The 72,089-nt window shown below is 46.8% G+C and overlaps 1 protein-coding gene across 2 annotated transcripts; it reads right to left on the bottom strand.

The window, feature by feature from the left end:
* Nucleotides 1-39,408: 39,408 nt before the first annotated feature.
* Nucleotides 39,409-61,083, bottom strand: LOC144600198 (protocadherin-10-like). 2 transcript variants are annotated; one of them, XM_078411690.1, is made up of 4 exons: nucleotides 58,377-61,083; nucleotides 50,459-50,517; nucleotides 50,223-50,308; nucleotides 39,409-39,914 (listed from the first exon to the last, which is right to left on the bottom strand). In XM_078411690.1, exons 1-4 carry the CDS (start codon nucleotides 60,849-60,851, stop codon nucleotides 39,640-39,642), a joined length of 2,895 nt encoding a protein of 964 aa, XP_078267816.1. In that variant the 5' UTR covers nucleotides 60,852-61,083; the 3' UTR covers nucleotides 39,409-39,639. The 2 variants fall into 2 exon arrangements, with proteins under 2 accessions (XP_078267816.1, XP_078267817.1); XM_078411691.1 differs by lacking the exon at nucleotides 50,459-50,517 and having other exon boundaries at nucleotides 39,744-39,914.
* Nucleotides 61,084-72,089: the final 11,006 nt, after the last annotated feature.

Below are 72,089 nucleotides of genomic sequence, written 5' to 3'. Positions count from 1 at the left end.
ACCAGCCCAGATGGTTTGCATCCCAGATTTCTGACGTAAACTGAAGACCCAAAGGAAACAGATTTTGCTCAAATGTTTTTTTCGAAAAACTAAATCGTGCCAAAGAACTGGAGGATGGCCAATGTTCAGGAAAGGTTACTTCTAATGAATTATAGGTTTGTCATCCGTGGTTAGTTTTCTGTGCAATGGGCTGCCCTGTACTCACCTCTGGACAGTATTCCCTCGAATTGGCCATGGCTCAGCTTATCTTGGGCATGGAGTCATACAGTGTGGAAACAGGGAGGGGAGAGAACTGAAAGATGAAGTAACTTAAAATGAGCGAATTCAATGTCCATGCCACTGGGTGGTAAGCTACCCAAGAAAAATATGAGGTGCTGAACCTCCAATTTGCGTGTGGCCTCAATCTGGCAATGGAGGAGGCCCAGGCTAGGAAGGTCAGTGTGAGAATGAGAAAGAGAGTTGAAATGGTTGGCAACCAGGGGATCCATTAGTCCTAGGCAGACTGAACTTTAGTAAGTTCCTGTCTAATACCATCAAAGTTGGCATTGTTTCATATCAGATTTTTAACTGTCTTGATCCATAACTTGCATCGTGCCATATATCACGTGTTCCTGCGGCAGCTGGACATTTATCACCATCTGCTCCATTTTTTGCCCATTCTATCTGGTGCCAGCCTACAAATCACCAGCAACATCCCACCATGTCCTCATGGGATCTGAACACTAGTTCACAGTCCAATTTATAATGATGAGCCTCCCCATATAATAATGATTTAACCCATTTAATGCAACCAATGGCCAAGGGAACATAGCTATCTTTGTATGCACATTAACACTTTAATAGCTCTGCACTTTTGAAAGGAAATTTCATAAATTCATGTCAAAGGAGTAGAATTGGGTTATTCGGCCCATCTAGTCTTCTCCACCGTTCAATCATGGCTGATCTATCTTTCACTCTCAACCCCATTCTCCTACCTTCTCCACGTAAATTTGATGCCCTTATTAATCAAGAACCTGTCAATCTCCACTTTATGACGTGGCTTCCACCGCCGTCTGTGGCAATGACTGCCACAGATTCACCACCCTCTGACTAAAGAAATTCCTCCTACTCTCCGTTCTAAAGGTACGTCCTTTTATTCTGAAGCTGCGCACTCTTGTCCTAGACTCTCTCACTAGTGGAAACATTCTTTCTACATCCACTCTATCCAGGTCTTTCATTAGTCGGTAAGTTTCAAAGAGGTCACACCTCATCCTTCTAAACTCCAGGCCCATTCCCTTCAAACGCTCATTATACATTAACCCATTCATCCCCGGGATCATTCTTGTAAACCTCCTCTGGACCTTCTCTGATGCCATCACATCCCCCCTCAGATATGGGGCCCAAAATTGCTCATAATATTCCAAATGTGGTCTGACCAATGCCTTATAATGTCAGCATTAAATCCCTGTTTTGGGATATTGATCAGGTAGAATTCACTCGGAAGAGTAAAGACATTGAGTTAAGGTAGAAACAAGGAACTGCAGTTTGAAGACAGGTCCCTAACCCGAAACGCCTCCTATTCATGTTTTCCGCAAACACTGCCTGACCTGCTAAATTACTCCAGCACTTTGTGTCCTTTTGAGTATTAACCAGCATCTACAGTTCTTTGTTTCGAGACCCTTCTCAAGAAGTCTGAAGGGTCCCGACTAGAAATGTCACCTATTGATTCCATGTTCTCATGACCCGCTGAGTTACTCCAGCACTGTGTGTCTTCAATTATCTCATGTTGAGTAAATCACAGAAGGAAGACAAAGAACAGATAATGACACTGAATGGTAGGATTTTGATTACCAGGAAGATGGATTGATTGAAAGATACAGCATGGAAACAGGCCTTCACCCATCGTCCACGCCGACCATGAAACCTCGTTCACATTAGTTCTATGTTATCTCACTTTCTGGTCCACTCCCTACAAACTAGGGGCAATTTACAGAGGTCAATTAACCTACAAACCTGTACGTCCTAGGGATGTGGGTGGAAACCAGAGCACCCGGAGAAAACCCACGCAGTCACAGGGAGAACATGCAAACTCCGCAAACAGGCAGCTCCTGAGGTCAGGATCGAACCTGCATCTCTGGTGCTGTGCTGTTTGCTGTCGGACTTGATCAGTGATTAATCCATGGGATCTGATGTAGGAATCCCACACCTGAATGAAATCCAGGAACAGTTTGTGCAAGTTCCCAGATGAAAACTGATATAGATGTAAATATTTGAGAACATATTGGCAGAGAATATTTGCAGCCAAAGCAGTTTCGGCACAGCTGATAATTAGTTTTAGATTTAATTTTCAGTTTTAGAGATACAACGTGGAAACAGGCCCTTTTGCCCAGCGTGCCTGTGCCGACCAGCGATCCCCGTACACTAACACTATCCTACACACACTAGGAACAATGTAAAACTTAACCAAGCCAATGAGCCTACAAACCTGTACGTCTTTGGAGTGTAGGAGGAAATTTGAGATCCTGAAGAAAACCCATGCGGTCACGGAAAGAACATATAAATTCCTTACAGACGGCACCCATAGTCAGGATCAAATCCGGGTCTCTGGCGCTGTTCGGCAGCAACTCTACCGCTGAGCCAACGCGCAGTCCCACCATTACCTTTTTCTGGTTTTAAACCAGCATTCGCACACAAAGAGCCGCATTTCCTCGACACCCTTCATCTCCCTCCGAGAAGCAGGGAGGCGTGTCCTGTACGGACTCCTCCTCCACACCCTGCACGTCCTTGCCCTGCTCCACCGTACGGACACTAAGTGGTGGTCGGTGTTGCCTTCCGGTCGCGAGGGGGCCCCACGGTGGGGGTCCCTCTATGCAGGGATTCTGCCCCTCTCCATCGGGGACCTGGGGTGGAGGGTATTGCACCAAGGAGTCCCTTGCAACCTGTTCCTCGCGCGGTTCACAGACTTCCCCAGCCGCCTGCCACTGTCACGGGCTGGAAGAGTCTGTGTACCACGTGTACATGGAGTGTGTGAGTCTGTGAACCGCGTGTACATGGAGTGTGTGAGTCTGTGTACCACGTGTACATGGAGTGTGTGAGTCTGTGTACCACGTGTACATGGAGTGTGTGAGGTTGCATCCCCTGTTCCAATATCTAAAGGGACTGCTCCTTGCCTATTGGCTGCACTTCTCACCCACCATCCTCATCTTTGGACACCCTGTGCGTAGGGGAGAGGGTAGGGCCAAAGATGTCCTGGTTGGGTTGCTCCTGGGCCTGGCCAAAACCCACGTGGTCACAGGGAGAACGTACAAACTCCGCCGGATCAAAGCCGGGTCTGTACGGCTGCGCCACAATAACAGCAGATCGGTTCTCTTTGGATCTTCTGCCAAATTCCAATCTTCTTGCCATCGGGGAAACATACTTCATAACTCATTCAGTTGAATCCCTTCATAATTTTGTGCACATCTTTTGCAGAGCACAAAGTGCTGGAGGAACACAACGCGTCAGTCAGCACCTGTAGGGGGAATGCACTGACGGCGTTTCGGGTAGGGACCCATCTTCAGACTGCCTTTCGAAAATTAAATCTGCCATGTTAGCAATGTAGGCTTTAAAATGTCGGAACTCATCCCATTAGAACTAGGATGGGGGGAAAATGGAATCTGTTCACAAAGAAGGCAGACATTCATTTAAATTTAGAGTGGGTTCAGCTCAGTTCAGCGAAAGGTTTAAGTAGAACGCACAGAGGAGATTGCACAATGGGAAGTTTAAAAAAATGGGACAAGAGAAATAGTTGCTTATTCAGTACGAGATGAAAAAAATGGTACTGAGATGGAGAGAGAGCGGAGTGGTGAGGTGGCAGAAGTTGACAATGCAATCTGTGAAAATTCAAAGCTCGTTACAGAACAGCTACAAAGATTTTTGAATCAAGACGACATTGACTCAATTGAATAGGTTTTGCTGTGGGAAACAATAGCAGATAGCTCATCAATTTTGCAAAACTCAAAGTGCTGGAGTCGCCAGATCTGGCAACTCTGTATACTGCCTCAGTGTACTACTGCTATACACTTGTATTGTATCGGAGATGCTTATCTAAGATGCATCTATGTGCTCATATGTAGTGATACTTGTACTGAACTTTAGTTTAGAGATGCAGGTGCAGGGCCTTCAGCCCACCAGGTCCACGCCGACCAGCGATCACCCTGTACACTACCAGTACCCTACACACGAGAAACTCCAAATAGGGCCTGACCAATGTCTTATAGAGCTGCATGCTGACTTTATTATAAAAGCCTTTGATCAATAGGCAGAAGCAGAAGAAGCTCTGACCAAAGGAACAGAGCTATTGATATCAATAAAAAGCTTAATGGTATAGTCAGATTCATGAGAGATAGACAAGCAGAACTCAGAAATTATAGAAAAGTGTTGAAAATAGAAATAAAGAGAGTCAAAGAGAATGTATGGGAAACTTAAATGGAAGCCCATAATTACATATTCAGAATGACTACAGCACAAAAGGAAACCATGCTGATCATTGTGACTGTGCGACATCCTAAAGCTATTTAATTTATTATCCTTTTCCCACTGGTGGTAAATATATTCCCTTCAAGTATTCAAGGATATGGGTGGCACAGTGGTGCAGCAGTGGAGTTGTTATCTTACAGCGCCAGAGACCTGGGTTCGATCCTCACCTCGGGTGCTGTCTGTGTGGAGTCTGCATGTTCTCCCTGTGACTGCATGGATTTTCTCCGGATGCTCCGGTTTTCCTTCCACATTCCACACATATGCGGGTTTGTGGGTTAATTGACTTCAGTGTGTAGGATAATGCTAGTGTACAGGGTAATTGCTGGTCAGTGCAGACTCGTTGGGCGGAAGGATCTGTCTAAAGTCTAACAAAGGTTCCCGACCGAAAACGCCGTTTATCCATGTATTCCAGAGATGCTGCCTGACCCGCTGAGTTACTACAGCACTTTGTGGGTTTTTTTGTATACCAGCATCTGCAACTTCTTTTTCAATCAGGCATATTATTGGGCTTATTAGCACCAATGATATCACATGTTTAGTTTAACAGTCTTTCAAACCAGTTTGTCTTGCCGTACCAAGGGTTTGTTCACTAACACCCTCGAGTTATTTTGTCATTATTTCCCCTTATAAAAGCTGCTTCTCATCATTGTTTCCAACTAAATGCCCACAGGTCACACTTCTAATGAGTACGACAGAAAAGAACAAGCAGAATCAATTAGAAGGACATCTGCAAGTGTAGGCAATGAATAGATCTGAGAGCACATCATCATTTCACAATAAAATGTTGTCAAAGTCAAATTAAGACATGACTACTTGTCTAGCGAAGTAAAAATTCATCCTGGTTTTCAACCAATATTGATTCACATGAAAGATACAGCATGGAAACAGGCCTTTCATCCTACTGAGTCCACGCCGACCATCAATAAGCCACTCATGCTAGTTCTACGTTATCCCACATTCTCACCCACTCGCTGCATGCTCGCGGCAATTTACAGAGGGCCAATTAACCCATAAACCCACACGTCTTTGTGACATGAAAAGAAACCGGAGCACCTGGAGTAAACCCACGAGGTCACAGGGAGAACGTGCAAACTCCACACACACAGACGCATCAGCTCTACCAGCCGCACCACTGACCAGCATATCTACGTTCCTGTTTTCTTCCCATAGATCAAAACACAGTGGCACCGTGGCACAGCTAGTAGAACTGCTGCCACACAGCGTCAGAAACCCAAGGTTGATCCTGACCTCGGGTGCTGTCTACATGTGGAGTTTGCACATTCTCCCTGTGAGCGCGCAAATTTCTCCGGATGCTCCAGTTTCCTCCCACATCCCAAAGACGTGCGCTTTTGTAGGTTGATTGGACCTAGTGAGTTGGAAAGAACGAGTTTACAGGGTGAACGCTGGTCAGGATGAACCAGGTGGTGTAATGTCCCGTCATATCTGTTAGCCTTGTGTCATGTTCTGTGTTTAGATTCTCATTTCAGGTCCCTTGACTTCCTGCCATTGTAATTGTCAGCCCCGCCTTGATTGTTTCCACCTGTGTGCCCTTACCTCATGTATATATAGTCCACGCCTCCCTTTGTCCTGTGCCAGTTCGTATTGTGATTCATGTGCTCTGATTCATGTGCTCTCGGTCATGTGCTCTCGGTCGCAGTATAGCTAGTAAGTAATTTTTGTAACTAATGTTTTTGTAGCTGAGTAAGTTTAGAGTTTTTGGTTCGAATCGCAGTGTTCTTTAATGTGAAAATTAAAGAACGCCTTTATTTTCTCCAAATTGACTCTTGTGTGTGAGTCGTGCGTTTGAGTCCAGTTCCTGTGTGCCCCAGAGCATAACAGAACGAACTGGCCATAATATGGACTCAGCCGACTCTAAGGTTTGGAAATCAGCCCTTGCCAACCAGGGCACTAAGATCCAGCACCAGGAGGAGCAGCTGCGCTCAGTCAGTCACGGGGTGCGCGAGCTGAACGATCGACAAGGCGAGTTCCAGTCATCAGTGACGACCCAGATTAACCACCTCGCTGTACAACTCCATCAGGTTCTGGCTCGTCTCGACCCAACCTCGGCAGCTTCTCCACTGGCTCACGTTGAACCTTCAGCCGGCCATCCGCCTGCTGTTCCGGCCACGCCTGCGAACCCCACGCTGATTCTACGCCTGGCTTCACCAGATAAGTTCTCTGGAGACTTGGAGAATTGTAGATCATTCCTTGTACAATGTGATCTCCACTTCAAGCATAACCCTGCACACTTCCCCTCAGACCAGGCCAGGGTAGCATTTATTGTGTCCCATTTGACGGGACGAGCCGCAGCATGGGCCACTGCGGAGTGGTCTCGGGGCTCCACAGTCTGTCAGGATCTAGACCTCTTCCAAAGAACATTTAGCAGTATTTTTGATCACACTTCCTCTGCTAAGGAAGCTTCCCGAGTCTTACTGCAGCTAAAACAGAACACTCGCCCAGTGATAGACTATGCCATTGACTTCCGAACCCTTGCAACAGACAGTGGGTGGAATATGCCTGCACAAGTGGATGCATTCATGAATGGGTTGTCGGAGGCTATAAAGGACAGACTTTCACCTTTTGAGTTACCCAGTGATCTAGAGACATTAATTACCAGGGCTATTCGTGTCGATAACAGGATAAAGGAAAAGGAAAGACACCAGGCTGCTGATCGTCCTCCCAATCACCAGGGGCGCTCCTCCGGGTCCTTCACACCGAAGAAGTCATCGTTCCCTGTCCATCGCTGGCCGGAGAAAACAGCATCCTCTCAGCCGTCGGAGGAACCCATGCAGCTAGGACGAACCAGGCTGACTCCGGAGCAGCGACAGCGCCGCCTGAAGGACGGAGCCTGCTTTTACTGCGGTCAACAAGGACACCGTCTGGCCGACTGCTCGGTAAAAGGGATGGCTCACCAGTGAAAAGGAGGACACTGGTGAGCCAATTCCCCGTTTCGGACTTACCTCCTCGACCTCTGACACAGGCCACCCTCACTCTGAATCAGCAAATTGTGACTCGGGGGGTTTTGATCGACTCCGGAGCCGACGAGAGTCTCATGGACTGGACTCTAGCTCGATCGTGTAAGGTTAAATCTGTGCCCTTGTTGCAACCTATTGTGGCGAGCGCTTTAGATGGACGTCAGTTGTTTGAGATAACTCATTGTACAGAACCTGTCAAAGTCATGTTCAATGCTAACCATGTGGAGATAATGTCTTTTCACTTGTTTGACTCAGCTCAACATCCCTTGGTCTTTGGTTTCCCTTGGCTGCAGAAACACAATCCTCAGATTGATTGGCGATCTGGTAAGATCAGACGATGGGGGGTTGAGTGCACACAATCATGTCTTGTTGAACCAGTGAACAAAGGGGTGAGTTACGAGAAGATCGGGGCGGTTTTGGGAATAAATGTTCTTAAATCTGAAGAAATAAAGATTTCTAATGATGATGATGATGATTATCCCGATCTGTCGAAGGTTCCACCCTGTTACCATGAACTGAAGGAGGTGTTCAACAAGTCCAGGGCCACCACCCTACCTCCTCATCGACCTTTCGACTGCGCTATCAACCTGCTGCCGGGGACCCCTATTCCCAAGGGGCGACTGTACTCCATATCCGGCCCCGAGAGGAAGGCGATGGATGAGTACATTGAGTCCTCCCTGAGGACGGGCATTATTCGCCCGTCCTCCTCGGCAGCAGGCGCAGGGTTTTTCTTTGAGGGCAAGAAAGATGGGTCACTTCGTCCCTGCATAGATTACAGCTTCCTAAACGAGATTACGATCAAGAATCGTTACCCACTTCCTTTGATGTCTTCTGCTTTTGAACTGTTGCACAAAGCCAAAGTATTCACTAAACTAGACTTAAGGAATGCATACCATCTAGTGAGAATCAGAGAGGGGGATGAGTGGAAAACTGGGTTTAACACCCCTAACGGGCACTACGAGTATTTGGTGATGCCGTTCGGGTTAACCAATGCCCCCGCAGTCTTCCAAGCTTTTATGAACGAGGTCCTCAGGGAATTTCTCAATGAGTGTGTTTTTGTCTACCTTGATGACATTCTTATCTTCTCTCCATGAGCATCATGTCAAGTGTGTGTTGCAGAAGCTCTTAGCTAACCGTCTGTATGTGAAGGCCGAGAAGTGCGACTTCCACGCAGACACAATGTCCTTTCTGGGCTACATTATATCGGCCGACCACATCCAGATGGACCCTGGTAAGGTCAGTGCGGTGGCCAATTGGCCCACCCCCACTAACAGAAAGAAGGTGCAACAGTTTCTCGGATTTGCAAACTTTTACAGACGTTTTATTAGAGACTTCAGTGCTGTTGCTGCTCCTCTGCACTCTCTCACGTCTTCCAAGACCCAGTTCCAGTGGAATCCTCAGGCCGAAGCCGCCTTCCAGCGCCTCAAAACATTGTTCACCAACGCTCCTGTTCTGACCATCCCAGATCCCCAGAGACAGTTCATTGTGGAGGTGGATGCCTCCAACGAGGGGATTGGGGCAGTACTTTCCCAGAGAGCGGAGAAGGACAACCGGATTCATCCCTGCGCCTACCTGTCACGTAAGTTGACCCCCGCAGAAAAAAATTACGATGTCGGAAACAAAGAACTGCTGGCGGTCAGAGCCGCATTGGGGGAGTGGAGGCACTGGCTGGAGGGGGCCGAGCAGCCTTTTCTGGTATGGACAGATCACAAGAACCTGGAATACATCCGTAAAGCCAAGAGACTCAACTCACGTCAGGCCAGATGGACTCTGTTTTTTAGTAGGTTCAACTTTTCTCTGTCTTACAGGCCCGGTTCCCAGAACACAAAACCAGACGCCCTGTCCCGACTTTATGACCCTGAACCTGATACCAGAGAACCCGAACCCATCCTGCCACTTAACCGTGTGGTAGGAGCGGTGTCTTGGCAGATCGAAACAGATGTGAAGCAGGCTAATGATGAGACTCCAGCACCGAGTGGCTGTCCTACTAACTGTTTGTTTGTTCCTGTGACATTGCGCCCCCAGGTAATCCACTGGGCTCACACGTCCCTGCTCACATGCCATCCAGGTGCCAAGAGAACGTTTTTTGTGGTTAAACAGCGTTTTTGGTGGCCTTCACTTGAGAAGGATGTAGCTGAATATGTGGCCGCCTGCCCTGTCTGTGCAAGGAGCAAGCCCTCCAGACAAGCCCAAGCGGGCCTGCTGCACCCACTTTCAGTCCCTCAGAGGCCCTGGTCCCACATCTCCATTGACTTTGTTACTGGGTTGCCGGCCTCCAAAGGTAACACAACTGTCCTGACGGTGGTAGACCGATTTTCAAAGATGGTACATTTTATCGCTGTGGCCAAGCTCCCCTCTGCCAAAGAGACGGCAGAGGTAATGATGTCTCACGTTTTCCGTATCCATGGTTTCCCTACAGACATTGTCTCGGACCAAGGTCCTCAGTTTGTGTCCAAGTTTTGGAGTGAGTTTTGTTCCCTCATAGGTGCCACCGTCAGCCTGTCTTCTGGTTACCATCCGCAATCCAATGGCCAGACTGAGCGGATGAACCAGGAGCTCGAGACCTGCTTGCGCTGTCTGATCGCGCAGAACCAGACCACCTGGAGCGACCATCTCATCTGGGTCGAGTACGCACGCAACACGCTTCCTACGGCTGCCACGGGACTCACACCCTTCCAGTGTGCCTATGGCTACCAGCCCCCCTTGTTCTCGGCTTATGAGGGTGAGGTGACGGTGCCTTCTGCCCACGCCATGATCCGACGCTGTCGCCGAATCTGGGACGGAGCTCGGAGGGTTCTACTCCGGGGTCAGTCCCGGATGAAAGCGGCAGCCGACCGCCACCGCAGATCCGCTCCGCATTATCGCCCAGGCCAGAAGTTATGGCTGTCTACAAAGGACTTGCCACTTCACGTCCACGCCAGAAAGCTGGCTCCAAGGTTCGTGGGTCCATTTCCCATTTCGAAAGTCATTAACCCTGTTTCGGTCCGTCTACAACTCCCCAGGTCATTAAGGGTTCACCCTACATTCCACGTCAGCAAAATAAAACCGGTCAAGGAAAGTGCACTCGTGCCCGCCTCCAAGCCCCCTCCACCCCCCCCCCCCCCCCCCCCGGCTCGTCGACGGTGGTCCGGTCTACACAGTTAAGGCACTTCTTGCAGTCCGCAAGAGAGGTCGCGGTCGCCAGTTTCTGGTCGACTGGGAAGGCTACGGTCCTGAGGAGAGGTGCTGGATTCCTGCCAGCTTCATTTTGGACAAAACTTTGATCAAGGACTTTGACAAGATTCATCCTGACCAGCCTGGACCGTCAGGAGTCGGTCCTAAAGGGTGGGGGGGTACTGTTATGTCCCGTCAGATCTGTTAGTCTTGTGTCATGTTCTGTGTTGAGATTCTCATTTCAGGTCCCTTGACTTCCTGCCATTGTAATTGTCAGCCCCGCCTTGATTGTTTCCACCTGTGTGCCCTTACCTCATGTATATATAGGCCACGCCTCCCTTTGTCCTGTGCCAGTTCGTATTGTGATTCATGTGCTCTGATTCATGTGCTCTCGGTCGTAGTATAGCTAGTAAGTAATTTTTGTAACTAATGTTTTTGTAGCTGAGTAAGTTTAGAGTTTTTGGTTCGAATCGCAGTGTTCTTTAATGTGAAAATTAAAGAACGCCTTTATTTTCTCCAAATTGACTCTTGTGTGTGAGTCGTGCGTTTGAGTCCAGTTCCTGTGTGCCCCAGAGCATAACAGGTGGGCCTCAGGGCCTATTTCAAAGGTTTCAAAGGTTTCAAAGGTCTTTTATTGTCACGTGTACCAATTAAGGCACAGTGATATGCGAATTACCATACAGCCTACGCTGTATCTCTAAACTAAACTAAACCTGGTCACATCGTCACTGAGGTAAAGCACATCATCTTCTACAATTGAAGGATCAGCATCTCGTATTTCACTTGGGCAGCTTCCAACTCAGTGGTATGAATATTAATTTCACTAATTTCAAGTAACTGTTGTATTCCCACTCTCATTGCTCCCTCCCCCCTCCCCCCAACCTCCCCCCCCCCCCCCCCCCCAATCCCCACGCCAGTCACCCTACTAGTTTCGCTGTTCGTATCCCTTCATTAACACCTCATCCACAGCCACCAATGGACCACTGTGAGCTGCACCTTTCCTGGGTCATCAGTGCCAGCTCTGATTTTGAACGCTTGATTTTGATTTTTGAACATTTTGATTTTGAATACTTTTGAACATTTTCATACCTCTAGGTTCCCTACCCCCTGACTCTCAGTCTGAAGAAGGGTCTCAACCCGAAACATCACCCATTCCTCGTCTCCAGAGATGCTGCCTGAACCCCTGAGTTACTCCAGCACTTTGTGTCTATGGTCTGCTTACAGGTATACTAGGTTTCTTCTGGTGTCGTATCCTAATGTCCCACATATCTGAAGCCAACCTTTCTCCACCATTCCCCAGCTGCATATTAACCTGTCCTGTCTCATTTTCTGCAGGTGAAACAGTGTAATCAAAATGTCACTGCTTCTTGGCTGCTGTTCCTTGACCTCCTTCCCAGCTTCTGCCCTCAACCGCATCAATTTTGTTCAATGCATGTCACATAACCCCCCTTCCTCCAAACTGTTCTCTGCGTTTTTCAATAATACACACGGCACATTTTTTATAACTTTGCTTTCTCCTTCTTTCACTTTATATATTTTATTCATGTGCAGCGGCAATACAAAATAACAAAATAAGATTGGATGCAACCTTCCATTTATTACTTTTTTGGGATTCATAGAAATAGCCTGAGTTTCTTCAAAGCCTTGGTTACTGAAGCCAAGGTTATTTGGAAGGTGCCACAAATTACTTTTTGCTGCTCATTTCAAGATTCCCCCTCATATTGTTTCTTGCACTGAGCCCAACATGGTCGAGGGTAGTGCAGTCAGAGATTTAAAGCAAAGTGACTTGAAGGATAACATCTAGGATAGTGTTATCTGACCCTTTTCCATTGCCCTCTCTCAGTGAACAACAGTCATGTGTATTTAACCACAGAATATGGTTCTCAGCATTATAGCGCATTAGTTTGAGAGAAAAAGTCCAATGTCCGCAATGGGGTAGAGGTGAATCGGACACTACCTTAGCTTATGGAAGGACCATTCAGAAACCCTATAACAGAGGGGAAGAAGCTGTTCCTGAGTCTGTTCGTGCGCACTTTCAAGCTTCTGTACGGTGGCAGGGAGTAGAAGAAATAACTGGGGTGGGACAGGGACAAGTCTTTGATTATGTTGGCTGCTTTCCCAAAGCAGCGTTTAGACGGAGTCAATGGTGGTAAATTTAGTCTGTGTGATGGACTGGTCTACACCTACAACTCTCTGAAAGCTCTTACAGACAATGAGGCTGAAAAATGAGGATGAAAAACAGTATATACAATTATGAGAGTCATAGCTCGGGTAGGCAGTCAGAACCTATTTCCTATGGTGGAAATGTAAAGAAGGCATAGCTTTACAATGAGAGGCACAATGTTTAAAGGAGATGCGCGGGGCACGTTTTCTACACAGGGAGGGTGGTGGATTGCTGGAACTCGCTGCCAGGGGTGGTGGTGGCGGCAGATATGATAGTGGCGTTTCAGAGCCTTTTAGATTGGCACATGGATACACAGAAAATGGAGGGATATGGATTAGAAGCAGGCAGAGGAGATGAACTTAATTTGGCATCATGTTCGACACAGACAATATCCTTCTTTTGCTGTAATGTTTGACATTATTCTATGTAAATGATCGCAAAAAATATGATAAAAATTATGATGAAAAAAACATTCAAATCTAAGGTCTTAAGGAATAGGGGTAGAATTAGGCCATTCTGCCCATCAAGTCAATTCTGCCATTCAATCATGGCTGATCTATCTCTCCCTACTTACCCCATTCTCCTGCCTTCTCCCCATAACCTCTGACACCTTTATTAATCAAAAATCTATTATCTCTGCCTTAAAAATATCAACTGACTTGGCCTCCACAGCCTTCTGTGGCAAAGAATTCCACAGATTCATCACCCATTCACTAAAGAAATTTCTCCTCATCTCCTTTCTAAAAGAACTTCCTTTAATTCTGAGGCTATGGCCTCTAGTCCTAGACTCTCCCATTAGTGGAAACATCCTCTCCACATCCACCCTATCCAAGCCTTTCACTATTCTGTATGTTTCAATGAGGTCCGCCTTCACTCTTCTAAACAGCAGCGAGTACAGGCCCAGTGCCAACAAACGCTTATCATAGGCTAATCTACTCATTCCTGGGATCATTTTTGTAAACTTCCTCTTGCCCCTATCCAGAGCCAGCACATCCTTCCTCAGATATCGTGCCCAAAATTGCTCACAATATTCCAAATGCGGCCTTACCAGCGCCTTGTAGAGCCTCAACGTTACATCCCTGTTTTTGTATACAAGTCCTCTTGAAATAAATGCTAGCATTGAGTTTGCTTTCTTTACTACCAATTCAACTTGCAGATGAACGTTTTGGGAATCCTGCACCAGCACTCCCAAGTCCCTTTGCATCTCCGATTTCTGGATTTTCACCATTTAGAAAATAGTCTACGCCTTTATTCCGATTACCAAAACGCACGACTATGCCACACTATATTCCATCTGTCATTTCTCTGCCCACTCTCCCAACCTGTCCAAGTCCTTCTGCAGAGTCCCTGCTTTCTCTACACTACCAGCCCCTCCACCTATTTTCGTATCGTCCGCAAACTTTGCCACAAAGCCTTCAATCCCCTCGTCCAAATCATTAATATACAATATCCATATTTAGAGGGAATGTGAGCAAAGCTTAGGCAAATAGGACTAGTTCTGATAGACATCTTGGTCTGCATGGATGGATGGAGCAGAAGGGCCTGTTTCTGTGCAACCTTATTTATGTTAATATAGCAAATGCAGTCCCCGAACATTTATTCCTGTAAGTTTAGTCTAGTTTAGTTTAGTTCAGCTTAGTTTAGTTTAACTTAGAGACACGGTGTGGAAACAGGCACTTCGGCCCACCAAGGCTGCACCGACCAGTGATCATCCATACACTAGTTCTATCCTGCACACTAGGGATGATTTACAGAAGTGAATTCACTTACAAACCTACACCTCTTTGGAATGTGGGAGGAAACCAGAGCACCGGAGAAAACTCACGCGGTCACAGCGTACAAACTCCATACAAACAGCACTCGTAATCAGGATTGAAACCAGGTCTCTGGTGCTGTAAGGCAGCAAGTGTACCGCTGCGCCACTGTGCCACCCATGTTAGTGTATAGAACACAAAGTGCTGGAGTAACTCAACGGGTCAGGCAGCATCTCTGGAGATCTGTCGGCATAATTAGCATTGAGCAGTGCAGCTGGTAGTGTCATTGTCACAAAGTACTGGAGCCCCGGGATCATTGCCAGCCTCTGGTGTTGTCTGTGTAGGGTTTGTAACATCCTCCCTGAGCCTCTTAAATGCCACTATTGTACCTGCCTCCACCACTTGCCCTGACAGCAAGTTCCAGGTACCCACCTCCTTTTGTATAATTTTCCTCGTCCCTCTCACTCAAAATGTTACCCTTTGGTCTTTTGAACAGGGTGTCTAGGAGATTTATGAGGATGTCAACAGGACTCGAGGGCCTGAGCCATAGCGGGAGGTTGAGCATGCTGGAACTTTATTCCTTGGAGTGAATGAGACTGAGGGGTGAACTTATAGAGGTGGTGAGAGGAATAGATAGGGTAAATGCACAGTCTTTTACCCGGAGTAATGGAATCAAGAACCAGAGGTCATCGGTTTATGATGAAGGGGGGAAAGATTTAATAGCAACCCGTGGGGCAATGGAGACCCTCGGACTATCTTTAATCAGACTTTACTGAGCTTTATCGTGCACTGAATGTTACTTCCTTTACCCTGTATCTGTACACTGAGGACGGCTCAATTGTAATCATGTACAGCCTTTCCGCTTTTCACTGTACCTAAAAACTAAAAAAAATTAATTTCAGGCTATCAAAATTTTCCGCCTTCTCCTTCTGGAAATTATCAAAGGAAAGAATATATGTCATCAGCGCTCATGCCCCAGGGGTTTTCATGCTTGTATTTCATGCCCGCTCTAGTTCCTAATCTCTTCCAAAATGTGCTCAACAATTAGATTCGGATGAGCTCCACGCAAAGCAAAGAGATGTGATCAAATAAAAATAATTATGATTGCATTCGGTGATAATTGCCTAATACCAATTAACTTGCTGATGTGGAGTGCAAATTTTAAATATAACATAAACACAAATTAAATTCATCGTTAGCCAGAGAGAGAGTGAGAGAAAGAACACCAATGCCTCTACTTCCTTGGAACGCTTAGGAAGTTTGGCATGTCACCCGACAACCCTCACCATCCTCTACAGATGCGCCATAGAAAGCATCGTATCGGAATGCATCACAGCCTGGCTTGGGAACATCCCATCCAAGACCACAAGAAATTGCAGAGAAATGTGAACGCAGCCCCGACCATCACACACACCAACCTCCCTTCCATTGACTCCATCTACACTTCACGCTGCCTTGGCAAGGTCACCAACATAATCAAGGACCAGTCTCACCCTGGTCACTCCCTCTTCTCCCCTCTCCCATCAGGCAAAATGCACAACTCAGGGACAGTTTCTTTCCAGCTATTATCAGGCAACTGAACCATCCCACCAACAACTGGAGAGCAGTCCTGAGCTACTATTTACCTCATTGGAGACCATAGGACCATCTATGATTGGACTTAACTGGACTTTATCTTGCGCTAAACATTGTTCATGTTATTCCCTTTCTCATGTATCTGTACACTGTGGAAGACTCAATTGTAATCATGTATTGTGTTTCCGCTGACTGGATAGCACGCAAAAACTTTTCACTGTACCTCGGTAGAGATGACAATAAACTCAACTAAACTAAAAGAGATTAGAACATGGAACTCACCACTACAGGAATTAACTGCCATCGCCGACCTCCCAAGCCAACTGCTCCCCTGTGGCTCCCCTGTGGCTTGGGTGGACCGTTCCGGTATCGTTGAACTCCGTGACCTCTGTTGGTCGAACAAAATGGATAACCACAAAGGCTCTGGAACTAAGGGTGCCAGAAAGTCAGTGGTGGACCTACAGTTCTACGTTATCCCACTTTCTCATCCACTTCTCTGCACACAAGGGGCAATTAACCTACAAACCTGCATGTTTTGTTGGATGTGGGAGGAATCCAGAGCACCCGGAGGAAACCCACGCAAGGGAGGTCACAGGGAGAATGGGCAAACTCCACATGAACACACAGCCACACAGGCACACAGACACACAGGCACATAGGCACACACACAATCAAACAGCACAGCAGTTGAGGTCAGGAACGAACCCAGGTCTCCGATGCTGTGATGGAGCTGCTCCACCCGCTGCGCCTCTGTGCCGCATTATAAATTACAAATGCTAGTTAATGCTAAGTGAAGTGTTAATTTAAAATTTGATATTAGTAGATTACTGTTAATCAAAACCTGGAATAGGGAAGTAGGTTACAGATCAGGCAAGATCTCACAGAATGGAAAAACTTTGCCTCCAGCTCTTCTGAGCAGCTGTGAAACGAGAGTCATTTAGAGATAGATATTGCTCTGAACTAATCCATATCAGAAACATTCTCAAGAGTAAAATCTTATGCAGAGTTATTTCCCCACAGGCCCTCCTTTTAAACCTCATGAATTTTCTTCAATTTATGCCAGCAATGGCTGCTTCGCCAATAGTCTGTCTCTCCCTTCCTTCATTGTTGTTTTTTTAATATGTGTTAAATGTATGTTTTAGTGTCCTTTAGCTTGTTTTATGTGGGGGGTGGGGAGGGGGGACATTTTTTAATCTCTTGCCTCGATGGAGATGCGATTTTTTTTTTTCCATATCATATCTCCGTCCGCACTGCGGCCTAACATGGAGGAGCTGGCAGCCTCTGCTGGGGATCAACCTCGGAGCTCCAACCGCGGGAGCCTGCGAACTTTAACATCGTGGAGCTCACGGTCCCTGGTTAGAGACCGACTTCGGGAGATCCAAGCTTCGACCGCCCCGACGCAGGAGCTTCAATCACCCCGACTGTGGATGGTTCAATTGCCCCAACCACGGGGGAATAAAGAGGAAGACGATTAGACTTTATTGCCTTCCATCACAGTGAGGAATGTGGGGAATTCACCATAGTGGATGTTATGTTAACTTTTATGTAGTTGTGTGTCTTGTTGCTTTTTTTAGTATGGGTGTATGGTAATTCGAGTTTCACCGTACCTTAATTGGTAGACGTGACAATAAACTGACCTTTAAACCTTTGAACCTTTGAGACTTTAATTCTTTCCCCGACTATTTTGATTTAAAATTTAAAATACTTTTTTTACCGCTCTCCTTGATTTTTACAAGCCTTTGGAAAATATGAAAATAGAGCTATTATCAATGGAAGTATGAATGACAAATGCAGATGTATCGGCTATTTCTTTACATTGATGAGATTTCAGCTGTATCTTGTGTTCAATCCTGAGCAACGTAGTTTTTAGGCCTGGAGCGCAGAGAACATCTCCATGGCTGGGGGATAGGCACAGTGGCGCAACGGTGGAGTTGCTGGCTTACAGCGTCGGAGACCCGGGTTCGATCGTGACTATAGGTGTTGTCTGTACGGAGTTTTTACGTTCTCCCTGTGATCGTGTGGGTATTCTCCAGCTGCTTCCTTTTCCTCCTACACACCAATGGCGTGCAGGTTTGTAGGTTGATTGGCTTGACTAAGTTGTATAATTTTCCCTAGTGTGTGTATGTCACTGTATGGGGTGATCGCTGGTCGGTGTGGACTCGGTGGGCCGAAGGGGCTGTTTACTGCACTGCAAAGCCAAAAGTCCCAAGGTAGCAAACAATTCAGATATTTGGTTATGTGGAGAGCTCTAAGACACTGGGAGAATATTAGAGTCACAGAGTCACATAAAACAGAAACAGGCCCTTCTGCCCAACTTGCCCATTTCGACCAAGATGCCTCATCTAAGCTAGTCCCATTGACCCATGTTTGTCCCACATCCCTCTGAACGTTTCCTAGCCTGTGGCAGCTGCATGGAGCAGCGGTGGACGGAGCTAACGGCATCGCGCTGGGCCAGGCCAATCACCACTTCATCCATCCATTGCTGCCAGAACACTGGGCCTTGAAGTGAGAATTGTAGATCTCCTTGCGCCAAGATCAGACTTTTCAGAGACTTGCAGGTTGCAAGATGGCGCCAGAACATAGATTTATTAAACTCATGTATTGTATGATTTGACAGGGTTGCATGCAGAACAAGACACCCACCTTAAACCTATGCCCTACATTCCTTGATTCCCCTGCACTAGGTAAAAGACTGTGCATGCACCCTATCTGTTCCCCTCATGATTACGGGAAGATTTAATCATAACTGTGTCCAGTGAATTGAATTGTAAGAGACATGGAAACAGACTTTCAGCCCACGGAATCCATGCCAACTATCGATAACCCATACACTCTAGTACTAAGTCACCGCACTTTCTCATCCACTCCTTTCATCCCTTACAATTATCCTACAAACCCGCACCAAATTTCTTCCAGGTGCAGTGTTTCCTCCCACATCTGAAAGACATGAGGGTTTATTGATTAATTGTCCCTCTCTAAGGCCCTAGTGTGGAGGGACTGGAAGTGGGATAACATAGAACAATGTTATTCATGGTTGGCATGGACTCAGGGCCGAAAGGCCCGTTTCCATGCTCTATTGCTAAACTCTAAACTAATTGTGATTCAGAATATACTTTCTCAAAAGCATCTGCTTTTGACGACATAGAAATACTTTTGAGATAAAGCACAGAAACAGGCCCTTCAGCCCACCAAGACCATGCCGACCAGCGATCACCCCCGTACACCAGTAGTATCCTACACACTAGGGACAATTTACAATTTTACCGAAGCCAATTAACTTACAAACTTGTACGTCTTTGGAGTGTGGATGAATCTGGAGCACCCCCGGAGAAAACTCACACGGTCACGAGGAGAATGTCAGGATCGAACCCGGATCTCTGGTGCTGCAAGGTAGCAGCTCTACCACCAGCTCTACCACTGTGCCGTCCACATAACTATGATGCTAAAAAAAACACAAAGTGCTGCAGTAACTCAGCAGATCAGGTAGGATGGGTGACCTTTCAGGTTGGGACCCTTTTTCATTCTCATGAAGTCTGAAGAAGGGCCCAACCCAAAATGCCACCTATCCTAGTTCTCCAGAGATGCTGCCTGACCTGCTGAGTTCCTCCAGCACTGTGTCTTTTTTTGCAAACCAGCATCTACAGTTCCTTGGTTTTACACCTAACTATTATGCTACAGTGTTATCTGGTGAGCTTCCATTGAATTTATCACTTTGGGATTTAAACCCACAGTATTTGTATTATCATAACTGTTGGACAACTGTACCTAGTTTAGACATGCCCGAAATGTATTTAGTTGCGTTGGTTCACAGATGCTGACAGCTCTGTTGCTGTTCTTCCGCCTAATCAGCCTCATCCCCTTGTGATGTTTTTTGCCTTCTGCTTAGTTACTTCCATTAATTGATTGTTCATATTCTTTCCCCACTCCGTATCAGTGCATTTGTGCTCAGCAGAGGTGAATTATATCAGCCATGAATATAGCAAAAATACAAAGTGCTGGACTAACTCTGTAAATGCTCAAACCATACCTGCAGTTGGTACTTGCCTCAGTTTCTAGCCTGGAATTACAGGGGACTGCAGATGCTACAATCTTGAGCAAAACACAGAGTGTCATAGAGTCATAGAGTGATACAGCGTGGAAACAGACCCTTCGGCCCTACTTGCCCACACCGACCAACTAGTCTCACTAGTCTGCACTAGTCTCGCGTGCCCTTGTTTGGCCTATATTCCTTTAAGTCTGTGTACCTGTCTAAATTTTTGTTAAACATATGAAACATTTATTTGCTTTTGAACAGTTTTTTTCACTATCTTGTACAATTCATGCACATAACTTACATTGTGTGTGTTGTCTGAGTGTATGTGCATGTGATTCTGCTGCAAGCATGATTTTCATTGTACCTGTACCTCACTGTACTTGTGCATCTGAAAAGAAACTTTTGACTAGTTTCGTTTAGAGAGATAGCGCTGAAACAGGCCCTTCGGCCCACCGAGTCACCACCGACCATCAATCGTCAACCATCAACCGACCATCAACTGGTACACTAGCACAATCACACACACTGGGAATAATTGACAATTTTTTATCAAAGCCAATTAACTTACAAATCTGTACATCTTTGGAGTGTGGGAGGAATCCAGCGCATCCGGGGAAAACATCTGATCACAGGGAAAACTTACAAACTCCGAATGGACAGCACCCATCGTCAGGATCGAACCTTTAGAAAGGAGATGAGGAGGAATTTTTTTAGTCAGAGGGTGGTGAAACTGTGGAATTCATTGCCACAGATGGCTGTGAAGGCCAAGTCATGAAATATTTTTAAGGCAGAAATTGACAGATTCTTGAATAGTATGGGTATCAGAGGTTACGGGGAGAAGGCAGGAGTTGAGAGGGAAATATAGCTCAGCCATGATTGAATGGCAGAATAGACTTGATGGGCCAAATGGCCTAACTCTGCTCCTAAAACATATGAACATGATATCCTTGAGGCCTATTCTCATTTACTTCCTGTAAATGTGGCATACACCCAGCTACAAAGGAAACAGCCAACACTCCCCCCAACCAGTCAGATTCATCTGGAATGAACTGGCAGAGTGAAAGTGCCTTGGCCAAAGCTAGATCTCCATCCTCCCTGTGGAAAGCCAGATGGTGTATCACCACCCACACAAGAGCAACAAATGGAGCAGAGCAAAGAGGTCCATCAGACAGCGATGGCATTTGACAAAGTCCAATGGAAGTGTACAGAAGAGAAATCTAACAAAGAAAATGAGAACATTTACAGCTGCCTCACAGTGCCAGAGACCAGTATTCAATCCTGACTAAGGGGGCTTTCTGTATAGGTTTTGTACGTTCACCCTGTGACCAGATGGGTTTTCTCTGCTTGCACAGTTTTCCTCCCACACTCCAACGACGTACAGATTTGTAGGTTCATTAGATTCGGTAAAATTGTAAATGGTCCCCGTGTGTGTAGGATAGTGTTAGTGTGCGGGGATCGCTGGTCGGCGCAGTCTCAGTGGGCCCGGAGGGCCTGTCTCCGTGTTGTATCTCTAAACCAAACTAAACTAAACCAAACTAAGAAAAAATAGGAACCAGAATCAATGAAGATAAGAAAGGACAGTTTGTTAATGAGTATAGACTTTAGAGATGCAGTGTAGAAACAGGTCCTTTGACCCACCGAATCTGTACCGACCAGCGATCATCCCATACCACCCGTACACTAGCACTATCCTACACACCAGGGACAATTTACAATTTTACCGAAGCCAATTAACCTGCAAACCTGTATGTTTTTGTAGTGTGGGAGGAAACCGGAACACCCAGAGGAAACCCACATCGTCACAGGAAGAACGTACAAACTCCCTCCAAACAGCACCCATCATCAAGGTCTCTGGCGATGAGAGGCAGCAACTCTACCGCTGCACCACTGTACCGCCCCTAAGTTTAGTTAATTATTTGAATTGAATTTTCCCTACTGCCGTGAGATTTGAATTCATTCCTTTGTGGAGGAACCTAATCTCTGGGTACTAATCCAGTACTTTAACCTGTACACTATCATATCCCTGCATGGGCTATTGAAGAAATCTCACTTGTTAAATCGAAAATAGCAGCCCGATGCAGCTGGGGTCCATAGTTCAATCTGTGGATAATTATCTCCAAGGAAAACAGGTCTCATCAAAGATCTCATTGCAAAAGAATGAGATGATATTCCACCTGCCTTCTTCAACAGCAAGAGACAGGCTGGCATGAACCATCTCTGCCAAGTTCCTGCCTTCACATACGCACACGTGCACACGCACACACACAAATGCACATACACACACTGACACGCACATACACACACAGAAACACAAAGACGAAAACACGCACACATAGGCACCACAAAAACACACAGATGCATACATACCACACACGCGCACACACACACACACACAGAGAAACACACACATGCACATACACACGAAAACACAAACTCACACCTATACACACACACACACACACACAAACACACACACGTACACACACACACACACACACGCATACACACTGATACACACACACACACACACACACACACACACACACACAGTCTGAAGCAGGGTCTCGACCCGAAACGTCACCCATTTATTCTCCCTAGAGATGCTGCCTGTCCCACTGAGTTACTCCAGCATTTTGTGTCTATCACACACATTCATACACAGGCACAAACACAACACACACACACACACTCACATACACACACTCATACACACATACACGCACACACATATACACACACAAACACACATGCACACGCACACATGCACAACAACTGACACACACTTACACACATAGACACCACAAAAACACACACAAAACTTACATACCATACACAGACACACATATAAACACGCATACACACAAACAAACACACACATACACACATATATACACACACAAATGCGCACAACACATATACACACTAGCACTCCACACACACATAAACACATATACACACACACACAAACACACACATATACATACACTGACACAAGCATAAAACACGTACGCACACACACAAGGTTGAGGGGTGATCTTACAGATGTGCATAAAATCATGTGGGGAGTAGATAGGGTGAATGCAGAGTCTTTTACTCGTGGAATCAAGAACCATAGGACAGAAGTCCAAGAGAGTGGTGGGTATAAGGAACGAGCTGCCAGAGGAGGTAGTTGAGGCAGGTACTATAACAAAATTTGCAATGACATTGGGACAGGGACATGAATAGGACAGGTTTAGAGTGAAATTAGTCAAATGCGGGCAAATGGGTCTAGTTTAGCTGAGGTATCTCAGTCAGCATGGACGTTGGGCCTGTTTTCATGCTGTGTGCTCTATGTTTCAATGACACACAAACACAATGTGTATTGTATGCCCCAGTAGATTGCATTGACGTTCCTTGGATTTAATAGTTCAGATTCTACACCTGAGATTCATGCAAGTCCTGGAGGAAAGCATCTGATGGCCATACTGGCGGGCGGGGGCGGGGGGGGGGGGGGGGGGGGGGGGGTAAGGGGGGGAGGGTAAGGGGGTGGGTACCTGTGATGATTGTCACTTGGTGGCAGCACTGAGTGCATGTACCTGCAATGGGTGCCACTTGGTGGCAGCACTGAAGGAGTAGGGTCTGTGATGGTAGTCATGAACTTACAGAACTGTCTCTTCTGGGACTGTCTATATACAACTTATGGACTTAAAGAACACTTAATTCTGAAGAAGGGTCCCAAACCAAAACATCACCTATCCACAGTCTACAAAGATATTGCCTGTCCCGCTGAGTTACTCCAGCACTTTGTGTCTTTTTAATACTTATATGACTGTGTTTTAAAGACCCATCTGAGAGGATAAAGTTGTCCGGTTAAGGAAATCTGCCTGCTTTTACTCTTTATAAAATTCTGAGAGAATAGAAACTGTTGAGTTTGTACATTCTCCCTGTGACTGTGTGAGTTTTCACCAGTTGTTCCGGTTTCCTCCCACATCCCAAAGATGTGCGGGTTTGTAGGTTAATTGGCTTCTAAATATTGTCTCTCGTGTATAGGGTAGAACTAGTGATCGTTGGTCAGCGTGGACTCAGTGGGCTGAAGGGCCTGTCTCCACGCTGTAGCTCCAAAGCTAAACTAGGATGGACAGTCAAACCTTTTTCCCAGGATGAAAATTTCAAAGATTAAAGGGCATACCTTAAAGGTGAGAGGGGCAACGTTTAAAGGAGAAAGGCGGAGCGTGTTTTTTTACACAGAGGGTGGTGGGTGCCTTGGACCACGCTGCCAGGCACATGGATATGCAGGGAGTGGAGGGAAATGCATCATGTGCAGGCAGAGGAGATTCGCCTAGCTTGGCATCATGTTTGGTGCCATAGTGACATTAATGAGGTTTTTAGATAGGCAGATGGACCCATTCCAATTACTATCCCACCATTGATATTAGGCTCGTCGATTCCCTGTCTTATCCTTGCTGCTCTTAGTTATATAATGGCAAACAAGCTTACTTTGTGTGGAGGTTAGTAATAGAATCTGCAGGCAATCAAAGTGAATATAGGCAGAATAAAAAACAGGACTAATGTAGAAACAAGGAACTGCAGATGCTGGTTAATACACAAAAGGACATAATGTGCTGGAGTAACTCAGCGAGTCAGCCAGCATCTCTGGGGAACATGGATGGGTGATGTTTCATGTTGGGAGTCTTAAGAGGAATTCCGAACCAAAACATCACCTAACTATGTTCTCCAGAAATGCTGCCTGACCCGCTGAGGTACTCCAGCACTTTGTGATCTTTAGGGATTAATGTGGGATTTGTGTAAATTCGTCAGCAGGGACTCGATGGGCCGAAGAGCCCATTTTCCATGCTCAATCTCTAGGACAATGATCTTAGTTGTAGTTTAGTTTAGAGATATAGCGTGGACACAGGCCCTTCAGTTCACCGAATCCACGCCGACCGCGATCACCCATACACTAGTTGTATCTTACACACTAGCCAATTAACCTACAAACCCGCAGGTATCAGGATGTTATTTCCACAAGGCTAAAAAAATGTTTAGTTTAGAAATACAGCAGAGATACAGGCCCTTCAACCCACCAAGTCCACGCCAACCACCAACCACCTGTACACACTAGTTCTATGTTATCTCACTTTCACATCCACTTCCGACATGCTAGGGGCAATCTTACAGAGGGCCAATTAACCTACAAACCCGTACGTGTTTGGGATGTGGGAGGAAAAGGGAGTACCCAGAGGAAACTCACACGGTCACAGGGAGAACAAACAAACGACGTACAGACAGCATGCGTGATCATGATAAGACCCAGGTCTCTGGCACTGTCAGGCAGCAACTCTACCATTGCACCACTCCTAATGGAATTTGGATGAAGAGAAGCAGGTTTAAGTAGAGAATATCTACTGGTGAGAACGGTGTGAGCTACAGGACCTGTTTCCAAGCTGCGCATCCTATCTCATCAAGGTTTGAAGTCCCTATAACAAAACTAAAGTGAAGTCATGCTGGTCTCCAAACAGCAATAGCAAAGTGAGAAGGATTTGCAATTATACTGAGCTCTTTGCCACCTCTGAACCTCCCAAAGTACTCCACATCAAATGAAAAATCGACAGTGTCATAATGTGGGAAACATGTCATTGGTCCCTGGGCAAATTAATGACCAGGTTAATCTGCTTTTAGTGATGGTTGTTAAGGATAAATATTGTGGCTCACAAACCAGGGAAAACTCCTTGGCTCATCTTGGCAGTTTTCTCATTTAGTTTAGAGATGCAGGGTGGGCCTTCGGCCCACCTACTCCATGCCGACCACCAATCACCCATATGCTGGTTCTATCCTACGCACTAGGGACAATTTACGGAGACCAATTAACCTACAAATCCGAACGTCTTTGGGGTGTTATTTCCACAAGGAAAAAAAAACCAAAATGCTATTTTAGGTTAGTTAAGAGATTTTTTCGTTTAGAGATACAGCATGGAAACAGGTCATTGTGCCCTCTAGTCCATGCCGATCATGGATCGCCCATTCACACTAGTTCTATGTTATCACACTTTCTCATCCACTCCCTATACACTTGGTGGCAATTCACAGAGGACCAATTAACCTACAAATCCACACGTTTTTGGGACGTGGAAGAAAACCGTTGCACCTGGAGGAAGCCCACGCGGTCACAGGGAGAACGTGCAAACTCCTCACAGACAGCACAGAATCGAACCCAGATCTCTGACGCTGTGAGGCGGCAGCTTCACCAACTGTGCTTCTGTGCCACCCTTGTCAAAAGCAAAGATGATGAAAATCCAAAACAAAAGTAGATGCTAAAATTGCTCAAGACCAGGCAGCATCCGGAATATAGAATGTAGAACAGTGCATAACGAAGGGTTCAAAGAGGAGTCCCGACCAGAAACGTCGTCGATCTATATCCTCCAGAGATGCCCCCTGACCCATTGAGTTACTCCAGCACTTTGTGCCTTTTTTTGTTAAGCAGGCATCTGCAGTTCTTTGTGTCTATCAATCAATATTGGTGGTTGCTTATTATCGGGAATAATCTGAGCAGGACACTCAGGTTCAATCCTGACTACGGGCACTGTCTGGATGGAGTTTGTACATTCTCCCTGTGACCGGGTGGGTTTTCTCCAGGTGCTCCGGATTCCTCCCATACTCCAAAGACGTGCAGGTTTGCAGGTTAATTGGCTTCTATTTAAAAAAAATCCCCCCTATTGTGTGGAAGTGGGATTACATAGAACTAGTGATTGTGCGGGTGATTGATGGTCGGCAGAGACTCGGTGGGCCGAATGGCCTGTTTCCACACTGTTTCTCTAAAATATAGCTAGATGAAGCGCAGTTAGTCATTGTCTACCTAATTGGATTAATTAAGCTCTGGGTTTATTGTAAAATTCTGCTGAAATGCAAATTGTGTTTCATTAAAAGCGTTTGCAGGAACAACACAATCTTATTGCCGCTGGATCAATACCAGATGAAATTGTGCAAAGAAAAATCTTGCCACAGCATTTCTGAGCCTTTGTGAATTGCTAGGAATTGAATTTAGAGGAAATAAATGTGCAATCATACACAAAAACAGCTGTTGCCATTCAGCTGGGAAGAGTGCAGAGAGGATTTACAAGGATGTCAAGTCAAGTCAAGTCAAGTCAAATTTATTTGTCACATACACATACTCGATGTGCAGTGAAATGAAAGTGGCAATGCCTGCGGGTTGTGCACAAAAATAATTACAGTTACAGCATATAAATAAAGTTAATAAGTTACTAAACATAGCACAAAAAGTGTCGACAAAAATTTAGTCTCTGGGGTTATCAAAGTTGACAGTCCTGATGGCCTGTGGGTAGAAGCTCCGTCTCATCCTCTCCGTTTTCACAGCGTGACAGCGGAGGCGTTTGCCTGACCGTAGCATCTGGAACAGTCCGTTACTGGGGTGGCAGGGGTCCCTCATGATCTTGCTTGCTCTGGATCTGCACCTCCTGATGTATAGGTCCTGCAGGGGGACGAGTGTAGTTCCCATGGTGCGTTCTGCCGAACGCACTACTCTCTGCAGGGCCATCCTGTCCTGGGCAGAGCTGTTCCCAAACCAGACTGTAATGTTGCCGGACAGGATGCTCTCTACAGCCCCAGAGTAGAAGCAATGAAGGATCCTCAGCGACACTCTGAATTTCCTCAGTTGTCTAAGGTGGTAAAGGCGCTGCTTAGCCTTACCCACCAGTGCGGCAATGTGCGTTGCCCACGTCAGATCCTCTGCGATGCGGACTCCCAAGTATTTGAAACTGCTCACCCTATCCACAATAGACCCATTTATCTCCAGTGGCGTGTACGTCCTTGGATGTTTAGCCCTTCTGAAGTCCACAATCAGCTCCTTTGTTTTAGTGACATTCAAGAGGAGGCTATTGTCCTGACACCAGAGTGCCAGATCAGCCACCTCCTCCCGGTAGGCCTTCTCATCGTTGTTGGAGATCTGGCCCACCACCACAGTGTCATCAGCAAACTTGATGATGGAGTTTGAGCTGAACCTGGCCCTACAGTCATGTGTGTACAGGGAGTACAGTAGGGGGCTAAGGACGCAGCCCTGGGGGGATCCTATGTTCAGGGTGAGGGAGCTAGATGTGTGTTCCCCCATCCTGACCACTTGGGGCCTGGCAGTGAGAAAGTCCAGGACCCAGGCACACAGAGGGGTGCTAAGCCCCAGTTCCAGCAGCTTATCAACCAGTCTGCTGGGGACTATTGTGTTGAATGCTGAACTAAAGTCAATGAACAGCATCCTCACATAGCCCCCCTGGCTGTCCAGATGAGAGAGAGCGGTGTGTAGAACCTGGGAGACCGCATCATCCGTGGACCTGTTCGGACGGTATGCGAACTGTAGTGGGTCCATGTTGCGAGGAAGGAGGGCGCAGATGTGCTTCTTGACTAGCCTCTCCAAGCATTTCATGACAACCGAGGTGAGGGCCACCGGTCGGTAGTCATTTAAACACGCTGGAGAGGCATTCTTTGGCACCGGTACAATGATGGATCTTTTGAAGCATGCAGGGACCACGGACTTTGCCAAGGAGAGGTTGAATATTGTGGTGAGCACTGGAGCAAGCTGAGTAGCACAAGACTTTAGTACTCGCCCAGATATACCATCTGGGCCTCCAGCTTTCCTCGTGTTCACACGCGTCAGAGCCCACCTCACCTCATGCTTGAGGGCCAGGACTCGAGGGCCTGAGCTACAGGGAGATTCAGCAGACTAGAACTCTAATCCTTGGAGCGCAGGAGGGTGAGGGGTGATCTTATAGAAGTGTATAAAATCACGAGGGGAATAGATAGCATGAATGCACAGTCTTTTACCTAGATAGGGGAATCAAGAACCAGAGGACTTAAGATTAAGGTGAGAGGAGAAAGATTTAATAGGAACCGGAGGGGTAACTTTTTTCACACAGGTGGTGGGTATATGGAATGAACTGCCAGAGGAAGTAGTTGAAGCAGGTACAATAAAAGCATTTAAAAGTTAAAGGTGGCAGCATGGTGGCGCAGCGGTAGAGCTGCTACCTGACAGCACCAGAGACTTGGGTTCGATCCTGACTACAGGTGTTGTCTATATAGAGTTTGTACATACTCCTCATGAGCTCTGGGAGCTCCTCCTACACTCCAAAGACGTACAGGTTTGCAGGTAAATTAGCTTTGGTAAAAATTGTCCCTAGTATGCAGGATCGTGCTAATGTATAGGATGATCACTGATCAGTGTGGACTCTGTGGGCGGAAGGGCCTGTTTACGCAAGGTATCCCTAAACTAAACTGAACTAAACATTTGGGAAGATTCATGGATAGGAAAGGTTTCGAGGGATATGGGACAAACACAGGCAGGTGGGATTAGTGTAGATGGAGCATCATGGTTGGCATGGGCAAGTTGGGCCGAAGGGCACGATTCCACGTTGTATGACTCCGTGACTCTAAAACAAAACCAGTTGCTATTAAATAAAAGTAAAAGCACCAATTATTTCTGAAGTGTGAGAGGCGTCAAGATGGAAAAACAAGGACATCTACTGGACATGACCTTTAAGGCAGCGAAGAAATAAACTGCTGGGGGAACTAATTGGGTTTGAGCAGAATCTGTGGGAACGGAAGGAATATTAGTTTATTATTGTCACGTGAACCGAGGTACAATGAAAAGTTTTTTTGTGACATGCTATCCAGTCAGTGGAAAGACTATCCATGATTACAATCAAGCCATCATCGATGTACAGATACATGATAAAGGGTGCGTTCACAATTCTCTAAAATTTCTTACGGACTTGGATGGAGCTGTTGACAAACCATGCATATCGAAATGCATCTTGATAAGATGCGTGCTACAGCTCGTCTATGGAAGTTGATGAGAGTTATTGAAGGAGGTGATAAACGATGGCTTGGAAAATTAACGCTTTAACATCATTGCTTTCTACCAAACATTAAGGATTTATAAATCACAATTCCATCCGATGGGTGCCCATATTAGTGGTAGGTATGCCACGGTTAACGGTAGTAGGACTGTGGCTCAGCTCCTTGAGCCGCTGCCTCACAGGTTCGATCCTGACCTCAGATTCTGTGTGAAGTTTGCACGCACGTGGATAGGAAAGCAAAGGACAGGAAAGGAGAAGATGTTTCCACTACTGGGAGTGTCTAGGACCAGAGGGCACAGCCTCAGAATAAAAGGACGCGCGTTTAGAAAGGAGATGAGGAGAAATTTCTTCAGCCAGAGGGTGATGAGTCTTTGGAATTCATTTCCATGGACAGCAGTGGAGGCCAAGTCATTGGGTATTTTTAAGATGGAGATTGACAGATTCTTGATTATTAAAGGTGTCGAGTTTCTGGGAGAAGCCAGAAGAATGGGGTTGAGAAGGAAAGATAGATCAGTAATGATTGAATGGTGGAGTAGACTTGAAGGGCCAAATGGCCTAATTCTGGTCCAATGACTAATGAACTTATGAAAGGTTTAGAGGGATATGGCCCAAATGCGGGCAGGTGGGACTTGCGTAGATGGGATATCTTGATCAGAATGGACAAGTTTGGCAGAAGGGCCTGCTCTTTGATTCGGTGGCTCCAAGTTCTCCCTGGGACCGTTTGAGTTTCCTCCGGGTGCTCTGATCTCAAAGACGTGCAAATTTGTAGGTTAATAGACCACTGTATATTGCCCCTAATTTCAATGAAACTTCTTCCATTAGCACCAAAGGGATGACGGTGAGTAAGGTGGGCCTAAAATTGTTGTGCTATCGTGTACCGTTTTGGCTGTAGTTCAGGAACAAACAAACAAGAGTTTTAGTATATAGATGAGTCAAAGGTAGACAGGTGGGATTAGTGCAGATGGGGTATGTTGGTCGGCATGGGCAAGTTGGGTTGAAGGGCCTGTGGTCACGCAGTACGACTGTATGACTATGAATCTATGACCCTCGCCAACACCAGCACATTCTTTCTCAGATATGCGGCCCAAAACTGCTCACAATATTCCAAATGAGGCCTGAGCAGCACCTGATAAAGCCTCAGCTGATGTACAATGATCTTGTATACATCTTAGTTAACACAAAAGAAAATATAGGAATAAAATAGTCATTGACTGAGAGAAATACAAATAAATCTTTTGGTGCTCTACATTAGACTGGTAGTAATGGCAATCAGTTTGATTCATGTTCAGTGCTTCTAACGCCATTAAATCTATGCATCCCGGATCTATTCATCTATTCAACCCTATGATGTCTGCAGACAATAGACCAAAAGGGACCACAGACATAAATCAGAAAGACTTCTATTGCTCTTCTGTTTCACTGCAAAATGCAAAATTAGAATAATAGTGGTTTATGTATAGCAGTGCATTTCAACTCATATCAATGTTAATATTAAGAAATAGAAAGAAGGAACTGGAGATACTGGTTTATCAAGGTAATACTTACTTAGAACATGGAACATAGAACATAGGGAGGCACAGTGGTAGAGCTGCTGAGCTACAGCGTCAGAGACCCAGGTTTGATCCTTTCTACGGGTGCTGTCTGTACGGAGTATGTACGTTTGCACTGTGACCTCATGGGTTTTCTCCGGGTGCTGATTATGCTAGTGGCCTTGCCAAAGCAGGGTGAAATATAGATGGAGTCAATGGAAGGGAGATTGGCTTGTTTGATGGTCTGGGCTGCATCCATAATTCTCTGCGATTTCTTGCGGTCTTGGATGAAGGTGTTCCCAAACGATGCTGTGATGCATCCTGATAAAATGCTTTCTGCAGCACATCTGTCGGAGTTGGTGAGAGAAAGGTTATGGAGAGAAGGCAGGAAAATGGGACTGAGAGGGAAAAATAAATAGGCCATGATTGAAAGCAGTCTCGATGGGCCGAAAGACCTAATTCTACTCTTATGTCTTATGAGCTAAGATCAGGCAGTTGAGGACACTTACATAATACAACAGTCAGATCAGCCACAATCATATTGAGTGGTGAGGTAGGTTTAAAAGGCCAGATGGCCTATTCCTGTTCTCTTGTTTCTGATAGTAATTCCAGCTTATATGTTTCAGCTTGTCAAAGCAAGGACCTTACAACATCCTTTGACTTCTTGGGTATTTTTATGCCTAATGAATACAATATTACAAATACAAATAGATCGGGTAAATGCACAAAGTCTCTTACCCAGAGTAAGGGAATCGAGAACCAGAGGACATGGGTTTAAGGTGAAGTGGAAAAAAATTAATAGGAATTTGAGAGGAAACTTTTTCACACAAAGGGTGGCAGGTGTATGGAATGAGCTGCTGGAGGAGGTAATTGAGGCAGGGACTGTCTGAACATTTAAGAAACAATCTGACAGGTATATGGATAGGACAGGTTCGGAGGGATATGAGCCAAACACAGGCAGGTCAGGCTAGTGTCGATGGGACATGTTGGTCAGTGTGAGAAAGTTGGGCCAACTCCAAGGCTCCATTACTTTAATATTCTTCTTCAATACTAGAGGGCATAGCTTTAAGGTGAGAAGGGCAAAGTTTAAAGGAGGTGTGCGGGGCATATTTTGTTTTACACAGATGGTGGTGGGGACCTGGAACATGCTGCTGGAAGTGGTGGTGGTGGAGGCATTTAAGAGGTTTTTAGATAGACACGTGGATATGCAGGGAATGGAGGCTTATGGATTATGCGCAGCCAGAGAAGATTAGTTTAACTTGGCATCATGTACAGCACGGACATTGTTGGCTGAAGGGCCTGGTACTCTGCTGTATTGTTCTGTATTCTACGTTCAACTGGTTCTCCAGGGAAGAGATAACTTGTAGAAACAAGGAACTGCAGATGCTGGTTTCCACAAAAGGACACAAAGTGCTGGAGTAACTCAGCGGGTCGAGCAGTATTTCTGGAGAACATGGATAGGCAACGTTTTGAGTAGGAGTCCTTCTTCAGAAAAAATAAAATTTCTCTGCTCCAGGGTAGGTGATAAGACATATGAAAAATGAATACGATATTAAAAGATTCACAGATGACGAAGTTATCAGATTTCACACCTTAATTAACTTGACAGAATCAACAAGTGGGAAGAAAAAAGATTGAAAAAATTCAGTCTGAAGATGTGTCTCAACCCGAAACGTCACCTATTCCTCTCCAGAGATGCTGCCTGTCCCACTGAGTTACTCCAGCATTTTGTGCCTATCTTCAGTGTATAACCAGCATATGTAGATCCTTCCTACATAAGAAAAGAAATTTGCCTGCTTTTCTGTTCGTGATCGCCCTCTGGTGCCTCCTGGTGGAACTACGTGTCCACACGCTAGTGCAACCTGGAGTACAATCATTTGTGTCGCTCCTTTTGGCTTTTCTGCTCTGGTCTTTGTCCAATAATCTGCATATCAAACCCCCCCTCGCCTGAGTTCACCTATTACCTGTAGGAAGGAACTGCAGATGCTGGTTTACGACAAAGATAGCCACATAATCTTGGAGTAACAGCGGGTCAGGCAGCATATCTGGAGAAAAGAAATAGGTGACGTTTTGGGTCGAGACCCTTCTTTGTGCCTGGTGGGGTGCCGCAAGGCTCAGTGATAGGACCCCTGTTATTTACAATATATATTAACGATTTAGACGAGGGAATTAAAATCTCCAAGTTTGTGGATGACACAAAGCTGGGTGGCAGTGAGAGCTGTGATGAGGATGCTGTGAGGCTGCAGGGTGACTTGGATAGGTTAGGTGAGTGGGCAGATGCATGGCAGATGCAGTATAATGTGGATAAATGTGAGGTTACCTACCGGATAATGAAATGCCTAGATAGTGTGGACGTGGAAAGGATGTATCCAGTAATGGGAGAGTCTAGAACCAGAAGGCCCAGCCTCAGAATAAAAGGACGTCCCTTTAGAAGAGATAAGGAGGAATTTCTTTAGGCAGAGGGTGGTGAACCAGTGGAATTCATTGCCAGAGACAGCAGTGGAAGCCAAGTCATTGGGTATTTTTAAAGCAGAAATTGACAGGTTCGTGATTAGAATGGGCGTCAAACATTAAGGGGAGAAGGCAGGAGAACGGGGTTGAAAGGTAAAAAGTAGATCAGCCATGATTGAATAGTGGAGTATACTCAATGGGGTGAAAGGCCATTTAGAGTTTAGAGATATACTGTGGAAACAGGCCCTTTGGCCCACTGAGTCCATGCTGAACAATGTCTTAAGCTCTAATGGTCCTTGTATATTGAGTCTGTAACGTTGCCAGTCCTTTCTCTCCACAGATGCTGCCTGACCGGCCGAGTTCTTCTAGCACGTTGTGTTATGCTCAAGATTCCAGCATTTGCAGTTCCTTGCATCTGCACATTTATTCTGGCGTGGTGTTGAGCAAATGCAGTATGTACAGTCTGATCAACTGAAGCGCTCATAAACAAGGATGTTGTTAAACTGGGAAGGATGGAGAGATTTACGAGGATGTTGTCAGGACTTTAGGGCCTGAGCTCGAATGAATGGGGAGGGAAGTTCTAGAAGGGATAAGAGAGAAAGGTCAGGGCCAATTGTGACCGGTGTGAGAGGGGAGATGAATACTGAAATTAAAGTGTTGTATTTAAATGCTCGAAGTATAAGAAATGAAGTGAATGAGCTTGAGGCTCAGTTAGACATTGGCAAGTATGATGTTGTGGGAATCACTGAGACATGGCTACAAGAGGATCAGGGCTGGGAACTGAATATTCAGGGGTACACAACATATAGAAAAGACAGACAGGTGGGCAGAGGGGGTGGGGTCACTCTGTTGGTGAGGAATGATATTCACTCCCTTGCAAGGGGTGACATAGAATCAGGAGATGTAGAATCAGTATGGATAGAAATGAGGAATTGTAAGGGTAAAAAGACCCTAATGGGAGTTATCTAAAGGCCCTCAAACAGTAGGCTCGACATAGGGTGCAAGTTGAATCAGGAGCTAAAATTGGCATGTCGCAAATGTAAAGCTACGGTGGTTATGGGAGATTTCAACATACAGGTAGACTGGGAAAATCAGGTTGGTAATGGACCCCAGGAAAGAGAGTTTGTGGAGTGTCTCCGAGATGGATTCTTAGAACAGCTTGTACTGGAGCCTACTAGGGAGAAGGCAATTCTGGATTTAGTGTTGTGTAATTAACCTGATCTGATAAGGGAACTCGAGGTAAAAGAGCCATTAGGATGCAGTGATCACAATATGATAAGTTTTACTCTACAAATTGAGAGGGAGAAGGGAAAATCGGAAGTGTCAGTATTACACTATAGCAAAGGGGATTACAGAGGCATGAGGCAGGAGTTGGCCAAAATTGACTGGAAGGAGGCCCTAGCAGGGAAGACGGTGGAACAGCAATGGTAGGTATTCCTGGGAATAATGCAGAAGTTGCAGGATCAATTTATCCCAAAGAGGAGGAAAGATTCCAAGGGGAGTAAGAGGCACCCGTGGCTGACAAGGGAAGTCAAGGACAGCATAAAAATAAAAGAGAAGAAGTACAACAAAGCAAAGAAGAGTGGGAAGCCAGAGGATTGGGACTCTTTTAAAGAGCAACAGAAGATGACTAAGAAGGCAATTCAGGGAGAAAAGATGAGGTACGAGGGTAAACTAGCCAATAATATAAAGGAGGATAGTAAAAGCTTTTTTAGGTATGTAAAGAGGGAAAAAATAGTCAAGGCAAATGTGGGTCCCTTGAAGACAGAAGCGGGGGAATTAATTATGGGGAACAAGGAAATGGCAGATGAGTTGAACCGGTACTTTGGATCTGTCTTCATTAAGGAAGATACAAGCAATCTCCCAGATGTTCTAGTGGCCAGAGATCCTAGGGTGACGGAAGAACTGAAGGAAATCCACATTAGGCAGGAAATGGTGTTGGGTAGACTGATGGGACTGAAGGCTGATAAATCCCCAGGGCCTGATGGTCTGCATTCCAGAGTACTTAAGGAGGTGGCGCTAGAAATTGTGGACGCATTGGTGATCATTTTCCAATGTTCTATAGATTCAGGATCAGTTGCTGTGGATTGCAGGGTAGCTAATGTTATCCCACTTTTTAAGAAAGGAGGGAGGGAGAAAACGGGAAATTATAGACCAGTTAGTCTGACATCAGTGGTGAGGAAGATGCTGGAGTCAATTATAAAAGACGAAATTGCGGAGCATTTGGATAGTAGTAACTGGATCGTTCCGAGTCAGCATGGATTTACGAAGGGGAAATCATGCTTGACTAATCTTCTGGAATTCTTTGAGGATGTAACTAGGAAAATTGACAGGGGAGAGCCGGTGGATGTGGTGTACCTCGACTTTCAGAAAGCCTTTGACAAGGTTCCAAATAGGAGATTAGTGGGCAAAATTAGAGCACATGGTATTGGAGGTAGGGTACTGACATGGATAAAAAATTGGTTGACAGACAGAAAGCAAAGAGTGGGGATAAATGGGTCCCTTTCAGAATGGCAGGCAGTAACTAGTGGGGTACCGCAAGGCTCGGTGCTGGGACCGCAGCTATTTACAATATACATTAATGACTTGGATGAAGGAATTAAAAGTACCATTAGCAAATTTGCAGATGATACAAAGCTGGGTGGTAGTGTGAACTGGGAGGAAGATGCTATGAGGTTGCCGGGTGACTTGGACAGGTTGTGTGAGTGGGCGGATGCATGGCAGATGCAGTTTAATGTGGATAAGTGTGAGGTTATCCAGTTTGGTGGTAAGAATAGGAAGGCAGAGTATTATCTGAATTGTGTCAAGTTAGGAAAAGGGGACGTACAACGAGATCTGGGTGTCCTAGTGCATCAGTCACTGAAAGGAAGCATGCAGGTACAGCAGGCAGTGAAGAAAGCCAATGGAATGTTGGCCTTCATAACAAGAGGAGTTGAGTATAGGAGCAAAGAGGTCCTTCTGCAGTTGTACACGGCCCTAGTGAGACCGCACCTGCAGTACTGTGTGCAGTTTTGGTCTCCAAATTTGAGGAAGGATATTCTTGCTATTGAGGGCGTGCAGCGTAGGTTTACTAGGTTAATTCCCGGAATGGCGGCACTGTCGTATGTTGAAAGACTGGAGCGACTAGGCTTGTATACACTGGAATTTAGAAGGATGAGAGGAGATCTTATCGAAACGTACAAGATTATTAAGGGGTTGGACACGTTAGAGGCAGGAAACATGTTCCCAATGTTGGGGGAGTCCAGAACAAGGGGCCACAGTTTAAGAATAAGGGGTAGGCCATTTAGAACTGAGATGAGGAAAAACTTTTTCGGTCAGAGAGTTGTGAATCTGTGGAATTCTCTGCCTCAGAAGGCAGTGGAGGCCAATTCTCTGAATGCATTCAAGAGAGAGCTAGATAGAGCTCTTAAGGATAGCGGAGTCAGGGGGTATGGGGAGAAGGCAGGAACGGGGTACTGATTGAGAATGATCAGCCATGATCACATTGAATGGCGGTGCTGGCTCGAAGGGCCGAATGGCCTCCTCTTGTACTTATTGTCTATTGTCAATTGTCTATAGGTAGAGGTAGGGCAGGTAATTATTCCTTGGAACTTAGGAGGATGCGGTGTATCAGATCATGAAAGAAATAGATTGGGTGAACTAATATCCAGTCAGGTTGTTAGCTACACAAGTGGAATATGAGGTGCTGTTCCTCCAGTTTGCATGTGGCCTCACTCTGGCAATGGAGGAGGCCCAGGACAGAAAGGTCAATGTGGGAGTAGGAAGAGGAATGGTAAGCAAAAGGGGACAATGTGGGTACGTGACATTTCAGGGCAGGACCCTTCATCAGATTGAATGTAAGGGAAAAAGAAAGCTGGAAGAGAGGAGGAGCAGGACAAAGTGTGGCAGGTAAAAGGTGGACACAGGTGAGGGAGGGGTTGATAAAGAGATAGTTGGAACAAAGGCCAGAATTTAAAACAGAAGGTGTGAGACAAAAGGATTGAAGAATTGTGAATTGTGAAGCCAGAGGAAGAAAGGTGATGGAGGGGGAGGAGGAGGAGGGGAGGAGAGGAGAGAAAGAGATGCAAGTCCAGGTGTGGGGTGGGGTTAAGGGGGGGGGGGGGGGGGAATGTTAGAGGTTACCTAAAATTGGAGAATTCAATGTTGATATCAAAGGTAGACATAAAATGCCGGAGTAACTCGATGGATAAGGCAGAATCCCCGGAGAACATGGATAGGTGACATTTTGGGTCAAGACCCTTCTTCAGACTCAACATAACTTCCCGAGTTACTCCGACATTTTGTGTCTATATTTGATATACACCAGCATCTGCAGTTCCTTGTTATTAAAATGTTCAGCACATGAGGCTGAGGGGTGATCTTATCGAGGTGCATAAGCTCATGAGGGAAAAAGAAGATACTGTTTTACCCAAGATAGACACAAAATGCTGGAGTAACTCCACGGGTCAGACAGCATCTCTGGAGCAAAGGAACAGGTGACGTTTTGGGTCGATGCCCTTTTTCGGACTGAGAGGTAAACTAGAGGTATGAAAAGGTACAGAACAAATCAAAGCCAAAGCCAATGACCAAAGAAAGGTGGAGCCCACAATGGTCCATTGTTGGCTGCAGAAGAGGTGATAATGAAGGGATATGAACAGTGAAACTAGCAGGAAGATTAGGGTGGGGGAGGGATGGGGGAAAAAAGGGAATGCAAGGGAAAGGATTATTTGAAATTAGAGAAGTCAATATTCATACCACTGGGTTATAAACTGCCCAAGCAAAATATCCCTCTCCCCTCACGCCTGTGGGTCAGGCAGCATCTCTGGAGAAAAGAAATAGGTAACATTTCGGGTCAGTACCCATCTTCAGACTGTCTTTTACCAAGTTGGGTTGTAAGCAGCCCAATCAGAATGTGAGGTGTTGTTCCTCCAGTTTGCATGTGGCCTCACTCTGACAGTGGAGGCCAGGACAGAAAAGTCAATATGGGAATGGGAAAAGGAGTTATAATGGTTGGCAACCAGGATGTCAATCCATATGGGGCCTGGTATGTAACCAGTGCCTTCAGGAAAAGAGGCGATTGACAGAAAGCTTGCCTGCTTTATAAAGATAAGCAATGTAGTCATTGCCAATGCAATGTCTTAACACCTCCAACACAGCTGCCTAAGTTTGGCATTTGGAAAATCAACACAATTTACTTTTAACGGCGTTGCAACAGCTGGCTATTGAGTCATAACTCATTCTCACGCCGTCTCGCACTCGAGAGGCTGAGCAGAACTTGCCCTCGCTACAGAACACAAGACAGATCCCAAACATCACAACCTGTTTTAATCGGAGACATGCGGCGAACATAGACACGAAAGCAAAGAGCACAAGCAGCCACGTAGCCCCACGATCTCCCGAAGACCGAAAGATTAATTCAAATTGTCACCCCTCACCCTCCCCACCCACACCCCTCACTCCCTCCCTGTCACCAGGCCAACATCTCTTTTTCCCAGGCTTGATCCAAATGACTTTTCCGAGTCTCCTTCCATCAGGATTCCACACTCCAAACAGCGTTCAAAAATCCCGTCTCCCTCTCTCGTGGCTTTCTGCCAATTATTGGCCATCATCGATCAAACTGATTGATTTGTTTTGTGTGTGTGTGAGCAAGGGCATGGAATCACCCTGACAGTATCGGCAAGTTGGAAACCCTAACTCAAAGTCCTGTCCAGTTCCATGTCCTGTAGTGACGCCAATTTAGTCTTTTTCCCAAAGGTGGTGAAGGTAGATTGTGTAGCAATACAAAGAGCGGGGTTGCTCTGCTCCTTTTGAGTGGCTGAGTTCATTTTGCTGGACTTCAGTGGTGCATTGCCGGGTATGTAGACATTAAGCTTGTATCCAGTAGGCTGGTCGCAGTACGGGTACTGAGGCCCATACCTCGGTGTCCATCCATCACCTCCGGCTGATGAAGCTGCCCGCTTGTTTCCTGAATTTAAAACAGAGAGCAATCAATGAGAAATCAAATATTTCAATCCCTCCCAGGATGCAGGCAACGGTCGGGTTTTCAGGTTAAGTTTCGGGGTGAAGTTTTGGGGTGAAGTTTTTGGGGTGAAGTTTCGGGATGAAGTTTCGGGCTGAAGTTTCAGGCAGAAGTTTCAGGCTGAAGCTTTGGGTTGAAGCTTTGGTTTAAGTTTGATTTTGTTTTAGTTTAGCTTAAGTTTAGTGTTGTCACGTGTACCAAGATACTCTGAAACACTTGTGTTTGCGTGCTATCCAGTCAAAGAAAAAACTCTACAGTGCAAAGAATAAAGGATAACGTGTACAACATTTAGTGCAAGATGCAACACTGAAGTCCAATAAAGTCCGATTAAAGATAATTCCAAGATTTCCAATGAATGATGAGAGGAGCATTCAATTGATGAATAACAGCTAGGAGGCGACTGTCCCTGAATCTGGAGGTGTGCGTTTTCACATTTCTGAACCTCTTGCCAGATGGGAGAGGGGGGGGAAAGGGAGTGATCAGGGTGGGACTGGTCGTTGATTAAGCTGGTGGTCTTGCCTAGGGAGCATGAAGTGTAGATGGAGTCAATGGAAGGAACATTGGTTTGTGTAGCAATACAAAGAGCAGGGTTGACGGGGGAAGGGGGTGGAGATGATGGGAGAAACAGGTGCGCAGCTGGTTAGGGTGCAGGGGGAAAAGGGAGGGGTGGTATAAGGAACATTACTTGTAATTGGAAAACATAGAAACATAGAAAATAGGTGCAGGAGTAGGCCATTTGGCCCTTCGAGCCTGCACCGCCATTCAATATGATCATGGCTGATCATCCAGCTCAGTAACCTGTACCTGCCTTCTCTCCATACCCCCTGATCCCTTTAGCCACAAGGGCCACATCTGACTCCCTCTTAAATATAGCCGATGAACTGGCCTCAACTACCTTCTGTGGCAGAGAATTCCACAGACTCTCCACTCTCTGTGTGAAGAATTTTTTTCTCATCTCGGTCCTAAAAGACTTCCCCCTTATCCTTAAGCTGTGACCCCTGGTTCTGGACTCCCCCAACATCGGGAACAATCTTCCCGCATCTAGCCTCTCCAGCCCCTTAAGAATTTTATGTGTTTCTATAAGATCCCCCCTCAGTCTTCTAAATTCCAGCGAGTACAAGTCTAGTCTATCCAGTCTTGATTGGAAGTAAATGATTAGTGAATCTCAATAAGTGAAGTCATTGATGGAAAGCGAAACATCTGGCGACTTTAGTTACATAAAAACATTTCCCACAAATAGAAATGTGATAATGAGCAAACACAAATGTGTAAAATGTCCGCTCTAAATATCTTCCAAGCGTTGATCTGTCTACTTTGTTTGCTTCTTCTCCTTCTTATCAGGCAGTCTCTCGGGATTGACAATGACTTCTGCTGGTTGTTCATAAAAGCCCTTTGAAGGGAGATTGTGATGGACTTCAGGAAGCAAAGCGGTACACATACCCCAATATACATTGACGGCACCGAAGTAGAGATGGCTGATAGTTTCAACTTCCTAGGAATAGTTTAGTTTAGTTTAGTTTATCGCCACGTGTACTGAGGTACAGTGAAAAGCTTTTTGTTGCGTGCTATCCAGTCTGTGGAATGACTATACATGATTACAATCAGGCCGTCCACAGTGTACAGATACAGGATAAAGGGAATAATGTTCAGTGGAAGATAAAATCCAGTAAAGTCCGATTGAAGACAGTCCGAGGGTCTCCGATGTGGTAGATGGGAGGTCAGGACCGCTCTCGTTGGGGATAGGATGGTTCAATTGCCTGATAACAGCTGGGAAGAAACTATCCCTAAATCTGGAGGTGTGTCTTGTCACACTTCTGTACCTCTTGCCTGATGGGAGAGGGGAGAAGACGGAGTGACCAGGGTAAGACTGGTCTTTGATTATGCTGGCGGTGATATTCTTCTTGTGAGAGGGGAGAAGAGAGGAGCAAATATTACCAACTACCTGTCTTGGACCAGCCAAATCGAAGCAATGGCCAAGAAAGCACATCAACCCCTCTACTTCCTTAGAAGGCTTAGGAAGTTTGGCATGTCCCCAACAACTCTCACCAACTTCTACAGATGCATCATAGAAATGCATCGGGATGCATCACAGTATAGTTTGGGAACAGTTCCATCCAAGGCTGTGAAAAATGTAAGCATTTTTGCATTACTCTGAGTTGAAGCTGGAAAGAGTGCAGAGAAGATTTACAAGGACATTGCCAGAACTCGAAAGCCTGAGCTACGGGGAGAGGTTGAGCAGGCTAGGACTCTATTCCTTAGAGCACAGGAGACTGAGGGTGATTTTATAGAGGTGTACAAGATCATGAGGGGGATAGATAGGGTGAATGCACAGAGTCTTTTACCCAGGGTGGGAGAAATCAAGAACCAGAGGATGAAGAGCAGAAATTAATAGGAACCTGAGGAGCAACTTTTTCACACAGAGGGTGGTGGGTGCATGGAAAAATCTGCCAGAGGAAGAAGCTGAGGCAGGTACTATAACAACATTTAAAAAACATTTGGAGAAATGCATGGATAAGAAAGGTTTATAGGGATATTGGCCAAACAATAGCAGGTGGGACTAGCATAAATGGGGCACCTTGGTCACCATGGGCCTGGTGTGTTTCCGTGTTGTGTGACTGTACAAGAAGTTAAACTGGTCTCATACTCTAAAGGGTTTCAGAACAAAGCAGGAGAAGAATTATTCAAATATCTCAGATTCTGCATGAGTTTCACAGGACAGATGGTGCAAAGCCGGAGAGCTTAGCACTAGGCAGACCATCTCAGAATAAACCGTTGCCCATTTCAGAGCAAGAGGAGGAGATATTTCGATATAAACCTTTCAAATTCTCTCCCTCGGAGAAGTGTTATGGATGACATTCATGGAATCGGAGAATTTTGTGGCCATTCATTTGATTCCAAGGGACCTAAGAGAGATTGGGATCATGGGAAATTGTAGTCAAAGATCATGAAGTTATAGTTAGACAGCATTGGAATTAGATCCTTCCAACCAAAACTTTTAAATGTCTTCTACCTTCCAGCTTATCTTTGAGATCGTTCAGAGTTTCGAGATAGGTCATGGAAACAGCCATTCACATCACCAATTCCATGCCAACCATCGTTCACCTGTGGAAAGGTTCCAACCCAACACGCCACATATCCCTTTTCTCCGGTGATGCTGTCTGGATGTTGTTGGGATGTGGGAGGAAATCGGAATGTCTTTGGGATGTGGGAAGAAACTGGAGTACCTAGGAGACAAAGAGCCAACCTCCGTACACTCAGCACCGGGGTCAGAATCACTGGAATAGTGAGACAGCAGTTCGACCTGCTGTGTTGTTGTGTACTTTAAAATGTACCCTTTTCATCAAAGAGTCTATTCAGCACGCAAACAGGCCCTACGCACCAACTCGTCCATGCTGACCAAGTTCTCTCCCTGATCTAGTTTGGCTCGATGCCCAGGAACGAAGGGGATTACAGAGAGTGGTAGACACTGCCCCAGTCCATCATGGCTACTGACCTCCCCACCATCGAAGGGATCTACGAGTCGCTGCCTCAAAAAATCAGCATCATCAGAGAGCACTCTCAGCTCACTCCTGCCATCACGAAGAAGTATAGGAATCTGAAAACAGTGATCTCCAGCTTCAAGAACAGCTTTTTCCCAACAACCATCAGGCTCTTGAAAATTCCACAACACAAACCTCAGCATCTATTAACAATGACGGGCTATGTCCAAGGTTATCCTAGGAAAGTTCATTTTTTCTTTATGCACTAGTGTTGTAGTTGTTGATATTGGATTTTGTTTGTTATATCTGTATGTAATGTGTTTAGTTTAGTAAGTAAAGTTTAGTTCAGTTTATTATCACGTGTACCAAGGCACAGTGAAAAGCTTTTTGTTGCGTGCTATCCAGTCAGCAGAAAGACTATACATGACCATACAATCGAGCCATCCACAATGTAAAGATACAGGAGAAAAGGTAGAACATTTAGTGCAAAACAAAGTCCAGTAAAGTCCAATGAAAGATGGCCCGAGGTTCTCCAATGAAGTAAATGGGAGGTCAGGATCGCACTCTAGTTCACATGTGTCAAACTCAAGGCCCGCGGGCTGAATCCGGTCCGCCACATCATTTTATGTGGCCCGCGAGAGCTTAATGGTCTTAAAATAAAAGTCTATGCTGCTTTACAGCGTACAGTGACCATAAACTAAATCTCCCACAATGCATGTCGATTTTGTGACCCGTGAAATGATGGCATCCTGCCTGTAGATTGCAGTGTTTCCATATCGGTGTTTAACTAGAAAAAGATTTACAAATACATCTCCAAAGACGTACAGGTATGTAGGTTAATTGGCTGGGTAAATGTAAAAATTGTCCCTAGTGGGTGTAGGATAGTGTTAATGTACGGGGATCACTGGGCGGCGCGGACATGGAGGGCCGAAAAGGCCTGTTTCCGGCTGTATATATATGATATGATATGATATGATGATATGATAATCCTAAAATGTCCAAGAAGAGAAAAATTGATGCAGAGGGAAGGCAATTTAATGAAAGATGGGAAAGCGAATACATGTTTGTGCTTCAAGGAGAAAAACCGGTATGTCTTCTGTGTTGTGAGGCAGTGTCAGTGATGAAGGAATACAATTTACGTCAGCATTTTGACACCAAACACGGAGCCAATTATGCTAAATTTAGCCTCCAAGAAAAACATAAAATTGTCCAAGAATTAAAAGGCAGACTGCAAACGCAGCAGAATATATTTACAAAAGCTACAGCCAAAAACGATGCAGCAGCGAAAGGTAGCTTTATTGTGGCTGAAGAAATCGCCCGTCTAAACTAGAGTTTAAACTTGGCCAACTAGAGTCTAAGTTGGTGAGAGAGCATGCTTATGCCACATGATGTATCCTGATTTTGTAACTTGTAGTCATATGAATTGGCCACTTGATGGCACTGTTGGCCAACTAAATCATAGGAGGTATATGAAAGTTTGCAGCCCAATGTTGATTTCACCAATTTGAGATAGCCTCCAACAACTGCATCCCCCCTCCCCTTTCATCCCGCCCCTCCCCTCCCAGCATCTGCAGTTCCTTGTTTCTTTATATGAGGGTTTCTGATTAAACTCCTTGCTTCTGCCACACACACACACACACACACACACACACACAGGCCATTCCTATTATTAGCACTATATACCTAAACTATAGAATATAACCCCTTGCCAGTGATAATAGAGGTGGTGGAATCAAATACAATTAAAGTCATAGAGTCGTGCAGCATGGAAACAGGCCCTGCCGCACAACTTGCCCGATCGACATTATCTCACCTGCCTGCGTTTGACCCCTATCCCTCTGAACCTATCCTCTCCATGTACCTGTCCTGCCACAACTACCTCATCTGCCAGCTCATTCCATATACCCACCAACCATGCCGCCGCAGTGAGGACCTGCAAACTCCACACAGACAGCAACCGAGGCAACGGCTCCACCAGTTGCTCAACATGCCGCCAATTATAGACTTTATAGATTCAATGTGGAAACAGGCCTGCCAGCCCACCAAGTCCTCACCGACCAGCGATCACCCCTTACACTACCACTATCCTATACATTCGGGCAATTTACAATTTTACCGAAGCCAACTAACCTATAACCAGTACGTCTTTGGAGTGCGGGAGGAAACTGGAGCACACAGAGAAAATCCACAGGTAGAACATACAAACTCCCGACAAACATAAATATTCTGAAGACTGATGTGCAAAGCGCACTTAATGCTGAGTCTGTACAAAGCTTTGATCCTGTCATGCTTGGAATAGGAATTTTAATAACAGTCAGTATACAAGAGCAGGGTTATAGTGGAACAAGACACAATAAACAAAGAAGGATTTTGCACTTGGAGAGGTTGGACACACTGCCTCATTTATTCTTATTCTTCGGGAAGCAGCAAAAGGAATATTAATAGAATATTCAAGATTACCATTAAACAAATAGACAAAATGTGCCGCAAATATATGTTCAGCCACAGTTTGTGTTTACACTGCATATCCAAGCTTCAAGAGAGTTAGCAAATATTGGCACCAGGCCAAGTGAAGCGAGCTTCTCTGGCAGCTCCTTCCATACACCACCCACCCTTTGTGTAAAAGTTACCCCTCAGGTTCCTATTAAATCTTTCCCCCTCACCCCTCCCCTCCTCATCTTAAACCTATGCACTCTGGTTCTCAATTCTCCCACTCTGGGCAAAAAAATGTGCATTCACCCTATCTATTCCCCTCGTGATTTTATACACCTCTATAAGTTAGCCCCTCTTCCTCCTGTGCTCCAATGAATAAAGTCCTAGCCGGCCCAACCTCTCCCTATACCCCAGGCCCTCGAGTCCTGGTGACATCCTCGTAAATCTTCGCTGCACCCTTTCCAGCTTGACAACATCTTTCCTGTAACACGGTGACCGAGACTGAACACAATACTCTAAATGTGGCCTCACCAATGTCTTGTGCAACTGTAGCATGAACCGCCAACTTCTGCACTCAATACTCTAACTGATGAAGGCCAATGTGCAAAAAACCTTCCTGAACAACCTATCTACTTGTGACACCACTCTCACGATTCTGGCCTCTCTCCACTGGCTCCCAGTACAGTACAGAATCAACTTCAAGCTCCTCCTATTCACATACAAACCCCTAAACGGGCTTGCCCCCCCCCCCCCCCCTCCTATATCAAAAATCTTCTAACCCACACTCTATCTCCAGGTCCGTCAGGTCGGCCGACTTGGGGCTACTCACTATCCCGCGGTCTAGGCTTAAGCTCAGGGGTGACCGCGCTTTTGCGGTTGCAGCTCCTAGACTGTGGAACAGCATCCCTCTCCCCATCAGAACTGCCCCCTCCATCAACTCCTTTAAGTCCAGGCTCAAAACCTATTTCTATTCCCTAGCATTTGAGGCTCATTGAGGAGGCGCTGTGAACTGTTTATGTATGTGCTGTTATGTTTGTGTGCCATCGTAGGTTTGTTTGCTCAACGTGGGTTGTTTTTAAATGTGCTATACAAACAAAATTGACTTGACTTGACTTGATTCAAGGAACTACATGCCTGCACTTCCAGATCCCTCTACTCTACAATACTCCCCAGAGCCCTGCCATTCACTGTGTAGGTCCTGCTCCAGATAGACATCCTAGAATGCAACACCTCGCCCTTCTCTGTATTAAACTCCATTAACCATTCCTCAGTCCACCTGCCCAACCGATCAAGATCCTAGGGTCATTTTTGACAACCAACTGTAACAGGAACTCCCAACATCTATACTCATCAGGGATTCTCCACAAATTCCTGAGGGATTGTCCTCAAAGTCTTGTCCAACGAGATCAGCTTCAATCACTTCCCTGTCCTTGACGTCCATCTCCATCTTTCACTGCATTTAAAGGACACCTGCTCATCCATTGTCTTCCTTCATCCTCTCTCACTCATATCCCTCGAGACCATTGTAAATATTCCTTCACTACAATTAAAATCACGCTCCCCTCAATAAGATGCCCTTTGGAGATCTCTCCAGAGAGAAAAAAAAAGACACATTCCTAAAATGTATTTCAAAATCTCATCACATTAATTTCATTTGACTGTTTTCATTACTTATGATTTCGTTAGTTTAATGAACAGTGCCGGCATTAACATAATCAGGGCGTTCATGCACATTTAACTGGTTTAGATGCAGCAGGCACTTTAACTGCTAAACCCTGTTGAATTGAATTACTAGCAAGAGGATGACAGGCAGTGAGAGAAGCTGATGAGACAGTGCTGATCAGAAGATGAAGCAGAAACACACTCACACACACACACGCACACACACTCATAGACACATATACATACGCACAGACACACACACCGACACACAGACATACACACACACAGACACCGAAACACAGACATACACACACACACAGACACCGACACACAGACATGCACACTCGCACACACACACCGACACACAGACATACACACACACAGACACCGACACACAGACATGCACACTCGCACACAGACACAGACATACACACTCGCACACAGACACAGACACACAGACATACACACTCACAGACATAGAGAGAGAGAGAGAGAGAGAGAGAGAGAGAGAGAGAGGGTGAAACGGGAGAGATAAAGAGAGATGGTGACAAACGGGAGGGAGAAAGAGAGAGGGAGATAGAGAGAGAGAGAGAGAGAGAGAGAGAGAGAGAGAGACAGGCAGACAGACAGACAGGCAGACAGGCAGACAGACAGACAGAGACGGAAACAGAGACAGAATGAGTGTGAGAAAGAGATAGATAGAAACAGGCGAGTGAGAGAGGGAGGCAGACCCATGAATATCGGTGTAGAGAAGGTGACGGCGATAAAGACCGTGAGACAACGAGGCAGACATCGCTGCGCTGGTGAAACGCCTTGTCTGTCTGTCTGTCTGTCTCCCGCCAACACCCAGGCCTAAGGTGTTCTGCCCTGGGGGTACACGACCCCCAGACCACAATAAACAGTCGGAGGTTTCACAACACAGGGGAAGTCTTATTCATTGCCTTCTTCCACTGGGTGGACACTCAAAGGCTGAACTAAGAACACAGTTAAGTAACTAACATTAATCAGTGGGGAAGGGGTGAGGAGGGGGAGTAAATGTTTTACTTTAAACATATCACGGGCTCAGGGGTTACTGTAGCGGCTACCAGCCGCCGGCAGCGAGGTCAGAAACAGCTACCAACCACAGAACCAATCTGTCCTCGTTATCTCGTTTCAGAAGCTGTCCTAGCTCTTCTCCGCTTGAAACAAAGGATCCTCAGAAACAGAAATATCAGGGGAGCTCCCCGAAACCATAATAACGTGATGGCGACTGGGGGCGAGGAATTATATCAACACTTAAATCACCAACAATGAAACGGGATCGTCTCTTCCAAAGGCGCCGTTGCTGGCCGGATAGGAACACTCTAGCTTGGGGCAGTGGGATCTAGTTTTTAAAATGTTCCTTCCTCACTGAAGCGATAATTAAACATGTTTTGACACGATGTGATATGCTAACTCTGTCAGTTATATATATATTTTTTACAGAGATGCCGATTGACGGGGGTGGAGAAGTGCCTTGTGCAGCCCCGCTCCCTTTCGCTCTCTTTCAGCTACTTTCTGTTTGTGTCTGCCTCTCTCTCTCTCTCCCTCTGTCTGTCTGCCTTCCTCTTTGTCTACCCCTCCCTCTTCCTTTGCCTGCCTGCCTATCTCCCTCTCCCTCTCTCTTTCCCTCTCTCTCTCTCTCTCTCTCTCTCTGTCCGATCACCTGCCCCTCTGTCATCTTGCCTGCCTTTCAGTCAGAGACTGCGACTGCTACCTTTTCTCACTCTCTGTACCCATCCCCGCTTCTCTTTATCTCTCTACTTACCTCTGTTACTCTTTCTCTCGTTCTCCCTCTCTATTACCCCCCCCCCCCCCCTTGCTTCTCTGGCCATCGCCGCTTGTCACTCTTCCTGCCTGTCTCTCCTTGTGTTACCACCCCCCCCCCCCCCCCCACACTCCCCCACCCCCACCCACCCCCGGCCTGTTTACCCGACCCCTGTCTCTCCTTGTGTTACCACCCCCCCCCCCCCCCCCCACTCCCCCCCACCCACTCCCGGCCTGCTTACCCGACCCCCCGTCTCTCCTTGTGTTACCACCCCCCCCCTCACACCCACCCACCCCGGCCTAATTACCCGACCCCCTCTATCTATCTCTCTGCTTCCTTGTCTCTGTCTGACTTTCTCTCGATGTCTCTCTTCTCCCTCTGTCAATCCACCCTATCCCGCTTGATTCTCTATCTCTCTGCTTCTCTCCATCCCCGCCTGCCTCCTTCGCTCTATTTACCTTCTCTCTGCAAAACACCCCACTCGCTTGCTCCCCCCCCCCCCCCCCCCTTCTCTCTCTCTCTCTCTCTCTCTCTGTTTTCCATTCTGTCTCTTTCTATTTCTCCTTCTCTCTCCGCCAACTACCCCACAACCACCCTCTCCAAATATTTGCTTGCCTCTCTCTGCCTCTGCACACACTCCTCTCTCCCAAACGTTCTCCCCCTCCCCATCCATCTTCTCCCAACCCCACCCCACCCCCTTTCTCCCAACCCCTCTCTCTCTCTCTCTCTCTCCCCCAACCCCCCTCTCCCTCCTCGCTCTCTCTCCTCCACCCACCCCACCCCCCCCCCCTCTCCCCCTCTCCCTCCTCGCTCTCTCTCCACCCCCCCCCCCCTCTCCCTCCTCGCTCTCTCTCTCTCCTCCACCCACCCCCCCTCCAAGCCCTCGATATTCACCGCATGGCGTGGGGACGGTCGCTTGCATCTTGTTTGCCTCTTTCTGTACACCTGCCCGGACTCGGTTTTCCTCTGCTTCCCATGAGCTGTGGACAGACATCAGTAAATATAATATGAGAGGGGCGAAGGGCGACTTGGAAAATTAATAAACAACCGACTAATACCAAAAAAAAACCAAAAGACAAAGGCATGAGCTGAATGTATGGCAATGTCAATGAAGGAAGTTTGTAGAGTACCTGCTCTCTGTGTGTCTCTGGCAGGGCGAACAGTAGTTGTCAATGTTTTGTTGTTTAACCTGGAAAACATAACAATGGGCCGTTTGTTGTGCCTGAATTCAGCACTACACGTGAAGATCTGAGACTGGGTGCAGAGGAGAGAGAGGGGAGTTTCACTGTGACACTGATTTGCTTCTCTTCCGTATTAAAAGCTCACTAAAATAAACTAGCATGCCAATAAGTCAAAGGCGTGCAAATGCCCCCACTTGGGCCTGCAAACTAGGAGTGGCGCATCGGTACAGTTGCTGCCTCCCAGCGCCAGAGACCCGGGTTCCATCCTGACCACGAGGGTGTCCTCGCGTGGGTTTTATCCGGGTGTTCCGGTTTCCTCCCACGCTCCAAAGACCTACGGGTTTGTAGGTTGTGTGGGAAGGAACTTCAAATGCTGGTTTCTACCGAATTTAGACACATATTGCTGAAGTAACCGAGCGGATCAGGCAGCATTCCTTGAGAGAAAGGAATAGGTGACGTTTCAGGTCGAGACCCTTCTTCAGACAGGTCAGGTTTGTAGATTGATTGGCTTCGGTAAAGATTGTATAGGATAGTGCTAGTGTAGGATTGTGCTAGTGATCGCTAGTCGGCGCGGACTCGGTGGGCCGAAGGGCCTGTTTCCGCGCTGTATCTCTAAACTAAACTAAATGGAATCTGAATGAATGCATCTCTTTTTAAACAGGATGGCCCAATTTCGCGCCCTGCATAAAATACGTAGAATGATTTAAAGGGTTAAGCTTTAATTAAGGGCTGCCAATTGCATGGATTAACTGCAATACTAATTTTTCAAAGCGCTCTTAGTAACAGAAAACGTTTCAAGGTCAGACTACAAAGTGGATCTGTAAACTGGACAATTTTCTTTTCTTTTCCTCGGTCCACTTTGAAGCTCTCGGTATTGATAGGATTGTGATTGACATTAATTAAATGTGCGTTTTATTAAACCTTCGCTGGCGCTGCTTCGGCTGTCTGAATCCTTTCTTCTCAAAAATGCTCTCTGTACATGGATCCGGATAATTTCCTCACGACATTCCGAATTTCAGTAATGCGTTCGCTTATGCAACTGACAAGAAGTGTAAACCCGGGGCAGTGAATTGAATATTTCACCTCCCCGCGTACAATATCTGAGCTCCCTGCGCACATCAGAATTAATTGATCTTATCAGCCTGACGATATGGCCGAACCAATGTTGAAGGGAGCCAAGATGCAAAGCCCGCATCAAAGCTTCTAAATCGTTATCCGTCGCGCTGAATATTAATTTCGCTTGCTGCGAAACCCACAGAGAGAAGCCACAGCTGCATTGATTTGCAGATGTGGGCGAGGGGACGGCGCAACTCAGATCGATTTGTTCAATAAAGACCAAGTCAGAAGCAATGACCTGCTCGCGTCCATCAAACCCCGCTTCACAATCTGATAACGTTCCAGTCGCAGCCTGGTCGAATTTGGCCAACGAAATTGAACATTGCAAATGTAAAAGAATCCTTCACATTTGATAGCCAAATGGAGCGATTTTTTTTTTTACGAGGACTGGAAATCCTTAGGCAAAATGTTGGGGGTCTAAGGATATATTGCACCCGTTTTCATGGGATTTCACCTCCCAATGGAATAATACCGAGTGCAATTGTAATACTTGTTCGGGGGAAATGCAGGACTGCGAGGGGTTAAGAGAGGAGGGGGCAGAGGTTCGAGCCGTCATGGGGACGACGGGCCGAATGGCCTTCTTTCCGTTTTTTCTTTGCATTTCATGCTTCATTAGAGCAGAAATTTCCCACCGAGCATACTCTGCCATTCAATCACGGCTGATCTATCTTCCCCTTTCAACCCCACCCTCCTGCCTTCTCCCCTTAGCATTTGACGCCCGTACCAGTCCAGAACCTGTCAATCTCTGCTTTAACAATACCCATTGACGGCCTCCACCGCCGTCTGTGGCAATGAATTCCAGATGCACCACACACAACCATATATATATATATATATATATATTGTAAGAAAATAACTGCAAATGCTGGTACAAATGGAAGGTATTTAGTCACAAAATGCTGGAGTAACTCAACAGGTCAGGCAGCATCTCAGGAGAGAAGGAATGGGTGACGTTTCGGGTCGAGACCCTTCTTCAGTCAGGCAGCATCTCAGGAGAGAAGGAATTGGTGACGTTTCGGGTCGAGATGCTTCTTCAGTCTGAAGAAGGGTCTCGACCCGAAACGTCACCCATTCCTTCCTCTCCTGAGATGCTGCCTGACCTGCTGAATTACTCCAGTAGATATATATATATATAGCATGGATGCATTTTCCCCACACACCAGAATACACACACACAATGACAACCCACAAAGATCAGTATCTAAATATATATATGTGCGTGTGTGTACACACACCATAAGGCACACATACCATATCAACCAACCAAAAAGTTATATATAAAACCTCAGCATTTTGTGTCTATCTTCATATATATATATATATACACACATATACATGTATGTACAATCACAGACATTGTGTGTGTGTATGTATTTATGATATTGTAACGTGGGCGAGGTTTCTTCCAGACCACTCACATTGTGAAATTCACAAACGGAACAAAATCAGCCCAGACTGGCGTCACTATAAAGGAATATAGTTTGCGCGGCTTGATATCTCAACAACCCGCCCTACCACCCCGCTGTGTCTCGCTGGTGACTAACACAGCGTGAAGGAGAGAGTGATTACCAGCCGGCGGTGGTTAGCGTCGCCTAATGCGAGAAGCAGCCAATTTAAATTCATTCTACTGTAGGTTCCAATAAAAAAAAGAGGTTTGCGACACACGAAAAAAAGTGAGAGCAAAAATTGTGTTTTTTTTTCTTCCCTCGGAAATATAATGTCTCTCTCTGAATCCGTGGGCATCAGCGGACAGGAAAACTAATCTCACGTCCACCCCTCCCCTAAGCGGTAGCAAATCTCCCGGGATCAGATCACTTCGGATGAGGTGGGACTGTGTAGGGGAGGAATTTAGTTTTCGTTTCATTTATATTGGAGATGCAGCCTATTGGAATAACTCAGAGGGTCAAACAGCATCTCAAGAGAACAAGGATTGGAGACGTTTCGGGTCGCGACCCTTCTTCAGACTGATCTTGCATTACCCACCAGCATCTGCAGTTCCTTGTTTCAGCCTGGAAACAGGCCGTTCGGCCCACCGAGTCTACGTCGTTCACTCTACTTTTTATATTATTCCACTCCGGGACAATACAATGTGCAGAAACAAGGAACTCCAGATGCTGATTTACAAAAGAAAGACACAAAGTTCCGCAGCGTTCCTGGAGAACATGGATAGGTGACATTTTGGGTTGGGACCTTTCGTCAGACCCTATCAGGCAGCATCACCTATCCATGCTCCCCAGGGATGCTGCCTGACCCGCTGAGTTACTCCAGCACTTTGATTCTTTTTCTTTGTAAAACAGCACCTGCAGTCTCTTTTGTTTAGCGTCCCTCTTTTGCTTCGTCTATTATACCTAAGTTTGAACTGATTATGTCAGTCACATATCTGATTATGTGGTGTATCTGATCTGATTGGATAGAAATATCACCTAGCCATGTTCTCCAGAGATGCTGAGTTACTCCAGCACTGTGTGTTCAACAATACTGTAATGTGTTTGACTTCGAACTGATCAATCACACAAGCTACCAGCTGAGGTAGTTGAGGCGGGTACTGTAGCAGCATTTAAAAGACAACTGGGCAAGTACATGGATTGGAATTTTTTAATAGGTATATGGAGCAAAACGCGGGGAAATTGTGCTTAGACTTTAGAGATACAACTTGGAAGCAGGCCCTTCGGCCCACCGAGTCCACGCCGCCCAGCGATCACTGTATACCCTGTACTATCCAACACACAAAGGACAATTTACAATCTTACTGAAGACAATTAACCTTACCAACCTGTGCGTCTTTGGAATGTGTGTGTGTGTGTGTGTGTGTGTGTGTGTGGCGGTGGGGGGAGGCTGGAGCATCCGGAGAAAACCCACGCGGTCACAGGGAGAATGTATAAACTCCGTACAGACAGCACCCGTAGTCAGGTATCTGGTGCGGTTAAGCAGCAACTTCAGCCGCTGCGACAATGTGCCACCTCAACTGGTCTACGAAACCACACGTGCTGCCAAAGGAGGTAGTTGAGGCAGGTACTATGGCATCATTTAAATTACACTGGTGGGTACATGGATGGGAAAGGTTTCGAGGAATATGTGGGCAAACGCTGGCATCTTGAGCCGGCTTAGATGGGGCATCTTGGTCGGCACTGTCGAAATGGGCTGAATGGCAAGATTCCCTGCTATGACTCTATAATCCACTCGGTTGTCGGGCAGTCGAGGCGGCTAATAAATGGCAGCTTCGCCGTTAACTGATGCAAGACGCGCTTTCATGCCGGTTTGATGCCAGTTCTCAGCAACATTGGGCAGCAATGGCAATATCTAAACACTTGCAAACACCCAGCGCTCTGCATTTTTCGATCAGATGCTGGCACATTTCAATGCGCTACGTGCTTGGAATTCTAATCACTATCTTGTCAATGAATTACCCTGAACTTAGCAAAACCTGACTAAATGAAAAATGATGTTCTGTTAGGTGCACTGATACCATTCAAGGCGATGCAATTTACTTGCATTTCTTTGCGCAGACTTGAATTTACCCCTCCTGTGCCGCTGACGAGGTTTATGTAACTCCGGCGTGAAGGGCTGTTGGAGAAATGGCCCTACCCGAAGGCATTGCAATTTGGGATTCTTTAGACTTTAGAGATACAGCGCGGACCCACCGAGTCCGCGTCGACCAGCGATCACCCTGAACACCAGCACTATCCTGCACATCGTCATCGAAGCACCTGTGCGACTTTGGAGTGTGAAAGGAAACCGGTGCACCCGGAGAAAACCCACACGATCACTGGGAAAACGTACTAACGGCGTATATACAGTACGCGTGGTCAAGATGGAGCCCGGATCTCTGGCGCTGTAAGGTAGCAACTCTACAGGTACGCCACTGTGCCGCTGACTCTGTTGCTTCGGAAAATACGGCGGATCGCTCGAGTTGGCGCTGCTCAAGAATACGGTCCTTCGGCCCACCCTTATCCGTGCCGTCCTAACCCTATAGTGTCCATACTATAGTCCATACTAGGAAATGCAGATGCTGAAGTCTTGAAACATAAACATAGAAAAAAAAGGTGCAGGAGGCCATTTGGCCCATCGAGCCAGCACCGCCATTCATTGTGATCATGGCTGATCATCCACAAACAGTAACCCGTGCCTGCCTTCTCCCCATATCCCTTGATTCCGCTAGCCCTTAGAACTCTATCTAACTCTCTTTTAAATTCATTCAGTGAATTGGCTCCTACTGCCTTCTGTGGCAGAGAACTCCACAAATTCACAACCCTCTGGGTGAAAAGGTTTTAAATGGCCTCCCCTTTATTCTTTGACTGTGGCCCCTAGTTCTGGACTCCCCCAACATTGGAAACATTTTTTCCTGCATCTAGCTTGTCCAGTACTTTTATAATTGTATACGTTTCTATAAGATGCCCTCTCATCCTAAATTCCAGTGAATACACGCCCAGTCTTTCCAATCTTTCCTCATATGGCATCCCGGGGGTTAACCTCGTGAACCTACGCTGCACTGCCTCAATAACAAGGATGTCCTTCCTCAAATTAGGAGACCCAAAACTGCACACAGTACTCCAGATGTGGTCTCACCAGGGCCCTATACAACTGCAGAAGGACCTCTTTACGCCTATACTCAAATCCTCTCGTTATGAATGTATTGGAGGAACACAGCAGGTCATGCAGCAACGATGGGGAGAATGGGCCGGCGACAGGTCGGGACCACTCTTCCATGTTTTGGCTATTTCTAACTTGTCAAAACATAAACGACTGGAAGAGCGGCGGACAGGTGCATTGATATCTGCCATTGGTCTTCACTTTGAATGGAGAACGGTCTGGTCTTCTCCGAAGATGGACGCAAAAAGCTGGAGTAACTCAGCGGGACAGGCAGCATCTCTGGAGAGAAGGACTGGGTGACGTTTCGGGTCGAGACCCTTATTCGGACCTCGTTCTGTGGGAGATGGTCTACAAAAATCTGTAACCCAACCCCTTCGCAACCAATAAAAATGGTGTAAACCTCAACTCTGGTGTAACTCATGGTTTTTACCTGTTTTACATGCAGCCAGCCTCAACACAATTGTTTCAAAATGAAAGAAGGAGCTGCAGATGCTGTGAAAATGCTAAGACGTAGTAAGAGGATGAAACAGTTTGGTTTCTCGACCATTTAATAGACCAATGGACTGATCTTTAACCTCACCGCCACTTTCCTGCCCTAATCAAGGACTTGTCCCTGTCCCACCCCGGTCATCCTTTCTGCTCCCCACTCCCGTCCGGCAGAAGGTACAGAAGCTTAAAAACGCGCACCACCAGACTCTGTTTCTCCCCATCTGTTATCAGGCATCTATCTGAACGGTCCTTCCATAAGCTTGGGTACTGTCTGGTTCACCTCTACCCCATTGTGGACATTGGAATGCTCTACAATGCTGAGAACTATATTCTGCACTCTATCTTCTCCTTTGCTCTATCTATTGTATATGTTGGGCTTGATTGTATTATAGTATTATCTGATTTGATTGGAAAGCGTGCAAAACAAAGCTTGTCACTGTACCCCAGTATACGAGACAACATTAATCTCATAACTATTCGATTGTTTAACATCAAATAGCTCTTTCCTTGACGTTGAGGATGCCTGAAGGGTCCCAACTCAAAACATCGCCAGTCCATTCCCTCCAGATGCTGCCTGATCTGCTGAGTTCCTCCAGCACGTTGTGTTTTGCTAAAGTTCCATTTATCTTTGATATTATCAGAAATATTGATTTTGTTTTCCATTCATACAGTTTGACGACACATTTTGCAACTGTGTGTGTGTGTGTGCGCTTGTGTGTGTGTGTGTGTGTGTGCGTGTGTGTGTGAGTGTGTGTGTGTGTGTGTGTGTGTGCGTGTGTGTGTGAGTGCGCGCGTGTGTGTGCGTGTGTGTGTGTGTGTGTGTGTGTGTGTGTGTGAGTGTGAGTGGCTGACAAAGGGGAATTGGGAGATTTTGTTTTGGCTGGTAGGTTGTGATCTGGCAGGCAAGTGGGTTCATTGGAAGGGGAATCAGGATATATAGTTACTAAGGAAAACGTTGCAGAGTAGTGGGTAAAGATCAAAGAGAGTGGGACTAATTGAACAGCTCTGCAATTGAGCGACGGTGTTTAATGCGAAGATAACGCTAATCTCCGTTCATATGGGTTTATATTACACGTAAGGCACTGCAGATGCTGGTTTACAACAAAAAAATCACACAAAGTGCTGGAGTAACTCAGTAGGTCAGGCCACACTACTGGAGAACATGGAGATGTGACGTTTCAGGCCCGGACCCTCCTTCAGTCCCGAAATGTCACATGTCCATGTTCTCCAGAGATGCTGCCTGACCCGCTGAGTCAATACAGTAATTTGTGGGGGTTTTAATTTGTAAACCAGAACTGCAGTTCCTTGTTTCTACACTATCTCCACAGATGCTGTCTGACCCGCTGAGTTAATCCAGCACCTTGTGTCTTTTCTTTTTATTCACCAGCATCAGAAAATCCTTGTTTCTACATTATCTCCAGAGACACTGCTTGACCCTTTGAGTTACTCCAGCACTTTGTGTCTTTTCCTATGAAACCGGCGTCTGCAGTTTCTTGTTTCTACATTATCTCCTGAGATGCTGCCCGACCCACTGAGTTACTCCAGCACATTGTGTCTTTTGTGTTGGTGGTTTAATGTAAGTGCGGATGAAAGATAATGGAGGTTGTTAAAGGAAAAATAAACTTAATGGGTTCCGTTTACTGCCCTTGCGCTGCCGGGACTGTGGACTTACCTCCCCGGGAGCGCTGGGGGCAGATCCCAACACCCGTCCTTGGCGATTGTCGCGACCTTCGACCTGGTTGTTCTGCGGGGTGTAGGGTTTGAGGAACATGAAGTCGCTCTTGGCCGACTCCGGGGTCAGACACACTTTGTAGCAGTAGGTTTGAGACGGGAGTCTGCAGCCGTTGACTTCAGAGGCGCTCGGAGCTGCCTTGGTGCCGGCGGCCAACTGAACGTTGACATTAGACTTCTGAAACATCTCGGCAGAACTTCGGCGTCTCCCGAGGCACGACTTGGAGCAGCAAGTTACAACCGGGCTGGAGTGCCCGCGGATTTGATCCCTCCGGCATCTCACCAGCGCCAAGATCACGATGGCGACCAGAAACAAGCACGATACGGAGCCCAGAGAGATGATTAGATAGAGGGTTAGGTCAGAGTGTGCCTCGGGCTCGCTGGTCAGTTCGGGTTTGTGACTGACTAGAGTGTCCACCGCCGTTAACACAATTGTGACTGTGGCTGAGAGCGAAGGCACGCCGTTATCTTTAGCTTGGACAACCAACCTCTGTTGGGTTGAGTCCTTGACCCCAAAACGCCGAGCCAGCCTGACCTCTCCTGTGTGGATCTCCAAGTTGAACAGCCCCCGGTCGGTGACTCGGAGCAGCCGGTAAGACACCCGAGCGTTCTGGCCTTCGTCCGCGTCCACCGCCGTCACCTTGACCGCCAAGGTCCCAGCGTCAGCCCAGCGCCCCACCGTCTCCACGGCCACCGAGCCGTTGCGAGCCAGCGGGGACACGATCACCGGCCCGTTGTCATTCTGGTCCAGGATGAAGACGTTGACCGTGGCGTTGCTGCTGAGGGGCGTGAAGCCCGCGTCTTGGGCTTGGATCAGGATTTGGAAACTTTTGAGTTGCTCGTAGTCGAAAGAACGAAGGGCGTAGACGTTCCCGTTGTCCGAGTTGACCGAGACGTAGGTGGAGATCGACATGCCTCGAATGCGGCTCTCCAAGATAGAGTAGAAGAGGTAAGAGTTCTGGTTGACATCTGGGTCCAGTGCGGTCACGGAGCAGATGGAGGCGCCCGGTGCGTTGTTCTCAGTAATATACACGGTGTAAGACGGGAGGGTGAAGCGGGGAGGATTATCGTTCACATCCGACACTTTGACCGAGATGGTCGTGTTACTGGAGAGGGGAGGGTTTCCCGCGTCTTGGGCCGCCACCGTCACGTTATATTCGGCTACCATCTCCCGGTCCAACGGCCCGTCGGTAATCAAGGTGTAATACTTCTTAAAGGACGGTAAGAGTTTGAACGGGAGCCCGCCTAGAAGGCGGCAACTGACTTTGCCGCTGGCTCCCGTGTCCCGGTCGGTCACGCTGATGAGAGCGATGACTGTGCCCGGCGGAGCGTCCTCGGGAACCGGGCTGGAGAGGGAAGTCAGGACCACCTGAGGATCGTTGTCGTTCACGTCCTCCACCTCCACCAAGACGTTGCAATGGGCCGCCACCGCGTTGGGACCCAGATCTTTGGCCTGGACGAAGATCTCGTAGACCGAGGCTTCCTCGTAATCCAGGACCCCCTTCACCCTGACCTCGCCGTTGTGTGGCTCCACCGTGAACAGTTCCCGCACCCTCTCGTGTGCGTGGTTGCCCATCGAGTAGACTATGCGAGCGTTGGTGCCTTCGTCCAAGTCGGTGGCGTTGAGATGGATGACCAGGGAGCCCGTGGGCACGTTTTCCCGCAGCCTGACCGTGTACACGGTCTGGTCGAAGACCGGGACGTTATCATTGGCATCCAGCACGCTGACCGTGATGCGAACGGTACCCGATTTCTCCGGAATGCCCCCGTCCACCGCCGTCAGCACCAACCGGTGAAGAGCCTGTTGCTCCCGGTCCAGGGGCTTCTCCAAGATCAGTTCCGCCAACTTACTCCGCTGGCTCCGGCTCTGAACGTCCAGAAGGAAATGCTCGTTCGGTGACAGCAGGTAAGTGCGGAGGGAATTGGTCCCGACGTCGGGATCCTGTGCGCTCTCCAAGGGGAACCGCGCTCCGAGGGCGGCGGACTCAGTCACCTCCAGCCGAACGTGACTGCTGGGGAAACGCGGGGAATTATCATTAACGTCCAAGATCTCGATTTCAGCCTGATATAGTTCCAAGGGATTTTCAATCACAATCTCCAGGTTGAGGAAACAGGTCTGGCTGGTACCGCAGAGTTGCTCCCTGTCCATTTTCTCGTTCACAAATAGTATCCCGTTCTCCAAATTCACCTCCAAATACTGTTTGTGCGTGCTGGAGACCATTCGGAACCGGCGAGCGGACAGCTCGGCCACGTTGAGCCCCAGATCGTCGGCGATGTTCCCCACGAACGCCCCGTGCTTGAGCTCTTCGGGAATGGAGTAGCGGATCTGCCCATGAGATCCCTTCAATAAAGTCAAACATATCCAGATGGACAGGACTAACCCGTTCAAAACGCGGCTTCCGTCCGAAGCAGCCATCCCCCAAAATGTCCCGCGGCTCCCTGTAGTACAACGCTCGCACAACTCTATTTCCACCGAGATCAAACTTTATTCCCAGTAGAACCGTGGACGAGGCGAGGCGGTCTGAATCCCTTCTCCAATCTACTGTGTTCGCACTCGGGCGCAGAGATGCCCGTTTCAAGCGCGTCTCCTAACATCTCCCGCAGCTCACAGTACACTGCTTGCTGTAGTAACAGCCTAGGGGAGAGAGGAGGGGGGGGAGAGAGAGAGAGAGAGAGAGAGAGAGAGAGAGAGAGAGAGAGAGAGAGAGAGAGAGAGAGAGAGAGAGAGAGAGAGAGAGAGAGAGGGAGCGAGAGAGAGAGAGAGAATGAACGGAGCGCTCGCTAGCTCGCTCGCCCCCCTCTCTCGTGTGTGTGTGTGTGTGTGTGTGTTTAACGCTAACACGAGGAAAGAGGGAGGAAAGGGGAGGAGGGTGGGAGGGAGGAGTGGGAGAAAGCGCTCACCGCCCTTGAGAGGCGGAACGGCACTAACAGCTTCTGAAGAGCGATTGTTAGCCTTTTGCCGGCGAAAATGGATGTGGCTAATGTGCTAAGCAGCAGTTCCCTCTAACAACCACCTGACTTTCTCCCTGCAATAGAATTTCAAATGGAAATAAAATGCAAATATGCAATTATTTAAACTTCACTTGAAATTAAACATTTACTATAGTCATTAAATCATATCGTGCAAAAACAACATTTAAAAGACATTTGGACAGGTGCATGGATAAGAAAGGTTTAGAACGAGAGTGTGTAGAAAGGAACTGCAGTTGCTCGTTTATACCGAGGATGGACACAAAGTGCTGGAGCAACTCAGCGCGTTAGGCAGCATCTCTAGAGAAAAAGGAAGGGTGACGTTTAGGGTCGGGACCCTTCTGATTTATATCATACTGAAGTCTGAAGAAAGGTCCCGACCCGAAACCTTTCTCCAAAGATTTTGCCTGGCACACTGAGTTACTCCAACATTTTGTGTCTGTCTAATGTTTATAGGGATACTAGATCTCGTGGACCCGTTGGGCCCAAACCTCTCCTGCATTATGGTGCAGCACCCTCTCCTCCTCCCCCCCACACCCACCCCCCTCCACCCCCTCCTCCCTCCCTCCTCCCCTCGCCTTCCCCCCACTCCCTCCATTCCCCTCCCCTTCCCCCTCCACCCTCCTCCCCCTCCCTCCCCTTCCCCAACCCCCTTATTCCCCCTCCTTATTCTCTCTCCTTCCCCCTCCCTCCCCGCTCCCTCCTCCCCCACCCCCCTCCCTCTCCCTCCCCACCTACCCTCTCCCTCCCTCCCCTTCCCCTCCTACCCCCCTCTCCCCCCTCTCCCCCCTCTCCCCCTCTCCCATCCCCTTCCCTCCCCTTCCTCCCCCTCCTCCCTCCTTCCCCTCCCCCCTCTTCCCCCCCTCCTCCCCCTCCCCCCTCCTCCCTCCTCCCCCACTTCCCTCCTCCCTCTTCCCACTCCCTGCCCTCCTTCCCTCCTCCCCTCCCTCCCTCCTCCCCCTCCTTCCCTCCCTCCCTCCTCCCTCCCTATCCCCTACCCTCCCCTCTCCCTCCGTCCTTCTGCGCCCTCCCTCCTTCCCTCCCCCTTCCTCCTCCTCTCCCCCTTCCTCCTCCCCTCCCCTTCCACTCCCCCCTCCCCTCCCACAACCTCCCTTATTCTCCCTCCCCATCCCCCTCCCACCCCCTCCCACCCCCCTCCCCCCCCCCTCCCACCCTCCCATCCCCCTCCCACCCCCTCCCTCCTCCTCCCCCCTCCTCCCTCCCTCCACCTCCCCTCCTCCCTCCCACCCCCTCCCTCCTTCTCTTCCCTCCCCCCCTCCCTCCTTCCTCCTCCCCCTTCCCCCTCCCCCTTCCCCCCTCCCCCCCTTAGTTTCAATTGGCATGATGGTCGTCGGCATTGACATCGTGAGCCGAAGGGCCTGTTTATAGAAGATAGACACAAAAAGCTGGAGTAACTCAGCGCGTCAGACAGCATCTCTGGAGAAAGGGGATAGGTGACATTTCGGGTCGAGACACTTCGTCAAAGCTACAAACAGCACCGAAACTGGCCCTCGGCCCAGATGGTCAACGCCGACCAAGATGTCCCAATTACTCTAATCCCACCTGTCCGCGTTTGGCCCGTTTCCCTCTAAACCTTTCCTGTGATCTCTAACCCACATACCTGTTTATGTGTCTTTTTAAATGGAGACACAAGAAAGTGCAGGTGCTGGGATATTAAGGAAAATATAAAGTGCCGGAGGAACTCAGCGGGTCAGGCAGCATTTGTGGACGGAGTGGACAGGTGAGGTACAGTGAAAAGCTTCTAGTTGTGATTATTCAATCGAATTAGAAAATGCGAAACATGACTTCGATCAATCCAAACACACAGACAACAGGTAAAGCGAAGCGAAAAATGCCAGAGTGCAGAATACAATTTCTCAGCACTGTATTGTAACAGTCCCACAGCGCCAGAGACCTGGGTTTGATCCTGACATCGGGTGCTGCTGTCGTGGTACAGTTTGCGGGGTTAGTTTAATTTAGAGATACAGCACGGATGCAGGCAACTTCGGTCCAATGAGTCCCCGATCCCCGGACACGAGCACTATCCCACACTTACAATTTACAGAAGTCAATTAACCTACAAACCTGTACGTTTTTGGAGAGTGGGAGAAAACCGGTGCACCCGGAGAAAACCCGCATGATCACAGGGAGAACGTACAAACTCCGTACAGACAGCATCCTATTCATGATCGATCCCGGGTCTCTGGCTGTTTGAGGCATCAACTCCACCGCTGCGCCACCGTGCAGCCACGTTCTCCCTGTGACCGGGTGGGTTTCCTCCAGTTTCCTCATATATCCCAGAGATGCGGGGTTAGTGGTTAATTGGCCCTCCCAAAGTGGAATAACGTAGAACCAGTGTGAACGGGTGATCGATGGTCGGTGTGGACTTGATGGGCCGAAGGTCCCGTTTCTATTGTTGCATCCTTCAATTGAGCCATCAATCAAAGCGGTAGAAGTAATTCAAAAGTAGCCAAGCCATATAATGCAGTAGATTTGGAATAAACTGCACACTGCAGATACAATTGCCTTCGAGTGCCAGAGACCCAGGTTCGATCCTGACTTCGGGTGCTGTCTGTACGGAGTTTACACGTTCTCCCCGCAAGGGTTTTCGTGGGGTGCTCCGGTTTGCTCCCACACTCCAAAGATGTGCGGATTTGTAGGTTAATTGGCCCTCTGCAAATTGGCCCTAGCGTGTAGGATAGTAATAGTGTATGGGGTGATCACTGGTCGGTGTGGACACAATGGGGCGAAGGGCCTGTTTCCACGCAGTATCTCCAAAACTAAAAGTGGCGCCTTGGGAAAGTGCGTTGGATTGAGTGCAGTGTAAATGTTATCAGCGTGAATGGTGCTTGTTTGTGGGAACTTTCTCGAGATGGGGCCAGGAGGGAAGATCTATCATTCGCATTCCCTTTTAAATGTACCTTCTTCCAGGAGTACACAAGATAAATTAACTCTACTTCCAGTTAATTAATCACAGACTAACCATTAACCTCTTGCTCATTGCTGAAAAAAAATATTTGGTGAGCTAATCTATAGAATGAAGGAGGTTACAATGTTTAGCAGCTTTTAACTCAATGTAATAAGAATTTTCCATGCAAAATATTCCGTTGCCGCCTGGAAATATAAAATGATACAGCATTGTCATTCGGCCCTTCATTTTCATGCCAGCATTTTAGGATGCGTCATCAAATTAGTAACAGCACTCCGCTCCATCTCAAAAACCAAACAGAGAATACAGACATTTGGACAGGTACATGGATAAGAAAGATTTAGAGCAATTGTGCAGAAAGGAACTGCAGATGCTGGTTTATACTAAAGATGGACACAAAGTGCTGGAGTAACCCAGCAGGTCAGGTAAATCGCTGGAGAACATGGATAGTCAGAGGGTGGTGAATCTGTGGAATTCTTTGCCACAGGATGTTCTGGAGGCCAAGTTAGTGAATCTTTTTTAGGCAGAGATAGATAGATTCCTGATTAGTACTGGTGTCAGAGGTTATGGGGAGAAGGCAGGAGAATGGGGTTAGGAGGGATAGATACATCAGCCATGATTGAATGGCGGAGTAGAGTTGATGGGCCGAATGGCCTAATTCTCATTCTACTACCTCTTATGACTTTATGACATAGGTTACGTTTTGGGTTCGGGAACCTTCATCACCTTAACCCTACTATCTCAACCTGAAACATCACCTGTCCATGTTCTCCAGAGATGCCATGTTCTCCAGCACTTTGTGTTATTTTTGTGTATTAACCATCAGCTGCAGTCCCTTCTTTCTACATGGAATAATACACCACTTCGGCCCACAATGTCTAGACAGGTACATGGATAAGAAAGGTTTAGATAAGGTGAGTAGAAAGGAACTGCATGTGCTGGTTTGTAGAGTCGGACGGAGGCCGGTAAGTAGACTGGCTGCAGGAGGGAGCGCACTTCCTCGACGGTGGAGCGGGCCGCTGGAGGCCCTGCAGCAGCCTGGGGCTCGGCTGGACCGGGCACCCCTCCAAGAGTGCGAGCTCCTGGACCGCAAGCGGCCTAGAGTGGCAGAGGACAATGGCTCCGCTTGGCCCGGCCGACCCTGCAACGCCACCAAGATAATGGGCCTGCGTGGTCAGGTCAAGAACCCTGCACATAGAACAACTGGGACTTGAAATTGGCGCCAAATCTGGCCACTCTATACCGTTCAGTGTGCCACTGATATACACAGTACGGTATCACAGATGCTTATCTAAGTGCTTCTGTATAGTGATACATGTACTGAACTGCATACAAAAAATGTTTTTCACTGTACCTCAACACATGTGACAAATAAAGTACTATTGAACCATGTTTATTCACAAAATGCTGGAGTAACTCAGCAGGTCAGGCAGCATCTCAGGAGAGAAGGAATGGGCGACGTTTCGAATATTTTCGAGCATTTTGTGAATAAACACCTTCGATTTGTACCAGCATCTGCAGTTATTTTCTTACACTAACTATTGAACCATGGAACCTTTTCAATGTTTGAGTTGTTTCGAGGAACACAGACATTTTCAGTGGAAATTTCAATTACTTGCCCCATCGCACCACACGCACACAACCTCCGTTTCAAAGCAGATTTTTTTGTTTACTTTAGTTTAGAGGTAAAGTGTAGAAACAAGTCCTTCGGCCCACCGAGTCCGCGCCAACCAGCGATCCCGGTACACTAGCACTATCCTACACACTGGAGACAATTTATAATTCACAGAGGGCTAATTAACCTACAAACTTGCATGGGGTTGGACAGGCTAGATGCGGGAAGATTGTTCCCGATGTTGGGGAAGTCCAGAACCAGGGGTCACAGCTTAAGGATAAGGGGGAAGTCTTTAAGGACCGAGATGAGAAAACATTTTTTCACACAGAGAGTGGTGAGTCTGTGGAATTCTCTGCCACAGAAGATGGTTGAGGCCAGTTCATTGGCTATATTTAAGAGGGAGTTAGATGTGGCCCTTGTGGCTAAAGGGATCAGGGGGTATGGAGAGAAGGCAGGTACAGGTTACTGAGCTGGATGATCAGCCATGATCATATTGAATGGCGGTGCAGGCTCGAAGGGCCGAATGGCCTACTCCTGCACCTATTTTCTATGTCTTGGAGTGCAAGTGGAAACCGGAGCACTGCGGTTACGGGGAGAACATACAAGCTTCATACAAACAGCATTCATAGCCAGGATTGAACCCGGGTCTCTGGTGGTGCGAGGCAGCATCTCTACTGCTATGTGCCTGTGCTGCCCCAACATGTCTCATCTAAGCTCATCACATTTACCTGCGTTTGGCCCATATTGCAAAGGCTGGGAAGTAAACAAAATGATGTTCTATGCTAACCTCCCCCTCCACTGGGCAGGACCTATCGCACCCCACGTCCCACAGAGGGAAGCTGCCGAGCCCAGCCCCTGCTCGTCCCCTGAGGACCGGAGAGGAGGCCGGAGGGAGCCGACGACGGCAGATGCGAGAGCAAGGGCCGTGAAGAGACTGAAGCAGGGTCTTACCTGCACCCTCAAGACCGGCTGCTGGAGGCTCCCCCGGGGCACAAAGGCTGACGGTGGACTGGCGAGGAGAGGGACGACAGTTCGCTGGACGATCCAGATGGAAGTGATGGCTGAAGGCCCTGCAACAGCCTGGGGCTCGCCTGGATTGGGTGCCGCACCAAGAAACCAAGTGCGTGGAATGGAGTTTGAAATTGGCGCCAAAACTTGGCAACTCTTGCATGCAACCTCAGTGGGCTATTTCTATGTATAGTGCCCTCCATAATGTTTGGGACAAAGACCCATCATTTATTTTTTTGCCTCTGTACTCCACAATTTGAGATTTGTAATAGAAAAAAATCACATGTGGTTAAAGTGCACATTGTCAGATTTTAATAAAGGCCATTTTTATACACTTCAGTTTCACCATGTAGAAATTACAGCAGTTTATATATAGTCCCCCCATTTCAGGGCACCTTAATGTTTGGGACACAGCAATGGCCTGTAAATGAAAGTAGTCATGTTTAGTATTTTGTTGCATATCCTTTGCATGGAATGACTGCTTGAAGTCTGTGATTCATGGACATCACCAGTTGCTGGGTGTCTTCTCTGGTGATGCTCTGCCATCTTTAATTTATGCTTGTTTTGGGGCTAGTCCCCTTCAGTTTTCTTTTCAGCATGTAAAAGGCATGCTCAATTGGGTTCAGATCGGGTGATTGACTTGGCCATTCAAGAATTGACCATATTTTAGCTTTGAAAAACTCCTTTGTTGCTTTAGCAGTATGTTTGGGATCATTGTCTTGCTGGAGAATGAACCTCCGGCCAATGAGTTTTGAGGCATTTGTTTGAACTTGAGCAGATAGGACGTGTCTATACACTTCAGAATTCATTATCATATCATATCATATATATAGAGCCGGAAACAGGCCTTTTCGGCCCTCCAAGTCCGTGCCGCCCAGCGATCCCTGCACATTAACACTATCCTACACCCACTAGGGACAATTTTTTCAAAAACATTTACCCAGCCAATTAACCTACATACCTGTACGTCTTTGGAGTGTGGGAGGAAACCGAAGATCTCGGAGAAAACCCACGCAAGTCACGGGGAGAACGTACAAACTCCTTACAGTGCAGCACCCGTAGTCAGGATCGAACCTGAGTCTCCGGCGCTGCATTCGCTGTAAAGCAGCAACTCTACCGCCATCAGCAGTTGTATCATCAATGAAGATAAGTGAGTCAGTACCTTCAGCAGCCATACAAGCCCAGCCCATAACTCCCCCACCACCGTGTTTCACAGATGATGTGGTATGCTTTGGATCTTGGGCAGTTCCTTCTTTCCTCCACACTTTGCTCTTACCATCACTCTGATATAAGTTAATCTTCATCTCATCTGTGCACAAGACCATTTTTCCTGAACTGTGGTTGCTCTTTTAAGTACTTCTTGGCAAACTGAAATCTGGCCATCCTATCTTTGCAGCTAACTTTGCAGTGGTTTGCATCTTGCAATGTTGCCTCTCTATTTCTGTTCATGAATCTTCTGCAGATAATGGACATTGACAAATCCATACCTGATTCCTGAAGAGTGTTTCCGATCCATCGGACAGGTGTTTGAGTTTTTTCCTTTATTATAGAGAGAATTCTTCTGTCATCAGCGGTAGAGGTCTTCCTTGGCCTGCCAGTCCCTTTGTGATTAGTAAGCTCACTAGTGCTCTCTTTCTTCTTAATGATGTTCCAAACAGTTGATTTTGGTAAGCCTAAGATTTGGCTGATGTCTCTAACAGTTTTATTCATGTTTCTCAGTCTCATAATGGCTTCGTTGACTTTCATTGGCACAACTTTGGTCCTCATGTTGATAAACAGCAATAAAAGTTTCCAAAGATGATGGAATGACTGGAGGAAAGACTAGGTACTGAGAGGTCTCTTATATCTGCATGAAGGAGGCAATTAAACGCACCTGAGGAATTTCAAACACCTGTGAAGCCATGTGTCCCAAACATTATGGTGCCCTGAAATGAGGGGTCTATGTATAAACACAGCTGTAATTTCTACATGGTGAAACCAAAATGTTTAAAAATACCCTTTAATAAAATCTGACAATGTGCACTTTAACCACATGTGATTTTTCTATTACAAATCTCAAATTGTGGAGTACAGATGCAAATAAATAAATGATGGGTCTTTGTCCCAAATATTATGGAGGACACTACTTTGTACCAATCGGGGATTGTATTTAGGTATGGCAATACTTTGCTGAACTTTATGTTAAAAGATAATGTTGCCATACATCTGTATGCGTGATAATAAAGAACCATTGATGCAGTCTGAAGGAATGTTCAGACATGAAACATCACCCATCTGTTTTTTCCCCAGAGATGCTGCCTGACAGGCTGAGTTACTCCAGCTCTTTGTGTCTATGAATTGTTGAGGAACTTACCCCTCTAGAGTCATATCGTGTGGAAACAGGCCCTTCCACCCAACTTACCCTCACCAACCAACATGTCCCATCCACATGCATCTCACCTGCCTGTGTTTGCCCAGATCCCTCGAAACCTATCCTATCCATGTACCTGTCTAAATGTTTTACTTAAAAACTGCGATAGTAACTGCCTCACTACCTCCTCCGGCTGCTCGTTCCATACACCCACCATCCTTTGTGTGATAAAGTTACCCCTCAGATTCCAATAAGATCCTGCCCCCCTCATCTTCAAGCGAAGTCCGCTGGTTTCATGATTCCCCCTCTGGGCAAGAGACTCTACCCGATCAATTCCTTTCATAATTTTGTACACCTTATAAGATCACCCCTCATCCTCATGCACTCCACGGGATAGAGTCCCAGCCTGCTCAACCTCTCCCTGTAGCTCAGGCCCTCGAGTTGCAGGAGATACAGCACTTGTTCCAACACCTCCTCCCTCAGCTCCAATCATTCAATCAAACCAGATATTGCTTCGGCAGCCTGACCCAGCGACAGTCGCCTCCTTTAGACAGAACTTCGGCATTCCTTTCGCTCTCCAGCATGGAATCCGCCGCTACCTTTAAGTGCAATTCCTTAGGCTCTTGCATTATTAATCGCCAGCTTTGGTTCATCATAACGGGGGTTGCAAACGTTCGCAGGGATCAAGTGGCGTTGAATGACAGCGCCAGTCACGGCAACCCCCCGCTGTAATCCAATACAGCAGGAGCAGCCAAACTATCACTTTAATCAGCAGCTTGTTCCAACCAACCGTATTAACACATGACCAGGGATGAAGACGTTCTTTGCTGCAATCTTAGCAGATGGTGCGCTGTAATTGTACATTCTGATTAATGTACAGCGTGGGATCAGTGTTTTATTTTAAATCTTTTATTTGCCTTGAGGTCAAATATTACCAGCTTTAACCTGGACCTGAGCCCAGCGTTGATTAAAGTATTTTCGTATCGTTTTTTGTGCTAACCACAAACTACCAGTGCAGTCCAGGGGAAATATTATCTTGCTCTATATAATGATTCAGGAATTACAAGTATATCCTCTTTTTTTTTAAATTTCAGCTTCTAAACATGTTTAATACCAATGTAATCACATAAATAAAAATCTATTTCAGATTAAATGTTTTAGGATGAAAGGATTTATCCCTAATCTCATGAATTTATGATTATCAGTCATACACCGGTTTCATTGGCAATGTAGAGGTTAGTTAGATCAGGGAGGTGAACAAGCTATCATACAAAAAGATGCAAAGTGTTGGAGTAACTCAGCGGGCCAGGCAGCATCTCTGGAGAACACAGATAGGTGACATTTAGGGTCGGTTTCGTAACTAAAATATTAGTTTCGTTTATTTTAAAGATACAGCACGGAAACAGGCCCTTTGGCCCACCAAGTCCATGTCGATCAGAAATCACCCCATACATTAACACAAGCCTCCACACTAGGGGCAATTTACAATTTTACCGTAGCCAATTAAACACGCAAACTTGCACGTCTTTGGAGTGTGGGAGGAAACAGGAGCACCCGGAGGAAACCCATGCGGTCACAGGGCGAACATACAAACTCTGTACAGACAGTGCCCGTAGTCAGGATCGAACCCGGCTCTCTAGTGCTGTAAGGCAACAGCCACCTAATATCAAAATCGTTTTTATCTTCCTGTGTTTTGCTAGAACTACAGTCACCTAAGTTGAGAGTATTTCATAACGTTGCTGACTGAACAGAGAGCAGTACAGTGAACTGAATAGTACAGAACAGGAAAAGGCCATTCGGCCCGCCACGCTGTGGTGAACATGGTGCAGATATGCACATAGCTCAACACGAGTAGCGATTGTGGTGACCAGGGAAAGGAAATTTCACTGACAATTTGTCTTAGTTCACCCACATCGATGGGTGATCACCCACATCGGGCCAAGAAAGCACACCGATGAAAAGGCGATGACAAAGAAAATTCAGCATGTCCCAAATGTCTCTTTGATACTACATTGAGAAGCAGGAAAAAGCCATAGGAGCAGGATTAGGCCATTCAGCCCATCAAGTCTATGCTGCCATTCAAATATGGCTGATCTATTTTTCCCTCTCAACCACATTCTCCTGCCTTCCCTCCGAAACCTTGGACACCCTTACTAATCAATTACCTTAACACTTTAACTGCTAAACCCTGTTGAATTGAATCACCAGCAAGAGGATAACAGACAGAGAGAGCAGATGAGACAGTGCCAATCGATAGATGAAGCAGACACACACAGACATGCGCACAGAGACACACGCGTACACAGACAGAGAGAGAGAGGCACACAAGGCCCTGGACCATAAGACAAAGGAATATAATTAGGCCATTCGGCCCATCGAGTCAGCTGTGCTATTCAATCAGGGCTGATCCATCTTTTCCTCTCCGCCCCATTCTCCCCAAGAACCTCTCAATCACCGCTTTAAAAAAAAACACCCAATGACTTAGCCTCCACAGCTGTTCGTGATAATGAATTCCACAGATTCAGCATCCTCTGGCTCTATGGAGAGACATCGGAGAAGATTTTCTTTCGTGTGGGGGTGTTCTGAATTAACACGACGATTTGTGAAGGCACATTACTGCACTAATGTGCCTGTGTCACGAAACAAGAGCAAACTCCCTTCTAGTTCCCGTTAATAATATGCTGGTGCTCACTGGCAAGTCTGATTTATTCTCAATTATTCGAACAATTTCTCGCAGTAATTGCATGCTCTACAGCTGGATTAACTAATCTTTTGACATAAA

This window comes from Rhinoraja longicauda, chromosome 14 (assembly GCF_053455715.1).
Source record: "Rhinoraja longicauda isolate Sanriku21f chromosome 14, sRhiLon1.1, whole genome shotgun sequence".
Classification (NCBI taxonomy): domain Eukaryota; kingdom Metazoa; phylum Chordata; class Chondrichthyes; order Rajiformes; family Arhynchobatidae; genus Rhinoraja; species Rhinoraja longicauda.
Note: the sequence above shows the minus strand (reverse complement) of the source record. Positions and strands in the feature narration are given on the sequence as shown.

What these genes read in the sequence shown, in the direction of transcription:
- LOC144600198 (XM_078411690.1), bottom strand. Translation starts at nt 60,851, where the DNA reads ATGGCTGCTTCGGACGGAAGCCGCGTTTTGAACGGGTTAGTCCTGTCC. An exon ending in CCCCCAGCGCTCCCGGGGAG is followed by an intron (nt 50,518 to 58,376) that starts GTAAGTCCACAG and finishes TATGTTTTCCAG; the next exon opens with GTTAAACAACAAAACATTGA. An exon ending in CAGAGACACACAGAGAGCAG is followed by an intron (nt 50,309 to 50,458) that starts GTACTCTACAAA and finishes GTCTGTCCACAG; the next exon opens with CTCATGGGAAGCAGAGGAAA.